The sequence below is a fragment of the Bubalus kerabau genome, chromosome 12 (assembly GCF_029407905.1).
Source record: "Bubalus kerabau isolate K-KA32 ecotype Philippines breed swamp buffalo chromosome 12, PCC_UOA_SB_1v2, whole genome shotgun sequence".
Classification (NCBI taxonomy): domain Eukaryota; kingdom Metazoa; phylum Chordata; class Mammalia; order Artiodactyla; family Bovidae; genus Bubalus; species Bubalus kerabau.
The window spans coordinates 18738664-18810752 of NC_073635.1; the positions used below are offsets into that span (position 1 = coordinate 18738664).

At 39.9% G+C, this 72089-nt stretch overlaps 1 protein-coding gene, 1 long non-coding RNA gene and 1 other non-coding gene across 3 annotated transcripts; 2 read left to right on the plus strand and 1 right to left on the minus strand.

Annotated features, from left to right (window-relative positions):
* Positions 1-18143: 18143 nt before the first annotated feature.
* On the plus strand, positions 18144-43027 carry ITM2B (integral membrane protein 2B). The gene is made up of 6 exons (XM_055542107.1): positions 18144-18459; positions 38033-38161; positions 39670-39876; positions 40709-40819; positions 41506-41656; positions 42773-43027. Exons 1-6 carry the CDS (start codon positions 18343-18345, stop codon positions 42856-42858), a joined length of 801 nt encoding a protein of 266 aa, XP_055398082.1. The 5' UTR covers positions 18144-18342; the 3' UTR covers positions 42859-43027.
* A 5382-nt stretch (positions 43028-48409) lies between these two features.
* LOC129624866 (small nucleolar RNA SNORA42/SNORA80 family) lies at positions 48410-48542 on the minus strand. The gene has a single exon (XR_008701194.1). It is a non-coding gene; the product is annotated as a small nucleolar RNA SNORA42/SNORA80 family (small nucleolar RNA).
* Positions 48543-65419: 16877 nt separating this feature from the next.
* LOC129624084 (uncharacterized) lies at positions 65420-69616 on the plus strand. The gene is made up of 2 exons (XR_008700737.1): positions 65420-68032; positions 69512-69616. It is a non-coding gene; the product is annotated as an uncharacterized LOC129624084 (long non-coding RNA).
* Positions 69617-72089: the final 2473 nt, after the last annotated feature.

The window sequence follows — 72089 nt, forward strand, 5'->3', positions numbered from 1 at the left end:
TTTTACTACCCACCTAATTACTTTTAAAATAATTGTATCTGTTTAGGGCTGTGCTGGATCTTCATTGAGGTGCTCAGGCTTTCTCCAGTTGCAGGGAGCAGGGGCTGTTCTCTAGCTGCAGTGCATGGGCTTCTCATTGCAGCGGCTTCTCCTTTTGTGGAGCACAGGCTCTAGGCGCGTGGGCTCAGTAGTTGTGGCGTGCGGGCTCAGTAGTGGCAGCTAGTGGGCTCAGCAGTTGTGGTACACAGGCTTAGCTCTCTCTCGGCATGTAAATTCTTAACCTCTGCACCACTAGAGAAGCCTTACTTACACAATTATCATACAGAATGCATGATGTACTGAGAAGATGTCCGTAAATATGGGCGATTTACATTCTGTATGATAATTGTATAAGCAAGGGGACACGAGTTCAATCCAATATTTTTATATTGTGTCAAAGAGTATGAATACTGTCAGGTGGCTTTCCAAAAAACATGTCCCCATTTACAATTCACCTTCAGCCTTGCCAAACACAAAATCTTTTATTCTTTGGGAAGTTTTTAAATTGGCTTTTTTTTTTTTTTTTTTTCACATTTGTGACTATGTTTTCCCACTCAGTGACTTCCTATCTCTGTTGTCCCAGGCATAAACGTGTTTGTGGCAGATTATGTTTCCCTAATCTGTCTATATCAACCTAATCATCCAATACATTTTTCTTTGACACTCTTCCCACTGAGAGATAAGCTCTATGCTCTTCCCCTTGATTTTGGGTGGGCTTGTGACTCTGGCAGAAGTGATACTATGTGACCTCCAAGGCTAAGTTAAAAAAAAAAAAATGCAATACAGTGTCTGCTTCAGTTCAAAATAAGTGCATCGCATTCTATGCTTGCTCTTAGGACTCAGCCACTCTGCTGTGAGAAAGCCCAAGTCACTGTGAGGAGGTCCAGGTGGAGCAGCAGTGCAGAGGGCTGCAACACGTAGCCCTGGCTGAGCTCAGGACAAAGCCAGCACCCACTTGCTAACCGCAGGCATGAGTCATCTTGACTCACTAGTGCTCAAACTAGTCGCTCCTGCTGATGCTGTGGGGTGAGGACAGAGGTAAGGGATCCTGCTGAGTACTGCCCGAATTAAAGATTTAGAAGCAAAATACATAATTGTTTTTGTTTTAAAGCACAGAATTTGGGGCTGATTTGTGACCCAACAGTTGATAACGGATACAGTGTGCATATCTCCTTTAACCACTTTTCAAGTGCAGTTAGGAATATTGATATGTAGTTGTTTAACTCTTTATTTGGAAGAGCCACTTTAAAAAAGAGAGAGAAATATAGAGATATGAGAGGTAATACAGCATAACATATGAGTATTGTAGAATTTGACTGCCTGGGGTCAAATTCTGGCTCTGCCAAGCACTTACAAATTGTCAACAGATAGCTTGTTATCTGTTAAGTGGGATGATAATGGTAACCACCTCATTAGAAGTATTATAAGGATAAAATGAGTTAACGTATATAAAGTACCTAGCCCAGTGCCCAGCCAACAGCAAACCTTATTTAAATGCTGGCCATTCCCAGCAGTTACATATTTTCACATATTCTCTATTGTGTTTTCTTTCTTTCTTTTTCAAAAAGGTTGCACTGATACACATTTACTTTACTTTTATACTTGGTATCGGTCAGGATTCTTTCCAGTACAGCTACAGAAAACACGGTAAAAACAAAGCAAAATAAAAACTGACTTAAGAAGGAAATAGCTTAACGAACTTAATCAGAGGTAAGGTGAGATCTGCAGTGGGTCAGTATACTATCTCGATCTTGACATCCGAGGACTTCCGTGGCGGTCCAGTGGTTGAGAATCAGCCTTCCATTGCAGGGGACATGGGTTCGATCCCTGGTTGGGGAGCTAAGATCTCACATGCCTCCAGGCAACTAAATCTGAGCACAGCAACTAGAGAAAACCCAAATGCTGCAATACAGACCCACTGCAGCCAAACTAAAAAAAATAAGAATAAACTAATTCACTACCATATTTTTTTGTAATGCCATCAAATACCCAGGTTCTATTTAGCTCTTAGATTTTCTATTCATAACATAGTGGGGGGAATTCTGTGGTGGTTCAGTGGCTAGGACTCTGTGTTTTTACTGCAAGGGTCTAGGTTCAGTCTCTGGTCAGGAAATGAAGATCCCACAAGCTGTGTAGCAAGGCCAAAAAGGAAAAAAAAAAAAAAAAGTAACATAGTGTGTAAATAATTCTAAGTCATGTCCAGATACAGCAAAATATAGAGGAACAAGAAAACTCATCTCTCTCCTGGTGCTCTCATAAGAAAAAAGCTTTTCTTTGAAGATGTACATCCATTGGTAAAAATTGGGTATGTTCTCAATCTATAGCCAAATCTCTTAAATGTGATTAGAATGGAATAGGTGTTGGACTGTCAACTACAATGTTCATTGAACACTTTGAAGAGTATACAACTTGATTCTGATAATATATGCTGTTTCATCAATGTATGTGTGCTAAGTTGCTTTAGTCATGGCCATCCTGTGCAACCCCATGGACTGTAGCCCACCAGGCTCCTCTGTCCATGGGATTCTCCAGGCAAGAATATTGGGTGGGTTGCCATGCCCTCCTTCAGGGGATCTTTCTGACCTGGGGATCAAATCTGCATCTCTTACATCTGCCTTGGCAAGTGGGTTCTTTACCACTAGCACCCCCTGGAAAGCCCCTGTTTAATCAATCAGCTCAGTTCAGTTCATTTGCTCAGTCGTGGCTGACTCTTTGCCACCCCATGGACTGCAGCACACCAGGCCTCCCTGTCCATCACCCACTTCTGGTGTTAATTCAAACTCATGTCCATTGAGTCAGTGATGCCATCCAATCACCCCATCCTCTGTCATCCCCTTCTCCTCCCACCTTCAATATTTCCCAGCACCAGGGTCTTTTCAAATGAGTCAGGTCTTCACATCTGGTGGCCAAGGTATTGGAGTTTCAGCTTCAGCATCAGTCCTTCCAATGAACACCCAGGACTGATCTCCTTTAGGATGGACTGGTTGGATCTCCTTGGAGTCCAAGGGACTCTCAAGAGTCTTCTCCAACACCACAGGTCAAAAGCATCAATTCTTCAGTGCTCAGCTTTCTTTATGGCCCAACTCTCACATCCATATGTGACCATAGCTTTGACAAGACAGACCTTTGTTGGCAAAGTAATGTCTTTACTTTTCAACATGCTGTCCATGTTGGTCATAACTTTTCTTCCAAGGAGCAAGAGTCTTTTAATTTCATGGCTGCAATCACCATCTGCAGTGATTTTGGAGCCCAAGAAAATAAAGTCTGACACTGTTTCCACTGTTTCCCCATCTCTTTGCCATGAAGTGATGGGACCAGATGCCATGATCTTCGTTTTCTGAATGTTGAGCTTTAAGCCAACTTTTTCACTCTCCTCTTTCACTTTCATCAAGAGACTCTTTGATTCCTCTTTGCTTTCTGCAATAAGGGTGGTGTCATCTGCACATCTGAGGTTATTGATATTTCTCCCTGCAATCTTGATTCCAGCTTGTGCTGGATGTACTCTGCATATAAGTTAAATAAGTGGAGTGACAATATGCAGCCTTGACATACTCCTTTCCCGATTTGGAACCAGTTTGTGGTTCCATGTCCAGTTCTAACTGTTGCTTCCTTACCTACATACAGATTTCTCTGGAAGCAAGTCAGGTGGCCTGGTATTCCCATCTCTTTCAGAATTTTCCACAGTTTATTGTGATCCACACAGTCAAAGGCTTTGGCATAGTCAATAAAGCAGAAGTTTCTCTGGAACTCTCTTGTTTTTTTTTGATGATTCAGCAGATGTTGGCAAGTTGATCTCTGGTTCCTCTGACTTTTCTAAATCCAGCTTGAACATCTGAAAGTTCACGGTTCATGTACTGGCTTGGAGAATTTTTAGCATTACTTTACTAGTGTGTGAGATATGTGCAATTGTCTAGGTGGTTCATTACTTTTAAATTCTTGCTTTGTAGAGGATGGGCTTCCCAGAATGACTCAGTGGTTAAGAATCTGACTGCCAATGCAGGAGATGAAGGAGTCCCAGGTTCGATTCCTGGGTTGGGAAGATCCCTTAGAGAAGGAAATTGTTACCCACTCCAGTATTCTTGCCTGGGAAATCCCGGAGGTGCCAGAGCCTGGTGGACTACAGTCCATGGGGTCACAAAAGAGCCCAGACAAAACTTAGTGACTAAACAAAGAGGAGAAAGCAGAGACGAATTTAAAGATGCTGTACTTGAAGATTTGATGATGAAGCCACAGGCCAAGGAATGTCAAGAACCAGCAAAAGCAAGAAGAGTCAATGGATGGATTCTCTCTTTGGAGGACGTGTGGCTCCATCAACACCTTGATTTCAGTCTGGTGATACGAGTTCAGGACTTCTGACCTCCAGATCTGTGAGGGAATAAATTTCTATTGTTTGAAGCCATCACTTGTGAGATAATTTGTTAGAGCCGCCATAAGAAGTGAATATGATTCCCATCCAATAATGCTTTTTCAGTTATAGGGAGATTTAAGAATCATACATCTGCGGGATCCTGAAACCCTTTGTATCTTCCAGTTCTGACCTAATGGCACCACGCAAGTCAATCACACTGTAGACTGTGTGAAAGAAGCCGCTTTATAGCACCCTTCCACGCTTACGTTATCAGCCAGCTTGAGTCGTTTTTCAAGGCAGCTCAATAGTATGTAGATCAGCACTGCCTCTACCCAAGGCCCCCACCAGTTCTGTGCAGGTCGATCTCCAAGGATCTGTCGTCTTTCAAATTCTCCCATCTCTCAGGAGACTCTAGCCTTTAGGACAGTGTTTGTAATGACAGCAGGATTCCTGGAGTTAGAAGTAAGAACTACCTTTGATATCTAATATGAAAACAAAAGATTGTATGGAACTGACACACTGGTAAAGTAGGTTCCTTCACATCTAGAAAAAAATTCTGCCGGTTTCCTGAATACAGTTGGCTATAATTATCTGGCTGAGAAGAATATGGAAACGTTCTAGCTTCCATTAGACCAGAGTTGAGCAAAATGTCCCGCCTTATAAAATGCCAGTTGAATGAAACCTGAAAATGGAATGCAGCCGTTCAGGTACAGCGTGCCATTTCTCCGCTCACAGAAATTCCCACTTGACAGTGTCTTTGTGTTTAGGCTCCTTGAGAACCAGCCTGGGGCCCCATGGGCACTGGAGATAGATACAAGGTCTTCACTCTTTTTCAGCCACTTTATGTTTTGGGTTTTTTTTTTTTTAAAGGTTTCTTTGTTTTATTTTGTTTTTAAAACCAGGAAAGCAGCTTGCATTTCCAAGGTCACCAGCTCCCTCTCAAATCTCTTCTTTTCACGACCATATTGTTTTGTTTTTCTTGACCCTAGGGAAAAATTCAACCACAAATGTAATGTTTATCCTTCAAAATAGCAGCTGAAAAAAGCACAGGATGTGTGAGACTAAAAACACTCTTTTCGCTTCCTTTTCTGTGTGTGTGTGTGTGTGAGTGTGTGTTGTGTGTGAGTGTGTGTGTGTGTGTATGTGTGTGTTCTATCTTCCTCAAGTTTCTTCCAAAGGGAGCCTGCTCCAAGTAAGAATTCTGTTTGGCTGGGAAGGAGAAGCTCCCCAAATGAGAGCAGCATCACCTTGGGAACAGAGCTTCGTGTGCTCTGCACCTTCGGGTTCGGGGTTAACTTCAGTTTAGCAATGATTCTTCTCCCTTGTCTTCTTTGTTAAGTCATGACTTCAAGCATGTTAGTCCTGCCTCCCTCCTCAGTTGTTTGAAAATACCGTTTAGATCATGAGTGCTAGAGAGTCCAAAAGACTGGCTTTTCTTGGGAACTCTGTAAGAAAGTCTTCTGGAAACCTGACGGAAGCAGCCACTCAGCCATTTACTTTCCTTTTGGATGCATTGCATTTGACAACAAGATATTTTAGTTTAAATTCTTGCCTCGCAGAACCTGCTTGTTCTTAATGATACGTGTCCTTTCTTCCACTTCTCATACACCACACCCTCGTTACTCAAGTCTTCCTTTATCTTTGTGTCGTTGCACACTGTTCTGCAACCAACTTGCTATTAACAAGGAATCTACTCGTTTTCTAGCAAGGGCCCTTTCTCACCCTCATTATTTCAGTTATGCCTTTTTATAAAGTGTCTATAGGTCAAGGCTATGGTTTTTCCAGTGGTCATGTATGGATGTGAGAGTTGGACTGTGAAGAAGGCTGAGCGCCAAAGAATTGATGCTTTTGAACTGCGGTGTTGGAGTAGACTCTTGAGAGTCCCTTGGACTGCAAGGAGATCCAAGCAGTCCATTCTCAAGGAGATCAGTCCTGGGTGTTCTTTGGAAGGAATGATGCTAAAGCTGAAACTCCAGTACTTTGGCCACCTCATGCGAAGAGTTGACTCCTTGGAAAAGACTCTGATGCTGGGAGGGATTGGGGGCAGGAGGAGAAGGGGACGACAGAGGATGAGATGGCTGGATGGCATCCCTGACTAGATGGACGTGAGTTTTGAGTGAACTCCGGGAGTTGGTGATGGACAGGGAGTTCTGGCGTGCTGCGATTCATGGGGTCGCAAAGAGTTGGACACGACTGAGCGACTGAACTGAACTGAACTGATAGGTACTGTGGCAAATGGTTTCTTAAAAAATTGAATTGAATTGCTTTGGTTAAATGCCATTAAGATTCCTCATCTGCAGCATACACATGTTTGTGTCTGTTATAAGCACTCTCATTTTCATTCAGTTAAGTCTGGTGTCTTAGAATGATGGCCATGCTATTTCTTGGGATTGTCTGTAATGCAATATACTTTATTATGCCTCCAAAGTATCATCTTTCTTTTTGCAAAAATGTAACTAGTTCACTTTCACAAAGAAATGAATTTTTTGAAAACTGAATAACCCAAAGGAAAGAAAAACTCGGTATGGTGTATCTAGAGCAGCAAGCTCCATAGGTGATGTTTTGACCCACAGCGCTGAGAGGCACTGAAAGAGTTAAGAACAAAAGGTCCTCGGACTTCCCTGGAGATCCAGTGGTTAAGGCTTTGCCTTCTAGTGCCCAGGGTGCAGGTTCAGGGAGCCAAGATCCCCAGTGCCTCATGGCCAGAAAAACCAAAGCATAAAACAGAATCAATACTGTAACAAATTCAATGAAGACTTTAAAAATGGTCCACGTCAAAAAAAAAAAAAAAAAAAAACTTAAAAAAAAGAACAAATAGTCCTCTTCTGAATAGTGCAAGCCACAGTGAAGTGTTGCCCCCATGTCTCCCTTCTTCTTTTAGTAACTTAAAGGATGATCGTTGAGACTAGGCTACTTTAAATACGTGCCTAAGTGTATGGACATTTCTGAAACTACAAGGAATTTTTTTTTTTTTTGTATGACTGGAAGTTTATTTGCAGTTCTGCACAATTTTGTTCTTTCAGGGAATGTCTTACTGTGTTTATTCCTTCAATTCTTCTACATCTAAAAAAAAAAAAAAAAAAAAAAGGCCCAGAGTGAGCACTTTGAAAGAGGAAGAAGATACTATTCTTTATTCCTTTGCTGTTGTCTCTGATGAAAACCAAAGGTGGGTCACTTCCTCAGTCTATCTTTTAGCATCTTATCTGATTTTCTTTTATAATATTTCTTTTCCTTTCGTGTAATCTCTTAAAGCAAATGGCAGCTAAATGAGCAGTTTCTGGCTTAGGTCAGGTGATTTCTCAAGATGGATTTTTTAGGCCTATTATGTAGTGTAATCAACCAGCTCCAAGAACATCCTAAGGAGAAACGTGTGTGTTTAGTATACTTAACATGCCTGAATTTCCCTTGGCCTTCAAAATGTATATTCCAGCTCTGCTCCTATTTTATCTGCCTGAAACATCTTTTAAAGGAAATTATAAACATAAAAAAGAAGTTTCTAAATAAATACTTGGGTCTTGATTCTCTAGAGTTTTCATAAATCAAACTCCCCCCACCCCCTGCCTTTTCTTAAATTTAGCCAGAGGAAAACTAAATGCAAGATTATACAGAAATGATCCCTTTAGATGCTTTCTGACTCAAAGTACAATTTTTCTCTTGGGTATATGCCTTCCCTCTTATGCAATGATTCAAAGTAGAAGGAAGTTGATGATACCACATTCAAAGTAAAAATCCAAGTAGATTTCTCCTGCTCTGGTGGACTTATTTGCATTTCTCATGTTCTTTTGCAGTTGGTTAAAGTGATTTGGGACCCATATTCCCTAGGTGGGGAATAAAATAATTCCTTTTGTATCCAAGTGTTTTTTAAGGTGCAATCTGTGATGGGGACGCTCTTAAACATACTTCCCAAGACCTTTTTTTGTCCCTGGCATGGGTCACACAGCACAGTTCATTGTTATAAATCTTATCTTGAGCTCCTTTAGTTGTAGTCTGATAATTTGTTTTACAGATAAGATATATTTTTAATAGTCTCCTCTTGGGCATGGAACAACCTTAAAGTATTTTTAGAGAGTACTGGGGCAGAACTGAAGAGAAGAAAACAATTCAGTCACCATCCCAAAGATCTTACAATTATTACCAAGTTTAAGAAACACAGCTCTGAATATATGCCCCACCTCTGTTTGCCCTAGGAGTGTAGTAGCAAGGAGTCAGAACTGGGCAACACAGATTAACTGTGCCAGTAGGTGCTAAGGGTTTGTTAGTAACTCATTGTAAGGTCTTTCCCAGGTCTTTGTGTCTACTAAGGGTTAGAAATACAGGGAAAGTTTTAGTTAGGCATAGAGTGTCATGGTGATCTAAGAAATGATCTCTGAATAAATAGGAAATAGCCTCCTCATTGGGCTTCCCGGGTGGCTCAGCGGTAGTGGATTCCTTTTACCGCTGGAAAAAGGAGATGCAGGAAACGTGGGTTTGATCCGTGGGTCAGGAAGATTCCCTGAAGAATGGCATGGGAACCCACTCTAGTATTCTTGCCTGGAGAATCCCATGGACAGAGGAGCCCGGCAGGCTACAGTCCATAGCATTGCACAGAGTCGGACACGACCGAAGCGACTTAGCAGGAACACACACACAGCCTCCTTACCAGTATCTATGGCTGGGTTTGGGTTGTACTACCACCTAGAAGTCATGAAGATTCAATGTGGAATAAAGCCCTTACTGTTATTACCCCATTAATTATGCTGCTTTATGAATGTTTTCCTTGCTTAATAACCATTGCTGGATGCAATGTATCTTGAGGTCCCAAGTTGGAAATGTCATTTTAGTGATCATAGCTCAGTTGACAACAGTTGTGCAGGAGACCAAACGAATTCAAGTTTTTTGTTGATTTTTGAATTTGTTTTTTTTTTAAACAATCGGAAGAAAAGTTATTTTGCGTTGTGTCTGAGGAAGCATGGCCTTCCCATTAGATTATATTGCAGTCTGTTCTTGGACAAAGCAGTAAAAGAACTATCAGAAGACTTCTTGAAGGCTTTTCTAGGACTATGATTGTAGTAGATAGAACACTGAACACAAGGCAAAATCTTCTGGCTATTTAGTTTGAGAACATGAGATTTTACATTTATGGTTTTCAGAAATTTGACTACTCCCAAACTGCCAAGTTAACTCTTAAATTCCCTGCCCAACATTAATTTTTCTATTTTGACCTAGATTTAAAATTGTATATATACCTTAGATGTAATTAATGAGTATATATTAAATACAAGATATAATATACAAAAATATTTAGCGATGTGGTATCTCAAACCATGATTAGACTATCTTAGCCATTCTCATAAAGCTTCTGGGCAAATTAATTTTATAAGTTATTTGGCAATTAAATTTATGAAAATATTTCCAGGAGAGAACATATGTTGCCATATGTTCCAATAATGAATGCACCTACACTTCAAATAATATTTTTGGAGTTAGGTTTAAGTGATAGTCTTTCCTTCATGTCCCTAAAGTGTCGGAATGGTAAATAACTCAGCAGAATTCATGTAGTGGGCATTGTTTTTGTTTCAGCTGTAAAGAAAAAGTCAAAAAGTAAGGAAGAAAAAAATATTTAGGAATCACATGGGGACTGTTAATCCTAGGGTAATGAATACATAAAAAAAAAAAAAAAATTAGTGTTAGATGAAGTCTGCCTTCAGGAGTTTGTATGGGCTTCCCTGGTGGCTCAGAGGTTAAAGCATCTGCCTGCAATGCCGAAGACCTGGGTTCGATCCCTGGGTTGGGAAGATCCCCTGGAGAAGGAAATGGCAACCCACTCCAGTATTCTTGCCTGGAGAATCCCATGGACGGAGGAGCCTGGTGGGCTACAGTCCACAGAGTCCCAAAAAGTTGGACACGACTGAGTGACTTCACTTTCACTTTACTCTATCATTGACCAAGCCTGTTAATAATTCCTAGGAAACCAAAATAGAAAAAAAAAATCCAACCTTTTTTTTCTTCTTCTGTGCTTGGTCTAGTTTCACGTGCTCATAGAGGGCCACGTGCAGAGGGCTTGAACTTGGCACTTCACACCAGAGTTCCTGGTTCAAAATGGCTCCCTCCACACCTCAGCTGGGAGGGCCATCTGCAGATCTCGCGCACGCGCACGCGCGCACACACACACACACACACACACACACACACACACGGGATACCTCAATTCAAAATGGCAGTGGCGGGCTGTGTGCAGACAGTCTGTGTTGCTCAGGTGCAGCTTCCTGGGAGAACCCTGCCCCCTCCCTGCTGAACAGGTCCCTGTAAAGCAGCTTCGCCCACAGCCTGTGGAGTTAAGTGCTCGGGAGCCCAAGCTCACAGCTGGCTCTCCATTCTTTGATAAAAGAAATGTTTCCAGGACTTCCCTGGTGGTCCAGTGGCTAAGACTTCACCCTCCCAATGCAGGAGGCCTAGTTTCAAGCCCTGCTTAGGGAACTAGATCCCATATGCTGTAACTAGAGATCCTGAATGCTGCAACTAAAACCTGGTGAAGCAAAATAAAACTATAAATTAAAAAATGTTTTAAATTTCCTTTGCTTCTGAACTGAACTTGGTCTTGTTCTATTGGTTCAAGCAACATCGGGCATGAGAACCTTTGTTGGGGCTCAAAAGTATCAGTAACACTACATACAGTGTCTAATTTTTTAAAAAGTGAACGAAAAAAAAAATGGAATTATCTGGAAATTTCATCAAACATCTAAGAAACTCATGAAAATAAATGTATTAGTACTGATTTCGTATTCATTCCTCTTTTGTTGTAACAAAATGGCAAACTACCTGCTTTCTCGGTATTAATGAGAAATAAGATTCTGATAAAGATACAAGTCGGACAAACTCCTGCAGTGAAGACTGCCCAGAATAGACTGAAGAGAGTTCACTGGGGACATTAGATTGATTCGATGATAGAGGACCTTACAAAGTTTAGGCTACACACGTGCACATACGCTCTCACAAACACACACTGCCTGTGTGGGGGGCTATGTACGCATGCACTCACAACAGAGAAATATTAGCGCCTTCCCCCACAATCTGTGTTGCCAAAATAATAGTTAAGACAACAGCAGCACCTCTGCACCATTTGCCTGAAAGTTCTTAGGCTTCCTGGATGAAGGAAGGCCTATGGTGCTTGGTAAAATTTAACTAGAGCAGGGCAGAGTTTCTATAGTCTTCGGCTAGTCTTTGCATGCCTGACTTTTATAATAACTTATTTGACCTAGAAACACACATACTCTCTATCATATGTTATTATTAGCTATGCTGGTTTATATGGTATCCTTTATTCTAACATAAATAAAAGCATTAAGGAACACATTTATCCTCATTTTTTTTTTTTAAAGAGGGAAGTTGATTCAATGGTCTGGAAAGCTGTTTGAATGGTTTCTGGTGTTTCCTTCTTTCTTATTTGCTCAGAATGCCAGATTAATCTTTATAGAGAAAACTTTTTTTTTTTTTTCAAACAGGTTATTTGCAGAAATGTTCAGCAATCCCCTCAGGAAAAATTCCACACTAGTTATTCTAAGAGGACATGCAGATTTGCAGCTCCATCCACCTTCTGCAGCTGTTGATGCCCGCCTTGCTGCGCATATACCCTCTCCCAGAGGCTGCTCTTTGCCTGGTTCAGTCCTTTCTAGTGGTCTTGGTGTTTTTCTCGCTGTTTCCTCCACTCAGGTGCTCTTCCCTTTCGTTTCCGTGTATCCGAATCCTTCCCATTCCTCCAACTAAAATCTTGTCTTTGTGAAAACTTACCAGGCCCCTCCAGGCATTGCAGCTTCCAACCTCTTACTCTGAACAGATGGTTTATTTGTTGAGTATTACTGATAAAATCTGAGGCAAGATGAAGTTTAAGCCAGAGTAGGGTTCAGGTGTGAGTGGATTCTGTCCATTGGACTATCTTTGTGCCTTCTTGCCATATCTGTCAGTTCCTCTCTGTCATTTATTTTTTTAACTTGCTTTCTTATGGTTTCTCCCCCAGCCCTCTCTTTTAAATGTGAAGACTCATAGCGTATCCTTAGCATGAATGGACTTGATAGCCAGGCTTTGGAGGAGGACAACAGACAGATGGCAACTAGAAAACTAAAGCACTCAGAGTGGAACAAACCTACTCTTCTCACAATCAAACTGAAATACTGTAAAAATGTCAATGCCACAGTCAATCGAATCAAAAGAGAACTGCATTTATAAATAAGACAATTCCCAAAGGGTTGGCATATTACAGGTTGACTTCCCTGGTGGCTCAGATGGTAAAGAATCCGCCTGCAATGCAGGAGACCAAGGTTCCACCCCTGGGTGGGGAAGATCCCCTGGAGAAGGAAACAGCAACCCACTCCAGTATTCTTTCCTGGAGAATTCCTTGGGCAGAGGAGCCTGACAGGCTACAGTTCATGGGGTTGCAAAGAGTCAGATATGACTGAGTGACTAATACTGGCATATTACAACACCCCTAAAAACTAATTTAGTTCATCAGGGAAAGCAGTTACATGGTATAAAATAAAATAATTGGAAAACATATATAGGATTGAGGACAGGAGGAGAAGGAGGCAACAGAGAATGAGATGGTTGGATGGCACTGGACATGAGTTTGAGCCAACTCTGGGAGACAGTGAAAGACAGGGAAGCCTGGCATGCTGCAGTCCATGGGGTCACCGAGTCAGATACAACTTAGTGCGTCTGAACAACAAACAACAACAATTGAGGTGGGGAGGCAATAAAATATATAAACTTGGGAGGTAAGAAATTTAGAAACAATAAAGGCTATCTGAAGTACTGCTGGGGGAAATAGCAATAACCTCAGATACGCAGATGACACCACCCTTATGGCAGAAAGCAAACAGGAACTAAACAGCCTCTTGATGAAAGTGAAAGAGGAGAGTGAAAAAGCAGGCTTAAAACTCAACATTCAAAAAAACTAAGATCATAACGTCCGGTCCCATCACTTCATGGCAAACAGATGGTAAAACAATGGAAACAGTGACAGACTTTATTTTCTTGGGCACCAAAATCACTGCAGATGGTGACTGCAGCCATGAAATTAAAAGATGATTGCTCCTTGGAATAAAAGCTATGACCAACCTAGACAGCATATTAAAAAGCAGAGACATTACCGACAAAGGTCCATTTAGTCTAAGCTATAGTTTTTCCAGTAGCTGTACAGACGTGTGATTTGGACCATAAAGATGGCTGAGCAACAAAAACTGATGCTTTTGAACTATGGTGTTGGAAAAGACTCTTGAGAATTCCTTGGACTACAAGGAGATCCAACCAGTCCATCCTAAAGGAAATCAACCCTGAATATTCATTGGAAGGACTGATGCTGAAGCTGAAACTCCAATACTTTGGCCCCCTAATGCAAAGAGCCAACTCATTAGAAAAGACCCTGATGCTGGGACAGATTGAAGGCAGGAAGAGAAGGGGGCCACAGAGAATAAGATGTTGCATGGCATCACTCACTCAATGGACATGAGTTTGAGCAAGGTCCAGGAGATGGTGAAGGACAAGAAAGCCTGGTATGCTGCAGTCCATGGGGTCACAAAGAGTTGGACATGACTGAGCGACTGAACAACAACAATTTTGAAATTAGGAAGGAGTGAGGAAAACAGTGCTTGCTTAAGTCTCAGTTCAGTTCAGTTCAGTTGCTCAGTTTGCAACCCCATGAACCACAGCACGTCAGGCCTCCCTGTCCATTACCAACTCCCCGAGTCCACCCAAACCCATGTCCATCGAGTTGGTGATGCCATCCAGCCATCTCATCCTCTGTCGTCCCCTTCTCCTCCTGCCCTCAATCTTTCCCAGCGTCAGGGTCTTCTCCAATGAGTCAGGTCTTCGCATGAGGTTGCCAAAGTATTGGAGTTTCAGCTTCAACATCAGTCCTTCCAATGAACACCCAGGACTGATCTCCTTGAGAATGGACTGGTTGGATCTCCTTGCAGTCCAAGGGACTCTCAAGAGTCTTCTTCAACACCACAGTTCAAAAGCATCAGTTCTTCGGCACTCAGCTTTCTTCACAGTCCAACTCTCACATCCATATATGACCACTGGAAAAACCATAGCCTTGACTAGACGGACCTTTGTTGACAAAGTAATGTCTCTGCTTTTTAATATGTTGTCTAGGTTGGTCATAACCTTCCTTCCAAGGAGTGTCTTTTAATTTCATGGCTGCAATCACCACCTGCAGTGATTTTGGAGCCCAGAAAAATAAAGTCAGCCATTGTTTCCAATGTTTCCCATCTATCTGCCATGAAGTGATGGGACCGGATGCCATGATCTTAGTTTTCTGAATGTTGAGCTTTAAGCCAACTTTTTCACTCTCATCAAGAGGCTCTTTAGTTCCTCTTTGCTTTCTGCCATAAGGGTGGTTTCATCTGCTTATCTGAGATTATTGATATTTCTCCCAGCAATCTTGATTCCAGCTTGTGCTTCTTCTAGCCCAGCGTTTCTCATGATGTACTCTGCATATAAGTTAAATAAGCAGGGTGACCATATAATGCCTTGACATACTCCTTTCCCAGTTTGGAACCAGTCTGTTGTTCCATGTCCCGTTCTAACTGTTGCTTCCTGACCTGAAGACAGATTTCTTAAGAGGCAGGTCAGGTGGTCTGGTATGCCCATCTCTTTCAGAATTTTCCACAGTTTATTGTGATCCACACAGTCAAAGGCTTTGGCATAGTCAATAAAGCAGAAATAGATGTTTTTCTGGAACTCTCTTGCTTTTTCGATGATCCATTGGATCTTGGCAATTTGATCTCTGGTTCCTCTGCCTTTTCTAAAACCAGCTTGAACATCTGGAAGTTCATGGTTCACGTATTGCTGAAACCTTGCTTGGAGAATTTTAAGCATTACTTTACTCACGTGTGAGATGAGTGCAATTGCACGGCAGTTTGAGCATTCTTTGGCATTGCCTTTCTTTGGGATTGGAATGAAAACTGACCTTTTCCAGTCCTGGTGGCCACTGCTGAGTTTTCCAAATTTGCCTGCATATTGAGTGCAGCACTTTCACAGAGTCATCTTTCAGGATTTGAAATAGCTCAGCTGGAATTCCATCATCTCCACTAGCTTTGTTTGTAGTGATGCTTCCTAAGTCTAGAGAGAAGCAAGTAGATGCCTTCACCTTTTGCCTAGAAGAAACGCCTTTAAATAAATAAATAAATAAAAGCTAAGACAAAGCCACAAGTTGTTCAGCTATAGTCACACATTGGGTTAAGAGGGACATTGTCAAGAAGACATTTTAAAGGACATATTCAAGGATGTTATTTCACTAAGGGTCCTATATTTGCAAAAATGTTTTCATAATCAAACTGCTAAATCTGAAGGAGAGTGCACAGAAAGTATGAAGATGTAAAAGAACCCTGGGGCAGGCAGGGACAGGGGGTGGGGCAGGGAGGGTGTTGGCCCCTCGGATTCCCTTTCCAGCACATCACACAAATCTAAATGATCTAAGATCCTTGAATTTATTTTGCTGACTCTAGTTTGTCCTCCCATCACTCTCTCAAAATCAACATGAAAAGGGAAAACAGAGGTCTTCCAAGACTCTCTTTATATTCAGTAGTTAGTGGTAACTTATGACTATGTTTTCAACTTTCTTCTGTCGAGTCATTGACTCCTCCTCCCCTCTCAGTTTCCAGGGTCATTGGGCAACCCTTTATAAATCACGGGACTGGATTTGCTTTGTTTGGTTTTGTTCCAGCTTCTTCATTATCTCTTCTGTTGTGTACAACACAGTTTTATAGACACACCAGATAAAGTGGAGAAACAAAACCAGATTATTCCCAGACTGCCTGCCAGCTGATTTTAAATTAGTGCTTGCTGCTGGTACACAAAACAAGGAACAGTGTTTTATTCCTGAGTTTTTAGACTAGAAATGGGAGGGGCTAGCTAACTTTCGGTTCCGTCAAACATCTTTGTTCTTTCTTTGCCTCAGTTTCTTAATTTGTTTAATAGGGCTGTTTATAATTTTGTTTTCTTCCCCAATTCTCTATAGTGCAAAATGCCTTGGGTATTTTCCCACCATTCTAGTATTAAAAGAGGAGCAGGAAGGATGTATGTATAACCATTTATAATTATCTAGATCTTGCTTCCAGAATTTATTGGTCTTCAGTTGTAGAGTTTCAAGAAATCTCTGAAACTATGTCAGTTCACAGAGTCAATCCCACAGAATTGATCCCTGGGTCAGGGAAACCCAGTGAGTTTAAATAAGTCACTGCAAGTCATATGGCTAGCTAGGTCATATGTGCCAGGACTTGAACCTATCTCTTAGTATTTTCAACTGAACACATAACTCATTTGTACTCGAATTTCAGAATGCTTAAGCAGACTTAAGTTTTGAGCTGGATTTCTACCTCAGTCCAGGATGACTCTTGGAAATATATGATCTGGAAGATTCTGAGATCTTGGTATGATTGCAGGGAATTATGGTCTGATTATGGGCTTCCCAGGTGGCCCTAGTGGTAAAGAACCCACCTGCCAATGCAGAGATGTAAGAGACCACAACTTCCATTCCTGGATGGGGAAGATCCCCTGGAGGAGAACGTGGCAACCCACTTCAGTATTCCTGCCTGAAGAATCTCATGGACAGGGGAGCCTGGTGGGCTACAGTCCATAGCGTTGCAAAGAGATACGTCTGAAGGGACTTAGCACTCAGACATGGTCTGATTCTGTGGAGAGTCTAAGAGACCTAACCCCCTCCTTGAACAGAACCAAATTCCCCAGAATCTCACACTCAACCCACTTTCTTCACGGTTGACTCAGAGCAGAGCTGACACAGCTCAAACATTCTAGAGTACACCCACATCTCTGGCTTAATGTGGACAGAGTGGAGTGGAACAAGGATTCAAGATCAACCATTAGTCCAAAGGGTCGTCTGTTGACCGTCATTAACTTGGTTATCACTGCAGGCCCGTATCTTCTCTCGAATTAGTTGTAAGTGAAATCTCTTCAAAACAAAATTTGCTTTATCCATATATATTTTTTTAATTTTGCAGAAAGCCGCTAAAGACTCATCAGCGAATATGAATCACAAATCAGCCCCGTGTGCATGTGGGTTCTGTCCAAGTCTACACAAGAGGGGAACATTTTGTTTTAGAAATGTGAGATGTATGAAATGCAAATCTGCCAAGAACCTTCCTCCGAATTGCTCTGGGACTAGGCAGGGCAGCCTGGGACCTTGCGAGGGCGGCGCGGGGTTGGGGGGGGGGGGGGCGGGGGGAGAAAACAAGGCAAGTGTGAGTCAGGTAACGCCCTTGGGTGGGGCCCGGGAAAGATAAGTGAGATCACAAGGGTAGAGAGCACTGAACATTTGTGTTCCACTGAGTCGGATCCATAATAAAGTTAGACAGTGGCGGTATGGAGGCCCCCAGAGTCCACAGCCTTTAGGTTCTCGGTGGGGGGCAGCAGGCAGGGAAGGGTCGACCTGGTTCTGCCAGAGGTTAACGCACGGTCCGGGCGGACCCAGGAAAGTTCACCTGATTTTGCTAAAAAGCTGCAATCCTGTGCGCAGAGGTAAACAGGGTTGGAAGCGAAATCGGAACTGCAAAATCCAGGCCCTCGCGCAGGAGCACCCCTCTTTCCTTCCCTGCCCGATCCCCTCCTCCGACCCGGGATGAGAGCAGGGCTAGCCGTCTCCGGCAATCTTTTGGTCTCTTGGGGGGTCAGACTGCGGGACCCCGCCCATATGGCCTCCGGCCCCGCCCCCGACCCCGCCCACATCGATCTGCCCGCCCCCGGCGGAGAGCGAGCCGTCTCCGCCCTCGCCCCCGAGCTGCGAGGCTGCAGGACTGGTGCCGCAGTCGCCGCCTCGGCCACCGCGCAGCTGCCGGTCCACCTCCGCCACCGCTTAGCCGCGCTCGGAGCCCGGCCGAGGAGGCTGCCGCCGCCGCCAGGAGCCCGCAGCCCGTGCCCCGAGCCCGCCGCCGCCGCCCTCCGAGGGCGCCCCAGGCCGCGCCATGGTGAAGGTGACGTTCAACTCGGCTCTGGCCCAGAAGGAGGCCAAGAAGGACGAGTCCAAGAGCGGCGAGGAGGCGCTCATCATCCCTCCGGATGCCGTTGCCGTGGACTGCAAGGTCCGAGGGCCGGGGCTCTGGGAAGTGGGCCCGCTGGGGCCCCGGGAGAGCTGCGCGGGGCCAGGGCGGCTGTGCGCCCCGGGACAGCGCGGGGCGCGCGCGGGACGGGGGTCTCCGAGAGGGCCGAGCGCTCCCTTTTCTCGGGCTGCTCTCCGTTCTTGTCCGGCGCAGCTTCTTTGTAAGAAAGTGCGTGTGCAGAAAGCGGTGCCCGGCGCGGGATCGAGGGCTTGGGGGCCTCCAGGGGAGGAGGATTGGAGAACCGGGCCGAGTGCACGGTGCTTGGTGCAGTCGAGGAATGTGCGTGCGTCCTGGCCGGGGTTCGTTCCGCCTGGAGATCAGCGGCGACATGCAAAACGACAAAACAACAACAAGAGTTTGGCACGTTCTCCCAGTATAAATAATGTCCCTAAGATGGCTGACATCATTACAAGCCTAAACCGCAGTTGCTTCCTTACTTTCGTTTCCAGGCTGAACTGCACTGGGACTAAGTCCGGCTCCTGTAAGCCTCTTAATTTTAAAAGCGGTTTTTTTGTTTGTTTGTTTTGTTTTGTTTAACCTTCTCTTTTTCCACGGCCTTTTGGTAGCGGCAGGTGAACTTCGCCGTGGGGTCTGGAGAGGGAGGAAGCGGGCGAGGGGAGAAGGCAAGGTGATGGTCTGCTCAGAATAGGTTCTGGCTGTTCACTTTGTAACTGAAATATTCCCAGTAAAGGTTACTGATAGCTATCTGGATGTTAGTGTAAAACCAACAGTTCACTTTTAAATTACATCAGCAACTTTACGAGAACCCCTTAAGCTAAGTGAAACTAAACAAACTTGTTCTACGTCTCTTTCAAAATTGTCTTTCATCCCTTTTAAAATTGTCCTCCGTCCCTTCAACAACTTTTCTTTATTTTACAAAATCCCCCTTTTAGCCCTAAGCAAAAATCCGGAGAGGAACTATTATCGTGCTACGGTAATACTCATTTAGGATGTGATTGTAATTGTCTCAGAAGTTGAATAAACAGGAAAGGTTCACAACCTTTCTACCAGATCTTCTTCAGGCTGCAAAAATTTAATCCTATACAAATTAGTTGTAGAATTATTTATGTTCGTAACTTTATATTTTTTTGTTAGCATTTTTCAAGACCTGCTATAAGTAGGGTAAACTTAGTTTTAACTTTAAAAAACCCAGTAACTTGTGCAGATATAAGGACTGTTTTTTAATATATTACTACTACTGGGAAACGCAGTGTGAAAAATGTTTGAAAATACAGTGTTAATCTGCACGTGCCTGTACTGGGTTTTTGAAAATGTTCTGGTTAAAAACACAAATGTCAGGAGTTGATTTTTAAATGACTGTCTTGCCTTGAAATAGGAAGTGAACAGATTGCCTAAAAGGATTAAGCGTTTTGGTATTGGTATTGTTTGCCTGAATCCATTGCAAAGAGTCTAGGTTTTAGAGAAAATGTTTGGAATCCACAGAAGATAATTCCAGCAGCAAATTATTATCTGAGCTCTGTATTTGTCTAACATTCATTGTACCTAAATTAGATTGATATTCAAGTACCCCATCATAACAGACTGAAAAACATATATAGAGATTAGGTAGATTTTAATCCTATTACATATCTTTTTAAAAATCCTATGAACAAATACAATTCCTCTCATTAAAAAAGAGAGGAAGAAAGGATCCAATGATGTCACTTCAGATAGCTTTTCCGTGTTCCTGTTGTGAAGGAGATTTGAAACGCTGGACAAAAATCAGAAATAATTTGCTGGGTAGCTGTAAATCAGATTTTGGACATTTATTGTCATTTCTGAAACGGTGACTGTGTTTTCAGATTCTCACAATTTCACCATATTCAAATATTGTGGTCATAGCAGCAGTTAAAAAAAAAAAGTAACCATTCCTAGCTCTGTTTTCTCAGATCCCCATATCCAAAGAAAAATACTGGAACTAAGCTGTGAGGGCCTGTCTTCCTTTATAACCACACAGCAGTCATGGATGAACTGGCAGATACAAAATGACTAATACTTTTTCGAGCTGTGAACTCAAAGACCTCTTAAGTGAGTGACAGAATATTGCTGTACATTAGAAGGAGAATCATTATAACCCGTCAGTCACTTAACAGTAAAAGCAAACCTTACTTAGTAACAGGCATTTGCAGACGGTCTCTTAGAGCTGGGACAGTGATTACATAATGTTCTCTGACTCCTTCGGGTGACGGTATCATGACCACTGAGTTTGACTCTGCGAATTCTGCACAGAATCAGCGTTCCTGTGTTTGCCTGGGGCATTTCCTTGCCTGGTTGGTCTAGAGGATCCGGTTTAGCTAGTTATGAGTAAGAACTCCTGAACAAGAATTTTGAGTATCTTTAACTCTCCCAGACCACAGAGTCCTGAAGACCATTGTTTCTCCAGATGTCCCCTTAAGGATCACCTGGTATCACCTGGGATTCTGGTTTAAAAATGCATATTCTTCAGACCTTCTGCAGTAAAGAATTCTGATCCCTCCGGTCGGCTGGCTTACGTAACTCACATTCCAGTACTTTTACACTGCTCCTGTCTTTGGCCATTTCTTTAGCTCTTTTCTCTGGAAGCTGTTGCATTGTCCTGTCTTTTAGATTTGTCTTTTCAGCAGCTGTTAATCCCAGCAGCCACATCTGTGGATTATATTGTCTCAACTAGCTTGCTGTTTATTATTCTTTCTCTACATTTCCCCCTAGGTTTTATGTAATAGAGGTGAATTTGAAATTATGAATGTTTTATGTGAGAGGCAGCAATTCATTCATGAACTTTTGTGTTTTTACTTTGAACTTTGACACATTGTTATATATGTGTAAATATCAAAGAAAATACTTAATGTCCTGAGTCAGAAGTCCCAGTTTTGTCAGTACACAACTGCTTGATCTTGGGTTTAAGGTTTTTTTTTGAAGAGTTCTTTATGTATAAGATGACAGGGTAGGACCAGATGGTCTGTAGAGGACTCTTCAGTTTTAAAATTCTATGAAAATGGCAAGAATTACATAATTATATTTGGCAGGAGTCAGATTGTTTTAACTGTGTAAAATAACAGTTCCCCTCTCACCCTAACTAGACTGTTCCTTTTTTTCCTCCCCTTGTTCAGCTTGTTACATGCCTTGCTCTTATTAAGTAGCTGTGGGTCACGGAGAAAGGAGATGGCTAGAGGTATTATGTAATAAGCTAAATTTTCATTTTGGGTTACCTCACTGTAGAAAAGTAGCTGTCAGTAACTCGTGTTGTCATGCCTGATTATGAAATGCCTTTTCCAGTATCAGGCCTCGAAGAAGCTCAAGTTTTCTTCCTAGGTATCCCTGTAAATTGTTTTGCTGATAATGTTGCCTCTTCTCTGCAGTGCATCGTATTGTAGACATCCTTAAAAGGAAAAGTGAAATGCTTGTGGGGGGGAAGGAAAGGGCAGGATGGAGGCCTAAGTGAAGGACTACTAGCCCAGTAAGCTCTGAGTCTCCCATCACAAAACGGCTGTCTCCCTCCTAATTCTTTTCACTTTCTGGCGTTTCTCTCTGCATAAAACAGGACTGGTCATTTAGCTTTTTGGTGATGTTGGTGTTCATTTTATTTTTTGTTTGGGGGGAGGTAGAGGGGAGGAGGAACATAAAATCTGACGCCATATACTGAAATGTTTTGGTCTTTAGAGAAGGGATGGGGGAGCTTGCTTCCCTTTAACAAAAGTGCCTATCATTACCCTGTTGTATAATTTAGTGTCGGTAAACCATTGACCAGCAAAAACTTTACAGTCGCTGCATTTTAGTTCTTCGTGAGGGTATTGATATCTGAAGTGAGGATTTAGTGCTGGGAGATAAATTAATTGCCCCTGTGCATACCAAGTGACCTTGGCAGGATCTCTTGTGTCCACATGCCTCGTGGGCAGCTGCTGCTCCAGAGGGTGGAAAAATTGTATGTTGTGCAGCTGAAAACTGCCCCAAGACCCTGCTTGGGGTCTTCCCAGTGTCACCTTAAACATAATCTTCTTCGGACTAGATGGAACCGAATATATTATCCTTGGCAAAATCATAAACCTGTAAGACATTTTGGAATTCAGCTCAGCCATATTAGAGATTTAGGTGCATAGAAGTATTACTTTAACCAGAAATATCTCTCGGAACACATGGTACAGGCCTATTTAAATTCACTTAGAATTTAACTTAAAAATTTTCAGTGTGTTTTGCTAGAGCTTGATGTAAGGTGGGACATTTTATTCCTTATTTGTTCTTTCATACCCTAACCTGAATACCTGGAACGTCTGTTTAAAAGGCATCCCCCCCCCCCCCCCCCCCAAGGAAAATGCTTTCTGAATTCATGGCATAACTAGAACTTCAGGAACTCTTTCGTTTATCACAGTGTCAGCAGAGGAAGAGCCAGAAAAAAATTTGTCTTTTCAAAATGACATCAGTGAATCCATCCTCTTAAACTTTTTGGTAAACTTGTCACTTTTTATTAGAGCTTCAACTAAAGGAGTTCAGGACTTCGCCATCAAAGGACTTTTTCAGGCCATAGCTGCTGCCTGTTAAAAATAAAGGATTTGACAGTGCTGAATTTCTGAATGTGGTGGTTTTTGTCAAAATGCTGTAGAAAGCAATAACACTGGAGTTATGTTTTCAAGAAGCTTATGTGTAAAGAGTTATTTCCTGTCTTTCCTATTTACTTTGCACAGCTTAATAATGAAAATTTTACAGGGTAGACAACTGAAAGTTGAAAATTAGAAATTTTTTTACAGATATGACCCTAAGAATATCATTAAAAATCATTCAGTTGTGATTTTCCCTTTTAATCAGTGTTTATGATACATATACTTAATAGCTTTAAATAATCCTATTTTATGTTACCAACAATTGAGCAAAATTGTAAACAATTGAAGTTTTTTTGAATTCTTGAATTGATCAAAGGGAAAAAAAGAACTTAATAACTTAATGAAGTATTTCTATAATTCTGTCATTTGGGGGAAAATCAAGTAAAATGAACATAAACTTATGCAGAAGAATTCTTTAAAAGTGACAAAATTACTCTTGTATTTATGATAGAGGGATATTCTAATCTTTTATTTAATTATCAATATTTATTGATAAATGATAATATTAACATTGATAAGTTCTAGCAGTAATTATATGAGCTAGAGCTAAGATATATTTGTCGGAAGATAATTAATGTTGAAATTAAATTTGCACAGTTTATAAATCCTAAACATTTTCAAATTAAAAATGTAGGGAGTTTATTTGCAAAATTCATGCTAAGTGGGTGTGAGGTGTTTAGTACTTTCATATTCTGAAATACTTGCATAAACCTTTTTTGGCATAGTTGAATTTCATATTTTAAAAAAGAAGGTTTAACGAAGTTTTGTATGTTTGGATGTTTTTAACTTTTAATGCCAAAATTAATCTTGGATTGTTTTCTTTGTTTTAAATATGATTATGATGTTTAAAATTTTGTAATATAAAAACCTAAAAGGTAAGTTGCATTATTCAGTCACTTACTGCAACATCCAGAAGAAGAATCATCTTTATGCTGGGAAAAATGACTTTTCAAGGTCAGTCCATCTAGGTCTGCAGTTTTTTGGGGGGTGGGAGGACACTGTGTGGGTTTTGTGGGATCTCGCTTTCCTGACCAGGATTTGAACCCTGGCCACGCAAGAAAGCCTGGAATCCTAACCACTAGGCCACTCGGGAACCTAGGTCTGCATTTCTTAAAATTCATTTTTTTTTCCAGCCAGCCTCTCTAGTATTTCATTTCTGCTGTATATACCATGGCAGTTTTTTCATTTTTCATTTTCTAGCTTTCTCTTCAATTTATTTTACCTTGCTTTCATTTTAATGCTAGGAAGAGTTTCCCAATTCTATCAGTTTTAGCTAGAGCAAAAACTAGGCATGTTAAGCAGAGTTGGCAAATTCAATACTCATGGGCCCAAGTAGATGTTTTAGTGAAGCCAAGCTTTTTTCTTTTTTCATTTTTTTGCATATTAAGCAACTTAGACTATTCTTCATTTTCATTTAAAAAGTGAAGGATCCAATGTTGCTTGATCCTCCAGGTTTTAAAGGCAAGCTGGAATCGGTTTCATTTAAAACTTGATTTTTAAATATTAACAACTAATTCATACAAGAATTTCATGCACAGACATAGACGACGGACACAGGCCACCGTTTTACAGTCTCCTTTACAGTGGAGAGCAGAACTGGCAGATTATGGCCTACTGCCTGTTTTTGTATAACCCATGAGCTAAGAATGATTTTTTTAAAATACATTTTTAGATGTTTGGGGAGAAATAATCAATTTCTTCCATTTGCCCCAGTTCCCTCACAGTCGAAAAAGGGGTATCGCTTGGGAAGCCACACTGTCTACTTATTGAGAACTCAGACTATGCAGTTTATACTTGAAGGGTTTAGATTCTGTCTCTACCATCTCCTGCGATACTTTGGGGAAGTTACTACAACTCTCTGTGTCTTTCTCCATCAGCTAACTGGGGAATAAGATAACTTGTAAAAAGTGTATCACAATACCTAGAAAGGTGTATGACTCAGTAGATGCTATTATTCCTGCTACAGATTTTTTTTTTTAATGATTCAAACTTTTATTTGGCACCACTGCAAGATTTCTGGAAGTAGACTTCAGGGTGGATGTGCCTGAGTGCTCAGTCATGTCCAGCTCTTTGCAACCCCGTGTACTGAAGCCCGCCAGGCTCCTCTGTCTATGGTGTTTTCCAGGCAAGGGTACTGGAGTGGGTTGCCCTTTCTTCCTTCCTCCAGGGGATCGAACCTGAGGCTCCTGTGTCTCCTGCATTGCAGACAGACTCTTTACCCTCTCAGCCATAGGGGAAGCCAGGTAGAAGAAAATTAATGAAGCAGGGCAGTTACTCATTTTATACTGTTTCTTATAGACTAATACCTCAAATTCAACACTGTTTTCAGATCGTGTCAGAGCCTACTGGCAAAGGTTAATATTACTACCTGGATCTGATAACTTGGGCAAGTCCTACAACCTCCCAAGCCCCAGTTCCCTCACTTGTAAAATAATATAATGGCACTGACCTTAAATAGTGTTCTTGTGGTAGAATTAACAGTCCCTGGTACATAGAAACTCATTAAATGTTAGCACTTTCCCCCAAATCGCCATCTGTTAAAAGTCCCATTTTTACCCCCCTCCTCATTCTTTTGTTGGAATGTTACTTCTTGTGTTACAGTTACTGCTCATCCCTACTTCACATGTCAGTTAAATTGCAGTATTGTTGATAAGTAACACCCTGCTCCCCTGAGATACTCTGTCAGAGAGTCATTCCTGCAACATAAAAATCCTTAGCGTTCAGTAGCTATGTCCATTTTTGTATAGAAGTATTTCTTATTACAGAATAGAATGTTGATATAATTTTATAAATTTAATTTGGGGTTTAACCAAAGTAATACTTAGTTTTAAAATGCAAATAACTGTCCTGCCCTATCTCTGAAGAACGCACATTTTTTGGGGAACCCACTTTGTACATTAATGGTTCTCAAACTTTTTGGCCTCAGGACCCCTTTGTATTCTTAAAAATTGTTGAGGGTCCCAAGGAGCTTTTGATTTATGTTGGTTATATTTATTAACTGTATTCAAAATTAAAACAGTATTTATAGATTTAAAATAATACAAAACCTATAACATGTTAGCAAAAATAACATTTATAAATAAAAATTTCCATATAACCAACAGACTTTAAGAACAGTAAGAGCAACGTCGTTTTAAATTTTTACCCTTTACAGAGTGGCTTAATAGAAGACAGCTGAATTCTCCAGTTAGCTTCTGTGCTGTGTCATACATTCAGCTCCTGGGAAACTACGCTGTACACTGTCCAGAGAATGAGAATTGTGGGGGGAGTCTTATTTTTATTACGAAATTAGTTTTGACATTGTGGACCCCCCTCACATTGTGGTGTTTGTCCCTAGAGCACATTTGGAGAACTTCTAAATACTTGATATTTCATGGTTTTTGTTTTCATTTGTGTTTTTTGCAGTTTTGGTATTACCTACTGGTAATACCTTCCTAAAGGTAGGTATTTATCTTCCTAAAATGGGAAGTGACTATTTAGCCTTTTTTATTTGTTTATATAGTATATACATAGTCTCTTCTCCTGGTATAGTTACAATTAATGTCTGGTTAAATTGCTGATCCAAGCTTTTATTGTAATTGACGTGAAACTTAGATCGGAGTAATGTAGTATAACTTTTTCTACTTCCTTTCTTGTACAAAGCCATTATTTTCCCTGAATTTGATAATTGGCTTCTTGAGTCGAGAGAGGGTTACTTAATTTTCTGTGTATTGCTAGTTCATCCTCAATGTCTCTGACAAACTTTCAGATAACAAACTTTCATATCTACAAACTTATCAGATAATTTACCGAGTTTTCTATTTTTCTTGGTGATATTTCACTTGTCATTCTTCAATCTTTCCACCCAGATGGTTGTACTCTAGGTATGTGGCTGCACAGATGTCCTGAGTAATTATTACCCTCGAATTATTCTGCCTTGGCCTCCATCCTCGGTTGGATCTTCAGTTTTATAAATCCAAGAAACAGCATTTAGATGAATTTTTTTTTTTAAGCCTGTCTGAGAATCTTTATTCTGTCTTTACATTCAATTGATCATTTATCTGGGCATAAAATTCTAGGTTAGCTGTAATTTTCTTTCAGCATTTTAATGGCGTTGCTGCATCTTCTAGTCTGATGCCATTCTGGTTCCTGGTTCTTTGAATATGACCACTTTAGTTTTATTTTTCCTCAGGAAGCTTGAGGTTTTTTTTCCTCATGTTTTCAGCTTTTAAAATTTCTATTGACATACTTTATCTTCTGTCATGTCCATTTTCTGGCTTATGGTTTATTTGCTATCCCTTTACTATCACTCTGTTGAGCTTTCAGGAGGAAGTAAAGATGACTGTTTAACTGGAAATCAATAACAGGACTTTCAACTCAGCTGTCTTCGTAGCTTTAAGACTTACTAGATCGTTTAACGTTGAAAATGGAATTTTAATGATAATAATAGAAAACAATAGGAATAGTAGATAATAATAGGAAACCATGTTCATTTTTATTAGCATCAGTTTAAGGTCTGATAGGATAACCTATAGAGAGGCATCTGCTTGTCTCCTTTTTTAATATTCCAAAATTGTCTTTTCATGAGTAATTTTAAACACAGCTCCCTTACCGCCAACTTCATGATTTTTGCTTTGTGGCTTTATTTCTCTAACTTTACTAGCTTCATTTTTGTAATAACATCTTGCCTTTTTCATCTTTGAAATGTTTATATCGTAGTGAGCCTGAGTTATTTTCCTTCATTGTTCTTCCTTCATGTGCATATGATTTAAATACTTTTTCTTACTATCCTTTGTGAATTTGATGAATAATAGAGAAAAATTCTGTTAACTTCATCAGCACGTTAATAACAACAACACTACTGTTGCGGCAGTTAACACGTGGTGCTTCCTGTGAGTGGGACTCAATTGAGTGAACCTCTTATGATAGGGAAAGCTGGAGAAACTCCAGTCATTTCTGGTTGGATGTTTATCTGTAAAATGACGTATTGGACTAAAGGACCTCTCATGGCTCTTGTAGAGAGGATCATTTCTTTCTAAGAAGTATACTGATCACATAGTCAGAGGCCACTGTTGCATGACCAGACCTTATACTAAGAAGTTAAAATTTACTGAACGCCCAACCTTCAAAAAACCTCTAGTGTAACTCAGAGAGACCGACCAACTATGTAAACCAAATTAATCACAACTTACTTAAATATCTGTATCTGTTTTCACAAGAAAACAACCCTCCTGGATCCAAGAGTGAGGCGAGTAGTGGGATAAGGGAGCGAAATCAAATGACTGCTGGATGTTTCCTGTACGTGTATTTGGTGCTAGGCATAGGTGCAAAGCACGTTTTACAGTGTATTCACTCTATAGATAACAAATATCTGTGACCTCAGGACTGGAATTATTTTTTTCTAATAGTCATTTTGTATAACTTCCGAATTTCTGAACTTGGATGGAAGATATAGCTTTCCACCTTTGAATTATTTTATGCTTTTAAAAGACTATACGTGGAATTTTCCTGTCAAAAATTCTGCATTTTAGATGGGATGACTCATATTTGAATACAAATGTATAATTATCTTGTTGAATGACATTAAAATCAAAGATTTTATACAAAAATGAGTCCAGAACAGGTTTCCTTTCCCCCTCCTCTAATTTTGACATGTAATTCTATGATGAATTATAGAGCATTCCTATCATATTTGAAAATCTTTGGAAGATGGTTGATACTCTCATTAAGCACAGTATGAACTCATGATTCAGCCAGTAGCAGAAGAAATATATCTTGACCAATTTGTCTATCCCTAGTAAAGACTGTTACTGACAGGAAATGTCATTTGTGTATAATAGTGTTGTTTACAAACGTCTGTCTGTTACTGCTTGTCTAGGTTTTTCTTTTGACGACCCACTACCTTCATATCTCACTAATATGAATTTGAAAACCTGATGAAATATTACACTTCTCTTCAGTGTAAATGGAATAAACGCTATATAGAAATGGTCATCTTTTAAAATAAGTAGAAAAAAAGAATAGAAGATTTTAAGGTATTCCTATATTAATATTCTGCTATGTACCAGATACTCTGCTTGCTCCTAATCATGTAAAAAGTGATTAAGTGACAGTCCATCACTAAAAGCATTTATAGCCTGATCTTTTTCTTTTTTATAGCTCTGGCCTATTTTTTTGTTTAACCTCGGCCTGTGCTAATTTTATATAATGCCAATAATTTGGTTCAGATTTTCCTATTTCTCACAGTAGTTAAATTGTTATGCAGTGGATTTAAATTGCTAATTTTTTAATTCCTGTTTTGCTCTTTGTGTCATAGGATTTGTTAACAAATAAAGGACATTAAAGAGAAATTGGTTTTGTAGACATTATAATTTTAGATTAGTTTCTGTTTTGAAAAATCTCTCCCTACTCAAGTGTAAAATAATGCAATAACCTTATTATCCATATAATGCCAATCACTTGGAAAGCTGCTCCCTTTTTGCATCTCATACATAAGATTTCTCATGTGGACTTTCTCACATGGTTGAGATAGTAGCAGTCTTGCTTACTTGAAAAATCAAATGAGATAAAATTCAGTTTTACTTATTTAAATAAGCAACAGAAACTGCAAACAGATATTTGGTGGCTTTATAGATTTTTTTAGCTTCTTAGCCATAGATTTTTGTGTTTTACATATAGTGGAATATAGTTGGTAACCAGTTAATGCTGTTAATGGTGAATAGGTTGCTGGATCATGTCTTTTTGATCCTTCCATGATGGGAAAGAAAGCTAATGTAGAAGCCAGGTGACTTTAGAACAAGTGCTAGTGGTAAATGAATGAAACTGCTGTTCCACATGATAGGAATCAGATGGAGCAATTGCCTGTATTACTTCAGTGGTTTGAGGGGTCTAGTTAGGAAATTATTTTGGAAATATTTAAAAATAGATGTTCAGTGATGACCAAGGTTTTTATTTTTAATTCTTATTGGAATAGGAAGTCACTTTCTTTTCCTCTCTAGTAATGTCTTTTTCAGTTGGCTTTTTCAGTACTTTGCTGTTCAGTTCTGTCACTCAGTCGTGTCCGACTCTTGGCGACCCCGTGGACTGCAGCACGCCAGGCTTCTCTGTCCATCACCAACTCCTGGAGCTTGTTCAAACTCATGTCCATCAAGTCAGTGATGCCATCCAACCATCTCATCCTCTGCCATCCCCTTCTCTTGCTGCCTTCAATCTTTCATTTATGGGGTCTTAGGAAAAAATCCTCTCCTTGCTTCTCATAAGCTGGGAAAGGAGAGGAATTCAGATTTATTGGAGTATTAGTTACATACTGAAAATTTCAGCCCCTCGAACTTTATACAGTTCTGTTAATTTTGACCAAGATATGCAGTTGTGTGATCATATCATTTTGTAGTCTGTCCCAATTTTCTGTTTCTATAATTTACCTTTTCCAGAACCTCATACCTATGGTATTATACTGGGAGTGGCTGTCCTTCATTCTCATTGTTCCTGTCCTGAGAACTGGGCGCCATCTCAAACATGTTTGATGCCCACAGTTCTTGGACCATAGCTTTCTATGAGCTTATCCAATACCTGGCTGCTCTCTGTCACCATTTTTGCTTATGCCATTCATGCTTGGATTTATTCTTTGCCAAAGAATACCTGTTCTGTCATTTAAAGGATTAAGATGCTTTATTCACCATATTAATCTAGTCTCTAAAACCCAGAACTCTAAATCCTTTTATGTGGAGAAGTGGTTTAAAATTAGATACTCAGAAGGAATCATACATACCTAGTCATAGGTATGGAAGTGAAGCTTGAAGTTCAAAACTAAGTGACTTTGTGGAAAAGAACTTAGTATGTTTGGTCTTGAGTATGCCAAAGCTTTTGACTGTGTGGATCACAATAAACTGTGGAAAATTCTGAAAGAGATGGGAATACCAGACCATCTGATCTGCCTCTTGAGAAATCTGTATGCAGGTCAGGAAGCAACAGTTAGAACTGGACATGGAACAACAGACTGGTTCCAAATAGGAAAAGGAGTACACATCAAGGCTGTATATTGTCACCCTGCTTATTTAACTTATATGCAGAGTGCATCGTGAGAAACGCTGGGCTGGAAGAAGCACAAGCTGGAATCAAGATTGCCGGGAGAAATATCAATAACCTCAGATATGCAGATGACACCACCCTTATGACAGAAAGTGAAGAAGAACTAAAAAGCCTCTTGATGAAAGTGAAAGTGGAGAGTGAAAAAGTTGGCTTAAAGCTCAACATTCAGAAAACTAAGATCATGGCATCTGGTCCCATCACTTCATGGGAAATAGATGGGGAAACAGTGGAAACAGTGTCAGACTTGATTTTTTGGGCTCCAAAATCACTGCAGATGGTGACTGCAGCCATGAAATTAAAAGACGCTTACTGCTTGGAAGGAAAGTTATGACCAACCTAGATAGCATATTGAAAAGCAGAGACATTACTTTGCCAACAAAGGTCCGTCTAATCAAGGCTGTGGTTTTTCCTGTGGTCATGTATGGATGTGAGAGTTGGACTGTGAAGAAAGCTGAGCACTGAAGAATTGATGCTTTTGAAGTGTGGTGTTGGAGAAGACCCTTGAGAGTCCCTTGGATTGCAAGGAGATCCAACCAGTCCATTCTGAAGGAGATCAGCCCTGGGATTTCTTTGGAAGGAATGATGCTAAAGCTGAAACTCCAGTACTTTGGCCACCTCATGTGAAGAGTTGACTCATTGGAAAAGACTGATGCTGGGAGGGATTGGGGGCAGGAGGAGAAGGGGACGACAGAGGGTGAGATGGCTGGATGGCATCACTGACTCGATGGACGTGAGTCTGGGTGAACTCCAGGAGTTGGTGATGGACAGGGAGGCCTGGCGTGCTGCGATTCATGGGGTTGCAAAGAGTCGGACACGACTGAGTGACTAAACTGAACTGAGGAAGAAAAATGATGAAGGAGGAGTTGAGAAAACTAAAACATAGATGAGAAGTTAATTTATGAAAATTTGAATTATTAGATTTTTTTAAATGTTGGCAGCTAATTCTGTATTTTGTAAAACAGTGTACAGGCTAAACAGCACACCCCCAGGCAGCCAGCCTGTGCATCCCCATGTTTATCCATATTACTGAATGTGTTTTAAAAAGTACATATTTTGAAATAAACTAAATTTACTTCTGATGCTACTCTGAGTTGAATGAATTGTATTTTTTTCCCCTGAATGTCAGTATTTATATTAAAGTGTTTTTACACCATCACGTTCTTTTTCTTTTTTGTAATATGATTTTTAACTCAGAGAGGTATTTTCCTCGTTGGTAATTCTGGTTCTTACAGCATTGTTGTTGCATTTGCTCTAATAATGCAAAGTAATATTCCTGGGAGCTTTGAAAAAATGTCTCCTCATTCATTCTGCAAAGAAGGCTCATGAAGTGAGTTGTTAGTGTGTAACAGAATAAAAATTATATGAAAACCCTTGCATCTTGTCTGAGATCAGTTTATAATTGAAGCACATATACTAAAGCTACTCTTAGGGAACTCATTGAGGTGACCTAATTCTTAACTAATTGAAGTACCAGAACTGAATTTATCCTTCATTTTGCTTAAGATATAGCTGGTTAAATAATTTTACTGTATAATACGGTGATAAGATTCATTTGAACCAGAGATTAGTAGTGTCAGAGTGATAATGTGTTTGAAGCAGTTTCGTTCTGTTCCTACTGTGGAGGGTGACAAGGGTGATTATGGGCCAGCGTGTGCTTCAGCATCTTCATTTATAAACTGGGATAAAAACTTGAGGTTTTCAGAAGATTAATGAGATGATAATTGTATAGCACCTGTGGGAGTTCTTTTACCTTATCAGCATAATTTAAGGTGTACCAGTTTTATTGCAGTACCAGGGCAGGAAATGTCTGTTACTTGTTTAAATTAGGCCAAGTGAAGTTACAGATCTCAGTGAAGATGTTCTTGTTCATGAGTGGTTTTCCTTTTTCTTACTGTTGTGGTTAATTACGAAATAATCCAGACATACCAGAAAAAAAGAAGAGTTCAGAGTACCATTTATGTTTTTTAAATGTTTTTTAAGTGTTGAATATGTGGTGTCATTTTTTAATCCAACTTGACTTTTTTGGGTTCAGAATTCTGTTTCTAAGATTAATCTCAAAGTCAGCAGTGCTAGTTGGCTTCATTTAGACTTTAATTGTATGAACCTATAATACTTTATTTTTTACGTGATGGACATTTAAGTTATTTCCAGTTTTTTTCTTAATGACCATTCTGCAGTTATCATTATTGAGCCTCTTTCTGTGTACAAAAGTGTTTAGAGTTATAGTGCTAGGAATGGAATTACTGGCTTGTAAGATATACATACCTTTAATTGTATTAGATCCTGCCAGATTGTCATTCAAAACATTTGTAGCAGCTCCTGTCTTTGTGCGAAAGTTCTCAAATCCCATTGTTCCACACTTTCTCCAGCACCGGTGGTGGTAGACTTTCTTTAATTGTCGACTGTAGGAACTCAGTTGATATTTTTTTCTCTCACTCCCCATATTGAAATAAACTTCACAGGCAGTAGGGCTTCCTTGGTGATCTAGTGGTTGGGAGTCTGCCTGCCAGTGCAGTGGACACAGATTCAATCCCTGGTCTGGGAAGATTCCTCATGCCAAGGGGCAGCTAAGGCCGTGCACCTCAACTGCTAAGCCTGTGCACCCTGGAGCCCACACTCTACAACAGGAGAAACCACTGCAGCGAGAAGCCCGTCCCCCAAAACTAGAGAAAGCCCACCAACAGCAACAAAGACCCAGAGCAGCCAAAAAGAAAAATCTTTACACACAGTAAAAATGCACTTGTTTTATGTATATAATTTGATTGAAATTATGGTCATTGTATAAAGTCATATATCCACCACCACTCATGATATGAAACATTTCCATCACCCTAAAAAATTTCCCCATGGCTCTTGTATCTTCCTTTCACCCTGACAGCCACTAAGCTGCTTTCTGTCATTGTAGTTTTTCCTTTTCATAGCTAGTCTTTTGTGTTGGAATTTTTTCACACTAATGTTTTTGAGATTCAGTGTGATTAAACCACACTTTATTTATCCATGCATCAGTTAGTGGATAGTTATGTTGTTTCTGCTTTGGGGCTATTATGAATAGTGATGCTATGACTATTTATGTATAAGTCTTTGTCCTGTTGATTTTTAATTACTAATCTTCAGCAATTTTGCAGAACTCTAATTAGTTTGAATAATGTGGCTTCCTCGGATTTTCTGCATAGACAGTTATATCACTTAACGTAATGACAGCTTTGTATTCTTTTTCCTAATCTTCTTTTCTGTCCACGTTCTGTCATTTTTGTGCTGCGTCGGATCTCTAGTACAGTGTTCGAACAAAAAAAATCATTTCTAGTGAGCGTCCTCATATTCCTGACTTGAAAGGTTATGGTTTAACTCTGAAGCTTAAGTGTTACATATGAGGTTTGGGACAGATTTTTGATCATTAACCTTTTTCATGTTAATGAATTTCAACTGTTCTAGTTTGAAAAGAGATTTTATTATGAATGGGAGTGAGAGTTTATCAAATGCATTTCCTACGTATTTTGAGATGGTCATGGGGCTTTTCTTTAATCTTGTATGTGGCTTTTTTTTCCCTCTGAGCTTACTCTTTTAAGTTTTAAAATTTAATTATTTAAAATACATTTTTAAATCACTTAGGTTAAAAACTCTTCTATCTTGAGTATACTTTCATCGCTTCTCCATGACTAAGACTGTAATAAAGGAACATCATTTAACTGTCATGCATACTGTTAATTTTAACTGTAAATTGCTTAAGGTCTCAGCCATGTCTTAATCACATTTGAATTTCCCACAGGACTTAGCACAGCACGTTGCAAATAACAGGCCCTTAATGTTGAACTGGGCTAAGTACTTCGGGCTACTATTCTTCGCTAAAGAGCCACAGTCTCTTGTGGGTTAATAAATTCTTATGTTGCCCCCACCTTTCATTACCATGCTGGCTGTTGATGTAACTTTGGGGGTCATTAAAAAACAACCAAGTTTTAAAGCTTTTAAATTTTATCCACACATCAATTATTTATTGAGTGCCAACTAAATGCCAAGGTTGGGTTGGTGCTACCATACTAACCTTACAGGAATTTAGAGAAAACAAGAGATTAGTTAGACTTTGAAGACCTGGTACCTCTTTTATGAAATAAATGATTGTATAAGTTAGATTCTTTGGGGAAATTTAAATTTTTATTGCTGTAGCCCTGAAATGTGATTTTTGAATCAACAAGAGATAGCGTATTACATAAAGTACCTTTGTGACCTGCCCCAGTAACTTGTCCATTCTCATCTCTGCATCAGTTGCCACCACGTTGGGCACTCTAGCCATACCCCAGGTGACTCTGGAGAAGTAGCACCTTCTGGTTATTCATTCTTTGCCCTACATATGATGCCCTTTAACTCCACCTTCTGCGTTAATGAGTATTTGTCCTTCATTCCACTCCAGTATTTTCTCCCCTGAGAAGTCTTTCCCAAATCAGTCCTCCTGTGTTCTCTACCTTCTCCTATTAGAGCTTGTATCATATTTATGTTCTTTTTTGTAGATTGATTTTCCAGGCTGACCTGAATGCTCTCTTTCTTGGCCGTGGCTATACACCCATAGCACTTGGCCCATAGTAGACATTTATAATTTAGTCTTGAAAATATTGCTTGTTGACCCGTTAAAAATGATAGAGCAAAAGGCCTGGAAACTTGTCATCAGATTAACAGTTGGGACTGCGTATTCCTTTACGAGGGTCTGCGCATGCTCTCTGGCTGCTCCTTGAAGTGCTGCTACTGAAGAGGGGCTGCCAAAACAGGGGGCTGTTACACACACATCTGACGGTCTCAGCAGCTGATACCAAATGTGTAGAATTCACTGTTTCCATCTGTCATTTGCATCTCCCCACCCTGCCTCCACCCTAAAATTAATTATCCTTGGAACTGTTTCCTGTCTTCTTAGATATTTGTGTCAGACAAGGGCTCAAGCAAAACACTGTATGTTCTTTGGTATTCAAGTTTCATAATGCTTGATGACTCCATGGAATTCTTTTCACAGATGGGATGTCTTACCTGACCTGATAAATTCCTTAGGTTTATTCTCTGGTACACACTACTTCCTTGCAATGCACGTGTCGTCCTCTAAGTATACATACAGTCTGTTGACAGGTGCACCTACCACAGCAAAGTGTGATGATCTCACAGCATCTGAGTTAATCCCTAGAATTAGAGACATTTTTTCTAGTGTTTAAACTTCAGCCAACCCAGGTGCCTTAAAATTGTCCTTGGTTGGCTGGGTCATCTGGGCTTGGGCTTTTCCCGAGTGATAGCAAGTTACGATTCCTCATCTTAGAATTGAAAATGTAACTTTAGCTTTCATTCTTTCCTCTCTGAACTCTTGCTTCAACTATATCCAGTGTTGTTTTTTTGTTGTGTTGTTTTGTTTTGGCTGTGCCACGTGACTTGCAGGATCCCTGTTCCCCAACCAGGGATTGATCCGGGACCAAGGCATTGAAAGTTCGGAGTCACAATCACTGGACCACCAGAGAATTCCCTCCAGCATCGTTCATACAGTTTTCATTCCTAACTTACAAGTTATATCCTGTTTATCTATGTAATTGTGGGGTCAAGTCTACTTTGTCCTTTAACCCATCCCATAGTGAGTTTTCCAAGTAAAGGTCAGAGTTACATACAGTACTTGAGAGGCTGCACACACATCCTGCTTACTAGGTCATCTTTTATTATGTTGGTTCCAAGTCCATTGGAGCCTTTCTTTTGCTGTCTGTACTGTTTTTTGAGCCACTTGTTATATAACACCAGCAGCTAATCTCATTTTTTTGTTAGCTCTTTGCACATAAACCTGGGTACAGATAAGTTAGCTGTAACTTTGACGTGGCAGGGTGGAAGGACTGAGTTAGAAGGCAAGTGTATCTAAGGACTGTTCATATCCTGATCCTTGGTGATGTGATGTTTCAGGGCTAAATTACCTCCTTGAATGGGTCGGAATCAGAATTCTAACAATTGCATACTAGTTGTATGTCTCTTAATCATCAAGTTTTTCTTACTGAGTCTTTCCTCAATTTTCTGCTGCTTCTATCTTTAAAGTGAAAAACTTTGTTAAACTGGGATTCTTTAGGGTAGAGCAATGCATTAATGAAATTATTTCTGAATATATTTGTCCTACTTCTTTGAGATTCTGATTATTTAAAGAATCTGTTTAATATTATTTGGTCTGTCCCAGTTTTCCTGTTAATTTTTCTTGTATTTGGTTAGGAATGGCTTTGTACCTAGTGTGAAATATTAACTACCTGCAGCAGGCTGACATATAATTTTATGAATAACCTCACATACCCTGAAGTTGTAATACACAAGATGTGCATGCATGCTCAGTCACATATGACTCTTTGTGACCCCATGGACTATAGCCTGCCAGGCTCCTCTGTCCATGACATTTTCTAGGCAAGGATACTGGAGTGGGTTGCCATCTCCTTCTCCAGTGGACCTTCTCGACCCAAGGATTAACCTGAATCTCCTGCATTGGCAGGCAGATTCTTTACCACTGAGCCATAAGGGAAGCCCGATACATAAGACTCAGCACCATAATTTTACATGACAAAGTTGTAGCCTTTTCTGAATTTTTAAATATTAGAAGACATTTTAACCACAAAAATTATGCACAGAAAGTAGAAATTGTTGAGTATGTTACTGATTGCTCTAGAGGTATGGGTGGCAGGTGGGATGCTGAAAGTCAGAAGAAAACTCTCCCAAGGGCCTGGTGTCTCAGCTCAGGAGGCATCGTGCTGGGGCCCGGTGCCACCACTGAATCATTCCTGGTGAATTGTGAGTAGTGATCTGACTTCTTTGGTCTTTTGTATTTTTGTTTACAAAGTGTTAATTCTTAAGGTTTCTTTCAGTCCTGACATTTCTGTGGTTCTGACTGGAGATAAGATACTGACCATCAGTCTTTCACGTTTCAGGACCCAGATGAAGTGGTTCCAGTTGGCCAAAGAAGAGCTTGGTGTTGGTGCATGTGCTTTGGACTGGCATTTATGCTCGCAGGTGTCATTCTGGGGGGAGCGTACCTGTACAAATACTTTGCATTTCAGGTAAGTGGGAAAATGCTAAGGACACTTCTGCCTTTCCTTCACCTGTACTGGAAAATTGGCCCAAACTTATTCTAAGCCTGTGCTTTTTGTCCGTGGCCTTTTAGCCAGAGTGGTCGTTCTGTTTTCTGGTTATGTTCAAAAATTCCCTGAGCATAAGTTCGCTGAACCTAGTAGACAGTCATTAAAAGCAGAATAACATTGTTTTGAAATGCTGCTGACTGAAAGATACAGATTGCTGGATGATTTTTCAAAACTGACTAACCCTCAGTTTTCCTACCATAATTAATAGCTAAGTTATAGGATTTTTCAGTTGCCAATTGAATAAATATACCAGCCTCAGATGTCATGTTGATAAACTATAGTTTATTGCATCGACATTTTGGGCTTCCCCACAGTAGCTTTTTGCTTCTGGGCCCAGAGTACACTTGTTGCATTTCTCTCTGCCTCTTTCTCAGCCATTGGGTTATCGTAAGAATTGGGACTTTGGCAATAATGCTGATATAATTTAGGATGAAAGTTGTTTGTAATTTATTATAGGATAGGAATCCCAGTGGATTGAGACATAGTTTTTTTTCTTCTGATTACAATTATTAAGATTTATGATCTCTCTTTTGTGACTTATTTCTCTGGATTTAATCCAGTAGGTTTATTTCATTTAATATACCAGAATTTAGAGAAACTGTTGACAAATAGATTTTATTAAAATAATGAAACATTCTATAGAGCATGTATAAGTTTTCTGCTCATTTTCTGTATGTTTGAGATAATAGCATGGTGATAGACATTAGTGAAATACAAGTCATCTTTCTTAATGCAGTTTTTTATAAGAAATATATTTTTGACATAAAAAGTCATTGCAGTTCCACTGTCTAGAGATATTTGTTGATCTATCTTTTTGTTATATACTCATAATCTTTATTATATATGCCTACTTAAAAAAAATCTTTATAATGATTTGCTGTAATCTCATATTTTCCATTTAATTGTGATATATTTTAAGGAAAAATGAGAGCTACCTGTATGCCTGTAGAAATGACAGAAAAACCATCCCTTTTTTGGCTAATAAGAGAAAAATCATGTAATCAGTGAATCACAGCAAAATTAAAAGTATATTCTTTAAGAAAAATATTCCTGGTTTCTGAATATATTCCTTTTATAAAATTAAGGTCTGCAGGTAGAAAGAGGCGTGTGTTTCTTCAAATTTACTTGTCACCAGATGGATAATTGCTTTTATAGTCTATTTTTAATCAAATACAAAAAGTAAAGGAGAAATCAACTGCTTTTTTCCTTCTGAAACTGGTTTTTTTTTTTTTTTTTTTTTACAATACTTCAACACCTGATCTTAAAGAATGTGTTCACTCTGTAATTAAACTGTCTGACTTGTCATCTAAAAGTAGGAGTTTGCAAGCAAAATGCTATTTAGATAAAGGTGGCAGCTTAAGTAATACTTAACATTTAAAAACCTGTCTCCCACTGCATTGCTGAAATAGTGTTTAAACTCTCTATAGCCAGATGACGTCTACTACTGTGGAATAAAGTACATCAAAGATGATGTCATCTTAAATGAGCCTTCTGCAGATGCCCCAGCCTCTCGCTACCAGACCATTGAGGAAAATATCAAGATCTTTGAGGAAGACGAGGTTGAATTCATCAGTGTGCCTGTCCCAGAGTTTGCAGATAGTGACCCTGCCAATATCGTTCATGACTTCAACAAGGTAAGCCAGGTGCCCTGAACTGTAAAAAGAATGCAGGTCCCTTGATGGATGCTTTTGTAGTTTTACTTTTAATATTGGCTAATTTATTCTATTTACGGTTTACTGTTTGAAAAGAAAGTTTTTAAAAAGGCTTTGGGTTTTTTCTGCCCTACAAGAAAAACTCCAACATTTGATGGGCTCTTTGTCTGAGGCCAACCCTCAGGGAACCTACTTTTTCTCCCCCTTTCCTTGTCTGTCTTAATGCACACCAGATGCTGTTCCTTCTCTGCTGTTAAATTGCTTTTAGAAATCTAAATATTTACATATTTTGGTTTAACTCATTTTAATCCTCAGAACCATCCTGTTGAGTTAGTCTTTCTCAATCATGGTTTCTCATTTGAACCACAAGAACAGAGTCATTTAATTGACTTATTTCAGTCAGTTTCATCCAGTTCTCTTGTGGATGGTAGTAACTAGCCAATAGTTTCTAGATGCATCAGAGAGAAGTTAATTTTTATATACAATAGATGGATGCCTTGGAGGGCATGGTGGTTTATAAGTACAGGGACTAAGTCTCTTAATCAGATGATAGGGTATTGGAGTTAGTTTTAATAGTTTATTATTATCTGATCAGTATGTAAATACTGACTAGTAGCAGAATTTCCTCTCCCCTTTCTACTTCCATTCCTATCCTACCAAATTCTTGATTTGTTGAAATGCAAGTGATTGACACATTGTAAAGCCAACCCATTTTAATGGTACAAATTGTTCTTAAAAATCCAGTTGCTGCCTGTTTGTATATTTGTAATATTTATACATGAATCTAACAAAAATATCATCTTTTTCTTCCCAGAAACTTACCGCCTATTTGGATCTTAACCTGGATAAGTGCTATGTGATTCCTCTGAACACTTCCATTGTCATGCCACCCAAAAACCTATTGGAGCTACTTATTAACATAAAGGTATAAAACTTTCAGATACTTCTTATTGATGCTGTTATAGGATCTTGGAATTCCTTATTGAGAAATTAGGTATAGCTAGTAACCATCTTATGACAAGTAACTGAGACTGGTGGTTTGGGGTTTTTTTCCCTTGTCTCTTTTAATATTTTATTTATTGAAATTAAAATGTGGTTTCTTAAATTATATCATAGGGCCAGAGAATAAATAGTAGGCTTTAAAGAAATAAGGTCAGTGTTGCAGCTATTCAATTTTGATGCCATAGACAATATACAATATGTAAACAGATGGGCACAACTATACTCCAATAAAACTTTAAAAAAGTTATTGATTTATGTATTTTTGGCTGCGCTTGGGTCTTTGTTGCAGTGTGCGGGCTCTCTTGTTGCGGAGCATGGGCTCTAGGGTGCATGGGCGTCAGTAGTTATGGCTCTTGGGCCTCATCTTCCTGTGGCACATGGAGTCTTCCCAGAGCAGGGATCGAACTGCGTCCCCTGCATTGGCAGGCAGATTCTTAACCACTGGCCCATCAGAGAAGTCCCCAGTTAAACTTGATAGAAACAGATGGTGGGTGATAGTTTGCCAATCTCTTTTTTGTATTATAATCTCTAAAAATTTTATTTGTTTTCCTTGTCTGTTCAATATATGTTTTGAGATATCCATGTAATATAATTCTTTTCCAAATGTAGGCTGGGACCTACTTGCCTCAGTCATATCTGATTCATGAACACATGGTCATCACTGATCGCATTGAAAACATTGATCACCTGGGTTTCTATATTTATCGACTGTGCCATGACAAGGAAACTTACAAACTGCAACGCAGAGAAACCATTAAAGGTAATACTTCTGAATGTTAGAGTGTTGGCAGAAAAGTTTGTTTCACTTCATTGTGTTAAGTTAGATTTAGTTGTAAGCTTGTCATTGTTACCAATACATTGGCCATGAGTAAGAAATAAAACTATATCGTACACTGTATATTTCTAGATTGCTGAAGAATCATCTTAATTCTAAATCTCGTCTTTTCAGATGTAGAGCATAGGTGAATGTGAAATTCATTTCCTGGATGTGCCATTAGCTCACTTAGTTCACTTTCCATATGGTCCCCCTGTCTGCCTTTCCATCCTCCCACTTTGGTTCAGCCTTACTATTCAAGCTCTGCTTACCCAAAGAGTCTCTAAAGTAGCTCTCACATGTGCACTCAGGTTCTAAGCAGAGTGTGCCTTTTGGATCACATTGAAGATAACCAGTCAGGTTAGTTAGAAAGGAACCGGACTGAAGAATTAAAAGCATTGACACAACCAAGGTAGCTTTGCCAAATCGCTTAACCTTTGTTTTCTCATGTGATGATGTTATCTCCTCATTTCTTTTCAAGATCATTCAAAAAATAAAATGAAAGTACAGGTGACGGTGCTTTAGAAAGTAAGACATGCCATGCAGACACACTATGATGTGATTTCTTTGAAATTGTGGCACCTGGTTAAATGCATTCCTGGCTTTTTGTTGGCACTTTTGATGATCTGATCTGCTGTTTGATGATACTTTGATGATGAGTTACCTGAAACCTGAGGCTTGATGTCTTACATTGTGAAATGAACTTCATGGTTCATAATTTTTTTAAAGCCATAATTTTACGTATAATAAAATTCACCCTTTTTTAGTGTGTAGTTCTGAATTTCAACAGATCACCACCATATCAAGATATAGAATGTTTCTGTACCTTCAAGGTCACAAATTTGTATGTATGGCATTGTTAACTGTTGTCAACCTCTGTAAAGATACTTAGTTTAGAAAAGAGCGGAAATTATTTTCTGCCATGTTAAATCAAACTACAGAAGTTAATGGACTACAGATAGAGTGAAATATTTGTATATGTCTGAATAATACTTGTGAAGATTAATATGAATATTTATTACCAAAGAACCAGAAATTTTAAAAACTTTTCCTTTCAAACAGGTATTCAGAAACGTTCAGCTGACGCCTGTGTTACGATTCGGCATTTTGAGAACAGATTTGCCGTGGAAACTTTAATTTGCCCTTGAACAGTCAAGAAAAACATAATGGAGAGAAATTTAATACCGCAGCATAACCCCACCCTTTGTATTTTGTGCAGTGATTATTTTTTAAAAAATCTTCTTTCATGTAAGTAGCACATAGGGCTTCACGATTTTTTCATCTCATTAACTCAATTAAAACCATTATCTTTAAAAATCTTTTTTTCTTTCTAAGTGTGGTGTCTTTTCTCTTGAATTAGTTATATGAAGTCATAGGTAATAGTACACTTCATCATAGAGCTTAGGTATTAGGAAGTGTTTAAATTTCATTAATCCATGTATCCAGATTTTTGTGTTTTAATTATGCATTTTCAAGAAGAGAGGTTCTCTAATAATCACATATATGCATACGTAAAAATGGACCACGGGGACTTACTTGTAGCTGTTGCCCTGCTACTTAGTTTGTTAGAGCATTTTAGCACACATTTTAATTTTCTCCTCTAATTAAAATGTGTAATATTTTCAGTGTCATATTTAACTACTTAGAGTATGATTTCCACCTCGATGTTTTAATATTCTAGGCATCTGGTGTAATGACATTTTAGAAACTTTGGAATTTAAGGAAATAACTTGTATTACTAATTTGTATAATCTCTACCTGTGCAATGGAATATAAATATCACAAAGTTGTTTGACTAAAGGACTGTGCGTTGTTTTTCACATATAATAAAAACAAAGAGTAATTTGGTTCTTCATATCTTGAGGTGATCCATATTCAAGAAGAAACTATTTCTTAAAAATCCAGTTCTCTATATACAGTGGGTAAAGTCATAGGTTTTATAACTATATTCTTCATGGATGCTGTTCAAGTAACATCTAAGACTCAAGATGCTGTTTAAACATTTTGAAGGAATGTTTTTGTATTTAATGGAAGGGCTGTCATTAAACCTAAACTTTCCAAGGAGCGTAAACTAAAGTGCTTTCCTGGGAATATCTCCTCACAAACGGAGCATTTTGAGTTACAGTGGTGATTCTTATATTTCTAAGTTTGTTTCCTATCTGAAATAATTTAGAATCCACCTCTATTTAAAATATCTAAGAGTAATTTCACTGTAAATTCTTGAGACAAATTCCAATTCTGAATTTAAGAAGTCAGACTTTTTTAAAGCTTTACAAACCCATAAAGGATTTAGTCTAGGAACCAGTACTAGGCTAACAAGGATATTATTTTGAGTCCTGGCTCTTGGTTTCCTTTCAGTAATACTGTAAAAGCTTTAGGCTGGCTAGACAGATACTTGGGGATTGAAATTTGTTTTAGAAGAGAATATATTCTGATGAAATGAGAATTGCTTTTCCCTGCCTCCAAGACACTAAAATTTCATGGTTTTTAGGGGCTATGAACACTTAGGAACACATTATTAATTCATTGAGCAGATAACGTTGCATCCTTTATATGCCCAGCACATGGCATTAAGTGTTAAATTTATACCTGTGAAAAACAAAGATAACTGCACCTTAGTAGAGACTGTCAGTCTCATGAAAGGAACTGATTAATGACCAACTAATTGTAACACAGTTGTGATTGGTGCTGGAATAGGGGAAGATTAGTCCAGACGTTTTAGGAGCCTTGGCACCCCACTCCAGTACTCTTGCCTGGAAAATCCCATGGATGGAGGAGCCTGGTAGGCTGCAGTCCATGGGGTCGCTAAGAGTCGGACACGACTGAGCAACTTCACTTTCACTTCTCACTTTCATGCATTGGAGAAGGAAATGGCAACCCACTCCAGTGTTCTTGCTTGGAGAATCCCAGGGTCGGGGGAGCCTGGTGGGCTGCTGTCTGTGGGGTCGCACAGAGTCGGACACGACTGAAGTGACTTAGCATAGAAGGGTCAGTGAGATTTTGGGATGTGAAGTGCATGGGACCAGGTTATGGTGGCCATTTTCTGCCATCCTGAGAACTTCCTTCTAACAGATCATGGACTGATAGTGAAGGTTTGTGTTCTGGATGGAGCATCTTAGTTTTTAGGATAATAGGATAGATGAACTGCTGTAACAATTCCAGCATCTCAGTGGTTTCGGACAGCAGGACTTTGGTCTGTTTTCATCATTACTTCAGTGTGGCAGAAAGGTTCCCAGGGACCCAGACTTGCCCATCTTGTGACGGTGCCAGCTTTGAATCCTCAGACTTGCCCTGGAAGAAGAGGAGTTGGGGAGTGGTAGATCCTGCAGGGGTTTATAGGCGGGCCTGCTAGGGTACGCATCACTTTTCCCCATTTCCATTGGCCAGAGCCCTGCCCTATGACCTCAGGCCAGTGGTAAGGGAGGTGGGGAATGTAGTCATCAGGTGTGTCCAGGAAGAGGACCAAAATGATGTGCTGAACACAAAGCGTTGTCTTTTTTTTTTACCACGAGTGGACAGTTCAAATGAATGAAAGAAAAAAAAAACTCATAAGAAAATAAAGATCCTCTGTAATTCCATTACCCAGCAATAATCATAATAAGGAATTGAGTGTATATTTAAAACTGTATCATCTTACTGTAATAGCAGCATGCTCTTTGTAGATTTGGAAAATACATAGAAACACAAGGAAAAGGGGAAATTATTCCCTACCAAGAACTGACTGTGTTTTTTGTTGTTATTTTGGGGTGTGCACTTCTGTGTCTTCACTGTTTTATAGTCTTTTCCTCCACTTAATGTAAGCACTTTGCCAGGTCATTGAACATTGTGCATCTTAAAGGGTGCATTATATTTATTGTGGGTGTGGTGTAACTTTCTAGTAAGTGCTCTCTTGTTGGACATTTCGGTAATGGATGACATTTTTGCCATTAAAAATGCTGAGTTGTGTATCCCTTATTTAGAGTCAGTTGACCAGAGGTGTCCCTCTCGCCCAAGCTTGGTCAGTCAGATGTGGCCCAGGAATTTTGGAGCTCCAGCTGAGATTCAGGGTTGTACCCTTTGAATGCCATACATGCCATATGCCATACATGGCATATGTACCCTCATATGCCATGCCTGAGACTACAGTCGTGGTGTGGTCGTGAGCTTGGGGAAAGCAGAAGGCAGAGGAAGTGAGTGAGAAGATGACCGAACCAGCCAGGCAGAGAGGACTGCCCAGTTTCCTGGGGGGGCGGGGGAGACTCATACATGCTTCCCTCCCCTTGACTTCCCTGAGGCTCTCCATCTTGTATATGTGCCTGTTTATCTACAATTGCTCTAATCCAGCTCCCTTCCAGAAACATCCTATTGCATGGCTGAATAAAGAGCACGCATCAGAAGATTAAAATCTCTGCATGTCGTTAGGTCTCTGGTCTGATCACTGTAGCAGAAGATGGAACAAAATAATAAATGTGAAAGCTTTGTACAGGGCCGTCTAGTTGTTGGCAATCCCTATCTAGGTTTTTGGGAACCCCCGTCACTGGTACATGTTAGCAAGTAAACATTGATCCTGTTTTTCAGTGCATGTTTTTAAATTTTCTGCTTTTGCTGTGTCCATTTTAGATTCTCCACATCCATGTTAAAATAAGTAGGATGCAAAAACAAAGCAAAACAAAACAGTGTTCTCAAGGGTATTCATCTCAAACAGCGGAAGTGGGGTGTAGACTATAAAGAAACTCAAAGGCAGTTTAATAATAAAACAAGAAGCAAATGGATTATTGGAAGGAAAAAGTCCAGATTCCACATTTGAATGCGGTTATGAGTTAATGCTGGCTGAATGGCTAACATCCTGCTAAGTGCACATTTTATAGTTTATTGGACACCTCCTTTCCACCTAGAGAGGAGTTTGTTGGCTGGAATTATATGAACCCTGCTCTGAAGGACGGGCAGCAGTCCTTGCATGTTTAACTCTTTGGGGTTCAGCTTCCCAGGTGAGGACTTCATGTGTGTGTGTATAAAAAGGACATCATTTCAGCTCCACAAAACTGCAGGGCTGTCAGTTGGTCAAATGTCTTGTCCAAAGTCAGGGTTAGCTTTCTTCTCTCTGGGTCTTTCTCATTCAGATATTACATGAGGGAAAAGCATAGTCTAGTCCACTCTCTCACTAGTGATCATTGTTAGGCTTTTATCTTACTGACAAAATATTAATCACAATTTAAGATTTAAGAAATACGTATGTGTACTCAGTCGTGTCTGACTCTGCGACCCCATGGACTATAGCCCACCGGGCTCCTCTGTCCATGGGATTCTCCAGGCATGAATACAGGAGTGGGTTGCCATTTCCTTCTCCAGGGGATGTTCCTGACCCAGGGATTGAACTCGCGTACCTTGCATCTCCTGCACATACTGTAGCCTTTATTTGGTGTGGACTCTTAATCCCTCCAGTCTTCTATTGCAGATGAGTCCCAAGAAGCAGATGGGTGGGAGTGGGCTTTTGAGAGCTCAAAATCCATTTCTAAGTGGCATAAAAGAAGGTAATCCTAGCTTTCTTGCTTATATTTGTAAATAATTTGATGGGGTTTCTATATTCAATTTTCAGCTTACATTTGTATTCACATTTTTAATGTAAAAGTCGTGTAATATAGAAATGTTGATGGTAAAAAGCGAATGCGCCCCTCTTTCTACCATCGTTTTTAGTCCCATTCCCACCATTGTTGACAGTTGAACGTGTAATGTAGCATGTAATTTTTAGATGACCAGGGCAAGATGTAATTCTTGCCCTAGTGAGTAAGAAGGTGAGAACAGGGACTTCCCTGGTGGTCCAGTGGCTGAGACGCCACACTCCCAGTGCAGGGGGCCCGGGTTCCATCCCTGGTCAGGGAACTAGATCCCACGTGCCGCAACTTAGAGTTTGCATGCTGCAGCAAATGATTCTGCAAAGACTGAAGATCCTGCATGCCACAGCTAAGACATAGCCAGCCAAATAAATATTAAAAAATAAATGATAAACTTCTAGTCAGATGATGTGCTCTTACTTGTCATGAACTGGGAGCGTGTTTTAAGAAGCCCAACCCAGAAACCCCATCCTTTCCCCAGTCACCAAGTCCTTCACCTCCCAGCATCTTCATGGTTTTTGCAGAGATGGCTTAATATCCACTTCACCCCTGCAATCTATTCTTCATAATGCAGCCACAACAATCTCTTCAAGACACAAATTTGATGTGTGTGTGTGTTTTTAATAATAATACACACGGCTTTAAAACATGTTCAAGGCTTTCCCTAGCTCTTAGAATAAAGGACAGATTCCTTACTGCTGCATAATACAGTGCTATTCCACCTCTGCAACCTCGTCTTCATCAAACTCCCCTTTGCTCTTTGGAGTCTCTCACACCGGCTTCCTTACAGTGTAAATGCTGTTTTTCCTCCCTTGAAAAGTATTCCTATTCATTCTTCACCATGCCCTGTAGTTGACTTCTAGTCAATCTGCAGAATCTAGTTCCCTTTCTCAAAACAGACCTTTTCTGAAGCATTAGGAAAAGTTTCAGGACTTCATAGTATCACGTATTTCTCCTTTATGGTACTATGATTGAAAGTTTGTTTTCTGAAAAAAACTTTGAAAAAACTCTGAAAAAAAGAAAAACTTTCTGATTGAAAGTTTTATTCCTGCTTATTTCCCCCACTTGACTTGTCAGTATCTTTTTTTTTTTTTTTTCCCCCTTTTTCCACTGTGCAACCCACTTCAGTGCCTGCAGTCTACTGCCAGAGGCCAGGCAATGGTTCGGGGCCGGATTTACTCTGGCATGGGACACTATGAGAGGCCCAGGGAGACGAGCCTGCCATAAATCCAAACCCATGCATGACTTGTCAGTATCTTAACAGTGCACTTGCATATAGTTGGAGCTCTTAATTATTTACTCAGTGAATCAATCATTCCTCCCTGTTCCACCTTCATTCCCTTGTCTTGCCCACCATCACCTTTACTACATAATACAACGTTGCCCACCCAGTTGTCTAGATGTCACTTCCAAAATCTAAGTTGGCTTTCTCCAATCTATCCATTCTGAATCTGAATGAGTTGGGTTAAACGTAAGTCTGATGGTGTCTTTTTTTTGGTTAAATTTTATGATGGTGTTTTTCTACACTTAGGAGAAAGGTCGAAATCTTCCAAGCCCTAACATTCTGCACTCACTAGATTTGTCTGCACCACTTTTCTGTGTTCATGCTAACCTGTTCTGGCTTTTGTATAATCTGGTGCCCCTGGCTAAAACAATTTTCTCTCTCCCTAAACCCCTCCTGATCCCCACAAACAAAACATTTAATTTCTATTCATCCTTTATATCTCAATTTTAAAATTTCCTCAGGAAAAGTCACTATAACTCTTTAATTCTAATATTAATAACTTCTGTATTTATTATCTATTTCCCTGAAACCTTCTAGTAGACTATCAGCAAAGCTTACCACTGTGTCCTCTCTGCTTGGTGGGTAATAGGTCTTAACACTGAATGAAGGAATAAACTAACTTCTTGATCAGTTGTATCTAGAAAACAAAAAGTTTTAACATCAACTTTATTATAACCAAAGTATTTGGGGCAGATAATCTTCATTTGAATGGACAATTCAATTAATATTTATTTAATGAGCAACATTTTGTGGGTTCAACTAATTCAGCTGCTGAGAATTTTACTTGGAGGCTGTTTCATCCTGGTAGGCTCATCGTGCAAAGACATAGCCTTGTTCTAAGTAAAATGTTATGTGAGAACCATATTCAAGTTTTTGTATGACAGAAGTGAATAACTGATATTATATGTTTCCCAAATGTTTCCCCTAAACCAAGCTTATATCTTTTTCTGTGTCATGTGATTCCACTGAATTTGGGATCAGATGCTTTTCCACATTGAAAAGGATACCAACTTTGTTTTAAGCCCCATGATGCTAAGTTTAAAAACAGAGCAGGACTATTTGGTTGTCTTAAGGCTAAGGATGCTACTTGTACTTCCTGAGTGGAGCCAAGGATGCTAAATGTGTTAAAACTGGGAGTCCTGAACAACAAAGTACTGTGTGTGTGTGCGTGCTCAGTCATGTCCGACTCTGTGACGCCATGGACTGTCACCTGCCAGACTCACCTCTCTGTGGGATTCCCCAGGCAAGAATACTAGAGTGGGTTGCCATTTCCTCCTCTAGTGGGTCTTCCCAATCTAGGGACTGAACCTGGATCTCTTACTGTCTCCTGCATTGGCAGGCGGATTCTTTACCAGCTGAGCCACCATGAAAGCCCTAACAAAGTACTTCCCTGCCTAATTTTGTCAATTACAGCACTGCTGGGAAGCACAGGAAGGAGTTGCAGAAGGGGTACCTAAATGCCAGAGATGAAATTATCGATTAAGTCCCAACTAAGCAGACACAGGCATGGTTTTCTATTTGGGTGTGAATATGGCAGCTTCTTAGAACTTTTTTTTCTTTTAAGGCTTTTTTTTTTTTTTTAATGGACCATTTTTAAAGCCTTTATTGTATTTGTTACAATATTGTTTCCATGTTTTGGTTCTTTGGCTGAGAGGCATGTGGGATCTAAGCTCCTCTGACCAGGGATCCAGCCTGTACCCCTGCATTGAAAGTCAAAGTCTTAACCACTGGACCACGAGGGACGTCCCAGAAAGGTTCTTAAACATATAATTAACCAAATACAAGTTCAGTAGCTGAACTCCACATATATAGTTTTAACCAACTCCAGAGAACATTCCACTTTAGTTAACCCCTAATTATCTGATATCCAACTCCTGTCACAAACCCAGCTGAGGCATGCAGAAAAGTGAGCTTATGAAATCTGAGAATCCTTTGTTTCTCAAGAATGAGTCCCTAGATTCTATCCTTGCAGCTAGGTGGCAGTCTAGAAAGCTACCTTGAATGCCTCCTTCAGGTTCCCCATAGAAATTCCTTCATAGTGAAAGTTGCTCAGTGTCCGACTTTTTGCAACCCTATGCACTATAGTCTGCCAGGCTCTCTTTGTCCGTGGAATTCTCCAGGCAAGAATACTGGAGTGGGTAGCCGTTCCCTTCTCCGGGGGATCTTCCTGACCCAAAAATCGAACCCGTGTCACCCGCATTGCAGGCAGATTCTTTACCACTGAGCCACCAGGGAGGCCCTCCTTCATGGACCCATAACTTAATATTCTCTTACTTCTGTTGAGGACTGACAGAAATAAAAATTAGCCCAAAATGTTTTTCAACTTTTATGAAGGTTTTATTGAAAAAAATTGTAATATATTTTTATCTAAAGAGTCTTTTTTGTTTTTTGACTACACTTTGGCATGCTGGATCTTAGTTCCCTGAGCAGAAATGGAGCTCACACCCCCCGCATTGAAAGTGCTGAGTCTTAACCACTGGACTGCCAGGGAGTTCCCCTGGATATTCTCTAAAATGCAGTGATAGGAAAATTTTTTTTATTTTATGCATGCTGATATTAGATAATAGAGCTAAATAATGCTTCCCTTTTGCTTTGATTGCTGGAAAACTCAGAGCTCCCAGTTTGTGCTCAGTTAGATGAATTGCTTTCTGCCCAGGTTTTTCAGTAGTATATAACCCTTTCAATGGTTGGCTTATGTCCTGTTGTGTATTTTAGATGGAATTTACATTTAATAAAATGTACATGTATTCAATACAGTGAATTATGACAATTTTCTATGTCTGGGTTAACAATCATCAGAACAACTTCATTACCCCAGAGAGTTTCCTTGTACTCCTTTCCAATCAATTTTTCCTCCATCTGATGCAACTACTTGCTGAATTCTATGACCCTAGATTAGTTTTTGGTTGTTCTTGATATTTACTTGAATCATAGAACTTGTAATCTTTTAGTCTGGCTTTTTTCACTCAATATTTTTGACATCCATGTTGTTGCATGAATCAGTATTTCTTTTTAATTGCTGAGTAGTATTTTACCTAGGGGCTTCCCAGGTTGTGCAGTGGTAAAGAATTCACCTGCCAAAGCAGGAGACACGGGTTCAATCCCTGGGTTGGGAAGATCCCCTGGAGGAGGAAGTGGCAACCCACTTCAGTGTTCTTGCCTGGAGAATTCTATGGACAGAGGAGCCTGGCAGGCTACAATCCATGAGGTTGCCAAAGAGTTGGACATGACTTAGCAAGTGAACAACAATTTTACTTTTTAATAAATACTATAATTTATCATTTCTCCTGCATGTGGAGTTATTTCCAATGCTTGGCTATTATGGATAAAGTTGGTATGAGCATTCAAGCACAATTCTTTGTGGATAGCTCATGTTTTAAAATCTTTGTTTAATGTTTTCATTGTGAAAGTATCTTTATCGTAAACCTCACATCTGGATGGGGAGGGGGAGTGGAAATATAGCAGTCCCAGTATTAGATTTATATCATAAACACTAAAAACAACTTATAAATTTTAGTTCCCCATTGTTTTGAAACTGAAGGCCAAGGCAAGCACATAACTTATCCCTTCAAATAAACATCTGTCATTTGGGAAACTTCTCATTTAAATCCCCCCTAAGCTAAAGGTTGGATAGCATCACCGATTCATGAACTTGGCCGATAGCGAGGGATAGGGAGGCCAGGTGTGCTGCAGTCCATGGGGTTACAGAGAGTCAGACATGACGTAGCAACTAAACAGCACCAAGGCTATAGTTGCTATCTTTTCACATCCTCATTTTACGTGTCCAGTAGGCATACCAGATTCAGCATATTCAAAGGAAAATTTTATCCACCCCACCCACCTCCACAAAAAAAAAAAAGAAATAAGCTAGCCCTTCCATATTCTCATGTCAACTCTTTTCTCAATTGCTCAAGCTAAAAATGTGTCTTCATCCTTGATACTTCTCTTTTTCAGAAACCTCACACCTAATCAAGGAGCAAATCTGGCGTGCTCTATCCTCAAAATACAGACTGTCAGGAAGCCAGCCCCTTCTCACTCTCCCTACTGCTAACATGCTAGTCAGAGCCACTGTCAGCTCTCGCTTGGATCAGTCAAGCAGCCTCCTAAGCAGTCTTGCTGCTTCTGTCTTTGGTCCCTAGAGCCTAGGCCCTTTGGTCCCTAGAGCCTTTGTCCCTGCCAAACAGGGCAGCTAGAGTGGTCCTTCCCCAGTCTCAGTTAACGTCAGTCACCGCAATCCATTTTCATTCAGAATAAAAGTCAAAGTTCTCACATGTTCTGCAAGGCCAGAAGTAATCCCCCGACCTCCCCTTCACTGGCTCTCTCTCCCCTTTCTCGCTCCTCTCGTCATGAGGCTGCCTCGCCTTTCTTTAAACTACCTAGAGCAATCCTGCCTCAGAACTTTAACACTTGCTATTTCTGGGCCAGGAATTCCACTCTTCCTACCTCCAGCCCCTACATACAGCCCAAGGCTCACTGCCTTACTTTATCCATGTCTTTCCTCAGCGTCACTTCATTGGATAGGTCTGGTCTGAGCACCTTTTCTAAAGTGAATCCCACCTCCACCCTCAACACCAGCAATGTCAATTTGTACTGTGTTCTTCACCCAACCCAGGCCAGACCACGAAGACTGCTTCCAGTTGAAGGAAGGGCAAAAATGATGACAAGAACTTCACTCAGTGCTCTTAAAACAGCCAATAAGTAATGTAAAGAAGAAAGAAGTAAGAAAGTGACTGGGGGGACTTCCCTGGTGGTCCAGTGACTAAGACTCCGAGCTCCCAGTGCAGGGAGACTGGGTCAGGGAACTAAATCCCACATGCCACGGCTAAGACCTGGAGCAGCCAAATAAAAATAAATATTAAAAAGGAGAATTTATTTTTTAAAAAGTGGTTGGGAACACTCTCTACAGCCTCCCCTGTTTTCTCATGGAAGCTCCTCTGGGATTCTGTGGTCCGCTCAGGCCACCTGGAGTGAAATGTCCACTCGGGTTGAGGAGCACAGAACTGCGGGCTTTGCCTTCCCCGTCTCCCCTCACCCCTTGGCATCCAGCAGCTGGAAACCACCTGTCTTATCATGCTGCTGCACAGTGAGACCGATCATCAGGGCCTTGTGTGTGGGTGACTTTGTGGCTTTGATAATCTCCTTTTATCTCTGCCTACACTCCACAGGGTCTAAGAGTTTTCTGGTCTGTCCTCTTAGAAGCCATGAGTTACCATAATGCCTTACTTTTTCCATGATTCTTATTATCACCGGACCTATTATATCTTTATTTTTGTGCATATTTGTTGCTTGTTTCCCCAAGTGAAATGTTAAGTTCCCTGACAACAGAGACTTGACTCTTTTTGTTCATGCTATATCCCCTCCCCAGTACCTAGAATGGCAGCTGGCACATCATAAATAATAAAGATTTACTGAAGTAATTTTGTTCAATGCATTTAACATCGTTCTATGTAGTCTCCCCCCAAATTTGGTATCTTTGTAAAGACTTTAGCGGCTGTTATTGTCAAACCAAACCTCTCTTTTGGCTTTTTTCTTCCCTTTGAGTTTCAGAGTGTCATTTAGGGGTTGGAATGGGCTTCCTTGGTGGTTCAGACGGTAAAGAATCTGCCTGCAATGCAGGATACCCAGGTTTGATTCCTGGGTCCTGGAGAAGGGCATGGCAACCCACTCCAGTATTCTTGCCTGGGGAATCCCTTGGACTGAGGAGCCTGGCGGGCTACAGTCCATGGAGTCGCGAGGAGTCGGACATGACTGACCGATTAACACTTTCTTTTCATGACCGTGGGAATGCAAGCTACGTACACCTCAGACTTGGCACTGGTTTTGTTAGGACAGTGGGCTGGATACTGTGTCTTCAGCAGCCAGAGTATAAGAAAATTTATTTTCTTATTTAATGTCTAAAGTTCAAATTGCCTCTAATCTAGGGATCCCTTGAATGTGATAAGGCTGAATCACATTGGACAATAAAAGGCTGAAGTTCAGTCCAATTGACAAATGAAAGGCCTCTTGGAAGCAACATTCTGAGAAAGGTCCTGCTTATTCAACACTGAATATTCTGGGGTCTGAATGAGTGTGAGTGGTATGGAGACTCAAAACAGAAACCGTAACTGCTCATCGATTCAGTCCAACAGATAATTTTATCAAGGGTCTAGTATAACAGAGACTTCCTTCACATATGTAATCCTACTTGTGATCTATTTTTTAAGTCAACATTGCTTCTATAGTAAACTATTTTTGCTAGATGACCCAGAAAATCCAAATCCCTGGTGGAAAAGAAGTACATTCGTGAGCACTCTTGTGTGCAGATTATAGCACTAAGCTCTGACCTAAAGGAGTCTGCAATTTCTGTCTGCCTGGAGGTATTGGTTGAAAGGAGCATGATAAGCTTCCCTCTCTTTCCCTATAAATCTCATTCTTTCTAGCAGAAGAAAAGATGTTGACTAATAAAACTGTTTTATAGATCACCTCTTTTTGTATTTCAGAAACAGCTAAAATTTGTTCTGCAGATTTTGATAGGATCTATGAGAGTGATTGGGGAAGGAAATGGCAACCCACTCCAGTGTTCTTGCCTGGAGAATCCCAGGGACAGGGGAGTCTGGTGGGCTGCCGTCTATGGGGTTGCACAGAGTCGGACACGACTGAAGCGACTTAGCAGCAGCAGCAGCATGAGAATGATATAATATCACTTCAATGGTGTATCAGCTCAGTTTGGAGCCAAGGATTGATCTTGTGGCTGGGAGGGTAGTGAATCTTGTATACCTGACTCATCTTCCCCAGATACTCAGAGACCATGGTCAGGAAGATGGTTACTATGGCTTTTGTAAGAAAAGGGCATTCCACATCAAATTCTGGTCAGAAATAATAAATATGGAAAACAGAGTAATCGGCTTTTTAAGAAGCCATGTACATATAAAAACTGAAAGTGCAAAGTCAAATATTTATGTGGTTTCTGTGAAGGACTTCGCTAAATTAAACAAGTCTGGAATAGATTAACTCTAGGCAGAGGGGTCTGGCCAAGGATTAAGAGTGCTGGCTCTATTTGGTCACAGAGCCACACAAACAAGGCATTGCAGGTGGGGAGAACTTAAACCAGAGCAGAAAAACCACAGGGTGAAAGAGTTCAGACCAGAAAAACCCTAAACAACAAAACATACAATTAAACAAAAACCCATGAGGAAAACGCAAGCTAATTGGTAGAAACTTCCTTGTTTCAAAGTTGATGACTGTCAATGCAATTCACTTAGAAAGATGAGCTTGAGACCAGGTATGGCTTGTTGACCAGTTATTTCACAAAGAATCAATCTTTAGAACATGGAAGGTCCTTTTCTCTGTAAGTCATATCTTTACCCAGAAGTCACACCTTTACCCAGAAGTCACAGGCTTCCTGGAATGACTATTAAAAATCTAAGATCTCTTGGAAATGACTTTGAAACTCAGTTTTCAATATTATTGACCCAGCCAGCCCTTCTTAGACATACAGATTGTATGGCCACATGCTATGTGACTGGACCACAAGACCAAGCTGAGAGAACAGCAAGGAAAGAGCAGGAACAGAAGAGACATTTTGCTGTTGACCACTATTTTGTCTTTTAAATATCACATACATCTTTGACTGTTTTTTTGGCTGCGCTGGGTCTTAGTTGCAGCACACAGGATCTTTAATTTTCATTGAGCATGCGGGATCTTCAGTTGTAGCACATGGGATCTAGTGCCATGACCAGGGATTGAACCCGGACCCCCTACATTGGGAATTTGGAGTCTTAGCCAGTCTTCATCTTTGACTTTTAATTATGGAGAATTTCCAATACAGATACAAAGATAGAAACAAAAGTATAATAAATTCTCATGAGCTCATCACTGAGCTTTCAGTTCAGTTCAGTTCAGTTCAGTCGCTCAGTCACGTCCAACTCTGAATTGCAGCACGCCAGGCCTCCCTGTCCATCACCAACTCCCAGAGTTCACCCAAACTCAGGTCCATCGAGTTGGTGATGCCATCCAGCCACCTCATCCTCAGTCGTCCCCTTCTCCTCCTGCCCCCAATCCCTCCCAGCATCAGGGACTTTTCCAATGAGTCAACTCTTCACATGAGGTAGCCAAAGTATTGGAGTTTCAGCCTCAGCATCAGTCCTTCCAATGAATACCCAGGACTGGTCTCCTTTAGGATGGACTGGTTGGATCTCCTTGCAGTCCAAGGGACTCGCAAGAGTCTTCTCCAGCACCACCTATTAGCAATATTTTCTTTATTATTTCATCTATCCCTCCCTTGTTTTACTTTTATTTCTGTTGGAGTATTTTAGTAACTCTCAAGTATCATTTCACCCATGAATACTCTCTTTTTTCTTTTTTTAGCAAAAATCACAAGACTGTTATCCCCATCCTCAACAAAACTAACATTTTTTAATCAACTAATGTATATCTAAATCTATGTTCAACTGGCTTTTGATAGTTGGTTTTTTTGAACTGGGATTTAAGCAAGGTCCTTACTTTGCATTTAATTGGTATATCATTTAAAAAAATTTTTAATTGGAGGATAATTGCTTTACAATGTTGTGCTAGTTTCTGCTGTGCAATAACTGTTATAGCCTTTACATCTCTTTTAATATATGATTTCATTTTCCCTTCTCCACCCTCCTAACATTCATTGACTGAAAAGTTGGGTCAAGTGTCCTGTAGTATTTCTTAAATTTTGGACTTTTCTGATTGCATTTCCATGAAATCATTTAAAATTCTCCTGTATCTCTTGTATTTTTTGTAAACTGAGTTACATTTGGATGAGGAATTAAATTCAGGTTACTTATTTTGGCAAGAGCATTTCACTGGCTGTGCTGTAATCTTCCTATAACATCATGTCAGTAGGAAGTGATGATCAGCTTGATTGATGGGTTCAGGTGGATTTTTAATTAAAATCTTGTTTTATTTAAAATTCTTTATTTTAAATAAAACTCTATTTTAAAATTCTTAATTATGATATAATACATTCCCTGTGGAACAATTAGAAAATACAGATGGCAATAAATACAAAAATAAAAAGCAAGTGCATTCCCACAATCTAAAGAAGACTACCATTTACATTTGGCATATGTCTTTCTAAGTTTTTTCTATTTGATCAGTCTTGAAAGTTTTTCCCTTCTTTCCCTATTAGTCTTATGCTGCCTTTTAAAATATCATCCAATAAATTCTTCAGTTAACAAATATTTTGGGGTACCTATTATTATTATTGTGAATGATATTAGAAAGAAGAAAGGAAGGCAGGAAGAGTGTAGTCTGAACACCTGCTATGTAGCAGTGTTTTTACATTATTTTTTTATTGAAGGATAATTGCTTTACAGAATTTTGTTGTTTTCTGTCAAACCTCAGCATGAATCAGCCTAAGGTATACATATATCCCCTCCCTTTTGAACCTCCCTCCCATCTCCCACCCCATCCCACCCCTCTAGATTGATACAGAGCCCCTGTTTGAGTTTCCTGAGCCATACAGCAAATTCCCGTTGGCTATCTATTTTACATATGGTAATATAAGTTTCCATGTTACTCTTTCCATACATCTCACCATCTCCTCCCCTCTCCCCATGTCCGTAAGTTTATTCTCTATGTCTATTTCTCCATTGCTGCCCTGTAAATAAATTCTTCAGTACCATTTTTCTAGATTCCATATATATGCATTAGAATATGATATTTATCCTTCTCTTTCTGATTCACTTCATTCTGTGTAATAGATTCTAGGTTCATCCACCTCATCAGAACTGACTCAAATGTGTTTTTATGTGTTTTTATGACTGAGTAATATTCCATTGTGTATATGTACCACAGCTTCTTTCAGAGAAGGAAATGGCAACCCACTCCAGTACTCTTGCCTGGAAAATCCCATGGACAGAGGAGCCTGGTAGGCTACAGTCCATGGGACTGCAAAGAGTCGGACACGACTGAGCAACTTCAATTCACTAACTTCACTCACTTCATACTTTCTCACTGGAGAAGGAAATGGCAGCCCACTCCAGTATTCTTGCCTGGAGAAGCCTATGGACAGAGGAACCTGGTAGGCCATGGTCCATGGGATCACAGAGAGTCAGACACAACTAGAGTGACTAAGCAAGCACCACAGCTTCTTTATCCATTCATCTGTTGATGGGCATAAAAGTTGCTTCCATATTCTAGCTATTGTAAATAGTGCTGCAATGAACAATGGGATACATGTGTCTTTTTCAATTTTGGTTTCCTCAGGGTATATGCCTAGGAGTAGGGTTGCTGGGTCATATGGTGGTTTTATTCCTAGTTTTTTTAAGGAATCTCCATACCATCTTCCATAGTGGCTGTATCAATTTACATTCCCATCAACAGTACAAGAGTGTTCCCTTTTCTCCGCACCCTCTCCAGCATTTGTTGTTTGTAGACTTTTTGATGCTGGCCATTCTGACTGGTGTGAGGTGATATCTCATTGCAGTTTTGATGGGCATTTCTCTAATAATGAGCGATGTTGAGAATCTTTTCATGTGTTTGTTAGCCATCTGTATGTCTTCTCTGGAGAAATGTCTGTTTAGGTCTTTTCCCCACTTTTCAATTGGGTTGTTTGTTTTTCTGATATTGAGTTGTATGAGCTGCTTGTATATTTTGGAAATTAATCTTTTGTCAGTTGTTTCATTTGCTATTATTTTCTCCCATTCTGAGAGTTGTATTTTCACCTTACTTATGGTTTCCTTTGCCATGCAAAAGCTTTTAAGTTGAATCAGGTCCCACTTGTTTACTTTTGTGTTCATTTCCATTATTCTAGGAGGTGGGTCATAGAGGATCTTGCTTTGATTTATGTTATTGAGTGTTCTGCCTATGTTTTCCTCTAAGAGTTTTATAGTTTCTGGTCTTACACTTAGGTCTTTAATCATTTTGAATTTATCGTTGTGTATGGTGTTAGGAAGTGTTCTAATTTCATTCTTTTACACGTAGCTGTCCAGTTTTCCCAGCACCTTTTATTGAAGAGGCTGTCTTTGCCCCATTGTGTATTCTTGCCTCCTTTGTCAAATATAAGGTACCCATAGGTGCATGGGTTTATTTATGGGCTTTCTATCTTGTTCCATTGGTCTATATTTCTGTTTTTGTGCCAGTACCATACTGTCCTGATGACTGTAGCTTTGTAGTATAATCTGAAGTCAGGATGGTTGATTCCTCCAGCTCCATTCTTCTTCCTCAAGACTGCTTTGGCTATCCGGGGTCTTCTGTGTTTCCATATGAATTGTGAAATTTTTTGTTCTAGTTCTGTGAAAAATGCCATTGGTAATTTGATAGGGATCACATTGAATCTGTAGATTACATTTGGTAGTATAGTCATTTTCACAATATTGATTCTTCCTACCCAGGAACATGGAATATCCCTCCATCTGTTTATGTCATCTTTGATTTCTTTCATTAGTGTCTTATAATTTTCTGTGCACAGTTCTTTTGTCTCCTTAGGTAAGTTTATTCCGAGATATTTGATTCTTTTTGTTGCAATGGTGAATAGGATTGATTCCTTAATTTTTCTGATTTTTTATTGTTAGTATATAGAAATGCAAGTGATTTCTGTGTATTGATTTTGTATCCTGCAACTTCGCTGAATTCACTGATTAGCTCTAGTAATTTTCTGATACTATCTTTAGGGTTTTCTACGTACGGTATCATGTCATCTGAAAACAGTGAGAGCTTTACTTCTTCTTTTTCGATCTGGATTCCTTTTATTTCCTTTTCTTTTCTGATTGCTGTAGCTAGGACTTCCAGAACTATGTTGAATAATAGTGGTGAAGATGGGCACCCTTGTCTTGTTCCTGATGTTAGAGGGAATGCTTTCAGTTTTTCACCATTGAGAATAATGTTTGCTGTAGGCTTATTATATATGGTCTTTACTATGTTCAGGTAGGTTCCTTCTATGCCCATTTTTTGAAGAGTTTTAATCATAAATGGGTGCTGAATTTTGTCAAAGGCTTTTTCTGCATCTATTGAGATGATCATATGGTTTTTATTTTTCAATTTGTTGATATGGTGTATCACATTGATTTATTTGCATATACTGAACAATCCTTGCATTACTGGAATAAACCCAACTTGATCATGGTGTATGAGCTTTTTGATGTGTTGCTGAATTCTGTTTGCTAAAATTTTGTTGAAGATTTTTGTGTCTATGTTCATCAGTGATATTGGGCTGTAGTTTTCTTTTTTTGTGTTGTCTTTGGTTTTGGTATCAGGGTGATGGTGGCCTCATAGAATGAGTTTAGAAGTGTTCCTTCCTCTGCAATTTTTTTGAAAGAGTTTTAGAAGGCTAGGCATTAGCTCTTCTCTAAATGTTTGATAGAATTCTCCTGTGAAGTTGTCTGGTCCTGGGCTTTTGTTTTGGGGAGATTTTTGATCATAGCTTCAATTTCAGTGCTTGTAACTGGGTTGTTCATAATTTCTATTTCTTCCTGATTCAGTCTTGGAAGATTGAACTTTTCTAAGAATCTGTCCATTTCTTCCAGGTTATCCATTTTATTGCCATATGGTTGTTCATAATAGTCTCTAATAATCCTTTATATTTCTGCATTGTCTGTTGTAACCTCTCCTTTTTCATTTCTAATTTTGCTGATTTCATTCTTCTCTCTGTTTTTCCTGATGAGTCTGGCCAAAGGTTTGTCAATTTTGTTTATCTTCTCAAAGAACCACTTTTTTAGTATTATTAATCTTTACTATTGTTTCTTTCATTTCTTTTTCATTTAATTCTGCTCAGATCTTTATGATTTCTTTCCTTCTATCAATTTTGGGGGTTTATTTGTTTTGTTTTTCTTTTTCCAGTTGTTTTAGGTATAAAGTTGGGTTGTCTATTCGATGTTTTTCTTGTTTCTTGAGGTAGGATTGTATTGCTATAAACTTCCCTCTTAGGACTGCTCTGGTTGCATCCCATAGTTTTTTGTGTTTTTTTTTTGTTTGTTTGTTTTGTTTTGTTTTTTTGAGTTGTCGTGTTCTCAATGTCATTTGTTTCTAGAAATTTTTTTATTTCCCTTTTGATTTCTTCAGTAACCTGTTGGTTATTTAGAAATGTGTTGTTTAATCTCCATGTGTTTGTGATTCTTACAGCTTTTTTATTGTAATTGATATCTAGTCTCATAGTGTTGTGGTTGGAGAAGATGCTTGATATGATTTCAATTTTCTTAAATTTACTGAGGTTTGATCTGTGACCCAAGATATGGTCTATCCTGGAGAATGTTTCATGTGCATTTGAGAAGAAGATGTATTCTTCTGCATTTGGATGGAATGCCCTGAAGCAAACAATGAGATCCATTTCATCTAATGTATCATTTAAGACTTGTGTTTTCTTATTAATTTTCTGTTTTGATGATCTGTCCATTGGTGTGAGTGGGGTGTTAAAGTCTCCTACTATTATTGTGTTACTCTCAATTTTTCCTTTTATGTGTGTTTGTCTTATGTATTGAGGTGCTCCTGAGTTGGGTGCATAGATATTTACAATTGTTGTGTCTTCTTGGATTGACCCCTTGATCATTATGTAGGGTCCTTCCTTATCTCTTGTAATCTTCTTTATTTTAAGGTCTATTTTGTCTGATCTGAGGGTTGCTACTCCAGCTTTCTTTTGCTTCCCATTTTCATGGAATATATTTTTCCATCCTCTTACTTTCAGTCTATATGTGTCTTGATGTCTATATGGGTTTCTTGTAGACAGCATATATATGGGTCTTGTTTTTGTACCCATTCAGCCAGTCTGTGTCTTTTGGTTGGAGCATGTAATCCACTTACATTTAAAGTAATTATTGATATATCTGTTCCTATTGCCATTTTCTTAATTGTTTGGGGTTCATTATATAGATCTTTTTTCTTCTGTTGTATTTCTTGACTATATAAGTCCTTTTAACATTTGTTGTAAAGCTGGTTTGTGGTACTGAATTCTCTTAACTTTTGCTTGTCTGAAAAGCTTTTAATTTCTCCATCAATTTTGAATGAGATCCTTGCTGGGTACTGTAACCTTGGTTGTAGATTTTTCCCATGCAGTACTTTAAATATATCCTGCCATTCTCTTCTGGCCAGCAGAGTTTCTGCTGAAAGATCAGCTGTTAAGCATATGGGGTTTCCCTTGTAAGCTACTTGTTGCTTCTCCCTTGCTGCTTTTAATTTTCTTTCTTTGTGTTTAGTCTTCGTTAGTTTGATTAGTATGTGTCTTGGTATGTTTCTCCTTGGGTTTATCCTGTATGGGACTCTTTGCATCTCTTGGACTTGATCAACTATTTCCTTTTTCATGTTGGGGAAATTTTCAACTATAATCTCTTCATCTCTGAAGAGATGAATCATCATATCTCTGATATGCTTTCTTACTCTCCTCTTCTTCTGGGACCCCAGTAATTCGAATGTTGGTGCATCTGATTTTGTCCCAGTGGTCTCTGAGACTATCTTCAGTTCTTTTCATTCTTTTTACTTTATTCTGCTCTTCAGAAGTTATTTACACCATTTTATCTTCCAGTTCACTGATTCATTCTTCTGCTTCAGATATTCTGCTATTGATTCCTTCTAGAGTATTTTTAATTTCAGTAATTGTGTTGTCTCTGTATGTTTATTCTTTACTTCTTATAGGTCTTTGTTAATTGATTTTTCATTTTCTCCATTTTGTTTTCAAGGTTTTTGATCATCTTTAGTATCATTATTCTGAATTCTTTTTCAGGTAGTTTCCCTATTTCCTCTTCATTTATTTGAACTTCTCTGTTTCTAGTTTGTTTCTTCATTTGTGTAGTATTTCTCTGCCTTTATTTTTTTTTTTAACTTACGTTTGAGGTTTTCTTTTCCCGGGTTTCAAGGTTGAATTCTTTCTTCCTTTTGACTTTTGCCCTCCTAAGGTTGGTCCAGTGGTTTCTGTAAGCTTCATATAGGGTGAGATTTGTGCTGAGTTTTTGTTTGTTTGTTTGTTTGTTTGTTTTTCCTCTGATGGACAAGATGGAGTGAGGTGGTAATCCTGTATGCTGGTGATTTGGTTTGTATTTTTGTTTTGTTTGCTGTTTAGATGAGGCGTCCTGCATGGGGTGCTACTGGTGTTGGGTGATGCCAGGTGTTGTATTACAGTGGTTCCCTTTGTGTGAGTTCTCACTATTCTATACTCCCTAGGGTTAGCTCTGGAGAAGGCAATGGCACGCCACTCCAGTACTCTTGCCTGGAAAATCCCATGGACGGAGGAGCCTGGTGGGCTACAGTCCACGGGGTCACACAGAGTCAGACACAACTGAAGCAACTTAGCAGCAGCAGCAGGGTTAGTTCTAGGAGAAGGCAATGGCACCCCACTCCAGTACTCTTGCCTGGAAGATCCCATGGACTGGAGAATCCCAGGGACGGGGGAGCCTGGTGGGCTGCTGTCTATGGGGTCGCACAGAGTTGGACACGACTGAAGTGACTTAGCAGGAGGGTTAGTTCTATGGTAGTCTAGGGTCTTGGAATCAGTGTTCCCACTCCAAAGGCTCAGGCCTTGATCTCTGGTCAGGAACGAGGATTCCACAAGTGGTTTATCATGGCATTCAGTTCAGTTCAGTTCAGTTGCTCAGTCGTGTCCGACTCTGTGACACCATGAACCGCAGCATACAAGGCCTCCCTGTCCATCACCAACTCCCGGAGTCCACCCGAGTCAGTGATGCCATTCAACCTTCTCATCCCCTGTCGTCCCCTTCTCCTCCTGCCCTCAATCTTTCCCAGCATCAGGGTCTTTTCCAATGAGTCAGCTCTTCACATCAGGTGGCCAAAGTATTGGAGTTTCAGCTTCAACATCAATCCTTCCAATGAACACCCAGGACTGATCTCCTTTAGGATGGACTGGTTGGATCTCCTTGCAGTCCAAGGGACTCTCAAGAGTCTTGTCCAACACCACCATTCAAAAGCATCAATTCTTCAGTGCTCAGCCTTCTTTATAGTCCAGCTCTCACATCCATACATGACTACTGGAAAAACCATAGCCTTGACTAGATGGACCTTTGTTGGCAAAGTAATGTCTCTGCTTTTTAATATGCTGTCTAGGTTGGTAATCAGAGAAGGCAATGGCACCCCACTCCAGTACTCTAGCCTGGAAAATCCCATGGACGGAGGAGCCTGGTGGGCTGCAGTCCATGAGGTCGCTAAGAGTTGGACACGACTGAGCAACTTCACTTTCACTTTTCACTTTCATGCGTTGGAGAAGGAAATGGCAACCCACTCCAGTGTTCTTGCCTGGAGAATCCCAGGGATGGGGGAGCCTGGTGGGCTGCCGTCTATGGGGTCACACAGAGTCGGACACGACTGAAGCGACTTAGCAGCAGCAGCAACAACAGGTTGGTCATAACTTTCCTTCCAAAGAGCAAGCGTCTTTTAATTTCATGGCTGCAATCACCATCTGCAGTGATATTGGAGCCTAGAAAAATAAAGTCAGCCACTGTGTCCACTGTTTCCCATCTCTTTGCCATGAAGTGATGGGACCAGATGCCATGATCTTCGTTTTCTGAATGTTGAGGTTTAAGCCAACTTTTTCACTCTCCTCTTTCACTTTCATCAAGAGGCTATTTAGTTCTTCACTTTCTGCCATAAGGGTGGTGTCATCTGCATATCTGAGATTATTGATATGTCTCCTGGCAATCTTGATTCCAGCTTGTGCTTCCTCCAGCCCAGCGTTTCTCATGATGTACTCTGCATATAAGTTAAAGAAGCAGGGTGACAATATAGAGCCTTGATGTACTCCTTTTCCTATTTGGAACCAGTTTGTTGTTCCATGTCCAGTTCTAACTGTTGCTTCCTGACCTGCATATAGGTTTCTCAAGAGGCAGGTCAGGTGGTCTGGTATTCCCATCTCTTTCAGAATTTCCCACAGTTTTTTGTGATCCACACAGTCAAAGGCTTTGGCATAGTCAATAAAGCAGAAATAGATGTTTTTCTGGAACTCTCTTGCTTTTTCGATGATCCAGCGGATGTTAGCCATTTGATCTCTGGTTCCTCTGCCTTTTCTAAAACCAGCTTGAACATCTAGAAGTTCACGGTTCACGTACTTCTGAAACCTGGCTTGGCATTAAGTGAGATTAAAACAAATATCCACAAACGAGAAGCCAAAGATGAATCTAAGACAAATGGCACTTAACAAAATCAGGCAAGTAATAATTAAAATATGGAACATACACTACATATACATATGTAATGTATATACATATACACCCATGAGCAAAGTAAAAACAGTGCAACAAAAATAAAGTACAGTAGATTGATTCAGCCAACAAAGTAAATAAAAAATTATATTTACCAGTTATGAACAAAACTAAAGCACAAAGTGGAAAACAAAACTAAAGCAAGGTGCCAAGTGGAGAATAAAGCAATGAAAACAAAACCAACAAATATGTTAAGAGGAAAGAAAAGAAAGAATAGATATGCAAAGTTAAACAGAGGTAGATGAAGAATATTTACATACATTAAAGATTAACTGCAAGGGGAAAATAACAATAGAAAGGCAAAGGAATGAATGTAGAAAAAGTATACTAGGTTTAAAAAATTTTAAAGTTAAAATTATCAAAAAGAGGGAAAAAAAAGATGGAAGAAGAAAGAAAAAAAGGAAAGAAAAGGAAAACTCCACAGAACTACGAAAGCCCAATGTAGAGGCAGAGGTTTATAGCAACAATAAAAAGTGTGACTGAATATACACATATACATATACACCCATAAGCAAAATCAAAGCAGTCCAACAAAAATAAAGTAGTATAGATTGACCTGGCAAACAAAGGAAACCAAAAATTATATCTACTAGAACAAAACTAAGCACAAACTGGAAAACAAAACTAAAGCACGGTGCCAAGTGGGGAATAAAGCAATGAAAATAAAACTGACTAATACGTTGAGAGGAAAGGAAAGAAAGAAAGAATAGATATGCAAAGTTACATAGAGGTAGATAAAGAAGATTTATATATATTAGATTAACTGCAAGGGGAAAAGAACGGTAGGAAAAACAAACAAAGGGATAAATGTAGAAAAAGTAATAATAGGTTTAAAAAATTAAAACTAAAAGAAAGAAAAAAAAACCTCCACAGAGCTGCAAAAGCTCAACGTAGAGGCAGAGGTTTATAACAACAATAAAAAAGGTGACTAAAATAAAAAAGCTCAAAAGCTTAATTAGATTTCATAGTTCCAATAAAATCAACAACTGCAACAGAGGGGGTAAAAAAAGAAAAAAAAGGGAAAAAAAATCCAAAAGAATCTAGAGAACAAGTCAAAACATAAGAATAATAAGTGTTTTTCTTGAGTCACTGCTGTCAGAATCTCCCTCACCGGGAGTCACAGTCCACCTCCCTTCCCTAGGATGACCTCCAACACTGCGCCCATCTCTGGACCTTCTGTGGGGGCAGCTCAGATTCTCATCTGTTCCTACTCCTATGTGTTGTTGCCTCCAATGTCCACAGCTATCAGAACTAGTGCATTTTCTTTTGTGGGAGCTTTCAATGACATTTTATATATTCTATAGACACAGAGTCTGCCTAGTTGATCATGTGGATTTAATCTGCAGCTTGTACAGCTGGTGGGAAGGTTTTGGGTCTTCTTCCTTAGCCACACTGCTCCTGGGTTTCAATTGTGGTTTTATTTCCACCTCTGGATATGGGCTGTCCACTGGGGTTTGCCCCTGTGAGGGCCAGGTGTGGAGGTGGTGCAGCTGCTTAGGTCGCAGGGGTTCTGGCAGCACCAGATACTCACGGGAGTTGGTGGCCAGGGCAGCAGAAGAAGGGTGCTCTAGAAGGGTATGGCAACCCGTATTGGCCAATACGCTTCAGTATTCTTGCCTGGAGAACCCCTCCCTGACAAAGAAGCCCGGCAGGCCACAGTCTACAGGGTTGCAAAGAGTCAGACACTACCGAAGTGACCCTGTGCGCATAGATCCAAGACTGTTTTTGCCTGTGGCACCTCTGCCCCAGTGAGAATTGAGCATGAAGGTGGCGCAGCTGCTTGACTTGCGGGGACCCTGGTGGCGCCAAGTGTGTGGGGACATGGCCTGCCTCCGCCGCAGCAGTTACGGCCCTATCAAAGTCTTTTTTCAAGCCTCTTGTAGTTGGCAATCAGAAGGCTTCTTTCCTCAGTCTTTTTCTGTGCTCCACCTGTTCAGGTACTTAGAGGGCTCCCTTGCCTGGGGTCCTTCTCTGTTGTTCAGCAAGTCAGGCACACAGAGGGCACCCCCTGGTTGGGGTCCTACTCTGTAGTTCAGTGCATCAGGCATTTGATGGGCCAGCCTCTGTTGTTCAGCTGCTGATACTGGCTGTGGGGAGAGAGAGGCTATGGTGATGGCTCCACCCCCTACGCGTGACTCAGCAGTATCGCTTTGCTTCCATGGCTGCACAGCTTTCCTCCACAGGCATTTCCCACCACAGTCTCCTCCCTCACTTCCTTTTGATCCGTCTCTCCACAGTCAACAGCAGCCCTCGCCCTGGGATGGCTCCACAATCCCCAAACTCTGCGTCCCTGTCCGGGGTAGGTATGGCTGTGGCAAGGACTGCCTGATTCTCATTCTCTTTAGGCTGCCACAGATCAGCTGTTTCACTCAGCCTTAAATGTTTCTCCTCTGACTTAAGTGATTGTCCCAATGTGGGAATCCGACCCCTGCTTCAGTTCCCTGACCCACTGAGAGCAGGTCCAGTCCTATTAACACTCCTATTTCTCCCCCGAGTTCCTTCGTGCTACCAAGTTTTGCGTGGTTCAATATATTCTTTTCCTCTGGTCAGGTACTCCTGTCCGCTCTCAGCTGGTGTTCTCTACATTATTTTTTACTTACTGTCACAATGACCTTGTGAAGAGAGGTATTAATGTTATACTCCCATTTAACTAAAGAGGAGATTGTCACTCGGGCTTCCTGGAGTCTTTAACTCTGAGCCCAGACTCTTGAAGTCTTCTGATTCAAATCCAAAGTCCAAACATTCATTTCCTTCCTCAATTTTGTGATACTGATATCAAACAGGGCCATTCTATCTAGTCAGTTAAATATGTACTTGATGGGCACAATAAAATGTAATCATTGCTTAACATGTTTGAGAGATTTTATCTGATCTTTAGTAAGGCAAACCCATTTAGGCATACAGAAACAAAGTGCAGAAAGTTTTCCATTTCTCAGAGATTAGAAAAAAGTTTTACATGTTTTCTGTGTTCTTCATCTTTATTATTTCTCTCTTTTCTTGAGTTTCCCTGGTGGCTCAGATGGTAAAGAGTCTGCCTGCAATGCTGGAGATCTGGGTTTGATCCCTGGGTTGGGAAGCTCTTTTGGAGAAGGAAATGGCAACCCACTCCAGTATTCTTGCCTGAAGAATGCCATGGACAGAAGAGCCTGGCAAGCCCCAGTCCATGGGGTTGCAAAGAGTTGGACACGACTGAGTGAGTAACACTCATCTTTTCTCATGGTAGTGATAGTTAAGAGTCTTTAACTTAAAGTAGGTGAAAAGAATGGAAAAGTGGATAAAAATCTGTGATGGGGGAGACTGGGTTTGGGGTCATCTATAAATCTTGTCATATATAATATATAACCTGTTGCATGGTTTAATTCAAAGCACAGAATTTTAGAACTGGATGGTATTTTAAAGCTCATCTTCTGGAACATTCTTAATATATAACAAAGAGGCTAAAGCCACAATGGGTTCAGTGACTTTCCTCGGGTCACTCTGTTACAGGGAAGAACTGACTCCTTGTTGAATCTGTTTCTTTTACTTTAACCTTTGCTTCTCCTTGCTTTTGTTTACTAAAAGGATATTGTCCATACATAAAGGCCTGCCTCAGGGAACCCTGCTTCTCTGTCTGAATGTTAAACCAAAATGCCTTTGTTCAGGACCCTGTCCACTTCTAGGTGGCTACAGGAAGGACAAAATTAACACATCCCCTCCCCAAGACTAGCCATTCCAGGAGATATTTGTAAGATTAATGCCCCTTTCTACTTTACCTCACCTCTCCCCCTCTCTGTTCTAGGAAGGATCCTGGCATCCAGACCCTGATAAGATGGTTATTTTGAGACCATTAGTCTACCATCTTCTCAATCAGCTAGCTTTCTGAATAAATTCATATTCTGTGCCTCAGCACCTTGTCTCTTGGATGTTATTGGCCTGTGTGGGGCAAGTAGAGCAAGCTTGGAGTTGGCAAACAATCTCAACTGCTTTGATATCAAGTCATGATTTGAATTCAGATCTTTGGCAGTGATCAAGACCATACCCAAGAAAAAGAAATGCAAAAAGGCAAAATGGTCGATCACCATTATGTGAGTTTAACCCATTTTGAAAATTTTTCCCTCTATGAACTGAAGGAAATGCTTGAACAATCTTTTCCTTACACTTGGGGTGGGCACTGGTTTTACCGGATTCTGAGGTGTCCTACAGTTGCAAAAACATGTGCCAAGAATGGCTTCCTACTATTGTGTAAGCTGAGGACCAGGATACAAAGAAGGACTTCAGAGGGGAGATAAAACATATTTAAATAAGGCTATGATTATATTTTTTTTTTCTAGTTTCTTTAATCCTCTTCAGGAAAAGTTTAAATAAATGTGCCTTTTACAGCCATTTTAATTCCCAAATAAAAGTAGAAGAATATAAGTTTGTTTGTAATATTATGTATCATATTCTAGAAATACTGAAATATAGAAAAATATAAAAATGTAAAACTCATTAGGGAAAACTGAAGCAAAAATATTTTATTATGCTATACTTTAAAATGCAAACATGAAAGTTAAAAATAAATGGCAGGAAATAACTAATTGTTCACTCAATAACAAGCTCTTGGGACAATGGTTTGAAGCAGCTAGATGATGTGTTTCATATCCAGTTTCCTACCATTTTGTATAAACATTGCCTCTCTGTTTCCTTCATGGATAAATTTAACCTAAAAATCAGTCTTGGCGTCTCCAGCGCTGTCCTGTGTGTAGGGCAATAATCAGTCCACAGGTTTTTGACACTGTGGCTCACATGATACCGTCAGCTGACAGACGTGCATTTCTTCCCCATTTTCTAATGATATTTCTGGACTGTGAACAGGGACTGGTGGTGCCATGTGGTATATAGCTATTTATTCTGGCTTCTAAGAAATTGGAATGTGGGGAACTATTTAGTTCCACAGCATTTGACAGAAGGGAACAGATTTGCTAGATGAGGTTGAAAACAAGCCTGTCATTGTAAGGCTGAGAATAAATTGGCATAAATAGTATCCTTCCTATATGTATATCCAGTAGTAAAGAATAATATCAACTACCACCAACATTCAACTCAAAGAAGTATTTTAAAAAAATACATAATGGGGGAGAAGGAACACTGATGTACCTATCAGCTAACTTCAACAATTATCGACTCTTAGCCGATCTATTTTGTCCCCAGCTATTCCCTTGCCTTCACTGTATTAAAACATATTCCAGACATCAAATTATTTTATCCATAAATATGTTAGCACCTATCTCTACAAGACAGGAACTCTTTTTTTAAAAAGCAACCATAATACTATATCTCATTTAAAAATTGGATAATAAAAATTCATTAAATATACAGTTACTATTGAAATTTTTTTCCTTTTTTGGCTGCACAGCTTGTGAGATCTTTTTCATTACTCTTTTTTCCATTATGTTTGTGAGATCTTAGTTCCCCAACCAGGGATGGAACCTGGGACCCCAGCAGTGAAAGAGCTGAGTGCTAACCATTGGACCACCAGGGAATCCCTCCTCCTTTGTTTTCAGTTCATATGTATGGAACAGAATCCAAGTGAGATCCATACATTGCAGTTGGCTGTTTCTTAAATATTTTTTAAATTAAAATTAAAAAAATTTTAATTGTGGTAAAATACACAAAACATAAAATTTACCATCTTAACCATTTTTAAATGTGCAGTTGTGTAGTATTAAGTGTATTCATTTTGTTATACCACCATCGTCACCATCCATCTCCAGAACTCTTTTCATCTTGCGTAACTGAAACTCGGTGTTCATTACACCAGCACTCCCCACTCCCCTGTTCCCTTGGTTGGCAGCCACCATTCTACTTTCTGTCTCTATGAATTCAACTACTCTAGGTATCTCAAATAAGTGCAATCATACAACATTTGTCTTTTTGTGGCTGGCTTATTGCACTTAACGTAATGGTCACAAGGTTTATCCGTGTTGTGGTATGTATCAGAATTTTATTCCTTTTCAAGGCTCAATACCATTCTATTGTATGTATATACCACATTTCATCTATCTGTTCATCTGTTGATGAACACTAGGGTTGCTTCCACGTCTTTGCTATTGTGAATAATGCTTCCATGGACATGGGTGGGCAAATATCTTCCAGACCTTGCTTTAAATTCTTTTGGATATATACCCAGAAAAGGAATTATTGGATCTTATGGTAATTCTACTTTTTTTTCTTTTCAGGGACCACCATACCATTTTCCTTAGGGGCCATACCATTTTATATTCCAGCAATGACGCACAAGGGTTCCAAGTTCTCTACATCTTTGCCAACTCTTGTTATCTTCTGATTTTCTTTTTTTTTTTTTTTTAGACTGTAGCCATCCTAATGGGCATGAAGTG

Excerpts from the sequence above, each read along its gene's own strand:
- ITM2B (XM_055542107.1), top strand. The coding sequence starts at position 18,343 with ATGGTGAAGGTGACGTTCAACTCGGCTCTGGCCCAGAAGGAGGCCAAG. Across the intron at positions 39,877-40,708 it reads TCGTTCATGACTTCAACAAG|AAACTTACCGCCTATTTGGA; the intron begins GTAAGCCAGGTG and ends TTTTCTTCCCAG. Across the intron at positions 41,657-42,772 it reads ACGCAGAGAAACCATTAAAG|GTATTCAGAAACGTTCAGCT; the intron begins GTAATACTTCTG and ends CCTTTCAAACAG.